The 70,907-nt window shown below is 48.3% G+C and overlaps 3 protein-coding genes across 12 annotated transcripts in view; all 3 read left to right on the forward strand.

Annotated features, from left to right (window-relative positions):
• The window catches only part of LOC133054435 (carcinoembryonic antigen-related cell adhesion molecule 1-like), a 12,538-nt gene extending 8,630 nt beyond the window's left edge, over window positions 1-3,908 (forward strand). The window contains exons 5-6 of the mRNA XM_061139404.1: window positions 848-878; window positions 2,007-3,908. Of these exons, the coding sequence (XP_060995387.1) occupies window positions 848-878; window positions 2,007-2,114 (139 nt within the window). The 3' untranslated portion in view covers window positions 2,115-3,908. The remainder of the gene's footprint in view (window positions 1-847; window positions 879-2,006) is intronic.
• Window positions 3,909-12,765: 8,857 nt separating this feature from the next.
• LOC133054433 (carcinoembryonic antigen-related cell adhesion molecule 1-like) lies at window positions 12,766-25,305 on the forward strand. Of its 2 annotated transcripts, XM_061139403.1 has the most exons (7): window positions 12,766-12,911; window positions 13,821-14,180; window positions 15,364-15,642; window positions 20,675-20,807; window positions 21,522-21,574; window positions 22,245-22,275; window positions 23,404-25,305. In XM_061139403.1, exons 1-7 carry the CDS (start codon window positions 12,848-12,850, stop codon window positions 23,429-23,431), a joined length of 948 nt encoding a protein of 315 aa, XP_060995386.1. In that variant the 5' UTR covers window positions 12,766-12,847; the 3' UTR covers window positions 23,432-25,305. The 2 variants fall into 2 exon arrangements, with proteins under 2 accessions (XP_060995386.1, XP_060995385.1); XM_061139402.1 differs by lacking the exon at window positions 21,522-21,574.
• An 8,824-nt stretch (window positions 25,306-34,129) lies between these two features.
• On the forward strand, window positions 34,130-52,503 carry LOC133054431 (carcinoembryonic antigen-related cell adhesion molecule 7-like). 9 transcript variants are annotated; one of them, XR_009692449.1, is made up of 11 exons: window positions 34,130-34,302; window positions 35,194-35,553; window positions 40,111-40,389; window positions 41,676-41,954; window positions 46,981-47,113; window positions 47,829-47,881; window positions 48,005-48,166; window positions 48,551-48,582; window positions 49,697-51,436; window positions 51,644-51,969; window positions 52,153-52,503. XR_009692449.1 is itself a non-coding variant. In XM_061139398.1 (9 exons), the coding sequence occupies exons 1-9, from the start codon at window positions 34,239-34,241 to the stop codon at window positions 49,817-49,819; spliced, it is 1,485 nt and encodes a 494-aa protein (XP_060995381.1). In that variant the 5' UTR covers window positions 34,130-34,238; the 3' UTR covers window positions 49,820-51,595. The 9 variants fall into 9 exon arrangements, 2 of the variants coding, with proteins under 2 accessions (XP_060995381.1, XP_060995382.1); XR_009692450.1 differs by having other exon boundaries at window positions 52,271-52,503; XR_009692451.1 differs by lacking the exons at window positions 51,644-51,969; window positions 52,153-52,503 and adding an exon at window positions 48,685-48,861 and having other exon boundaries at window positions 49,697-49,834.
• Window positions 52,504-70,907: the final 18,404 nt, after the last annotated feature.

Below are 70,907 nucleotides of genomic sequence, written 5' to 3' on the forward strand. Positions count from 1 at the left end.
CCAACCAAGGTGAAAATGAACTTGGAGGAGCCCCACGGAATCATGCCGACACTGTGCTTCCTAATTCAAGGAGCAGAGACCCTGTGCCTGGGAATACTAGTCACTGTGTCTGATATTTATTTAGGGCAACTGACCAGTGCAATCTCACAGAGCACAAATCCTCAGATCACAACCACAGTAAGTAGAGCCACTCACTCAGGGAGAGCTGCTTTGTTCCACCACGTGCCCTGACCGACCAGGGGATCCCTACCTTCTGAAATATGAGAGGTGATCTCAGTCCCCACCATCAGTTTGGCACAGGTCCTCACCTCCTTCCTAGTCATGGAAGAGTCCCCAGAGACATGGCCCCTCTGAGGCCACACAAGCCAGGCAGCCGTGAGATGGCCAAGCTTCCAGGAGCCCTTTCCTCATCCTACCTCCTTCCCCCTCCTGCCTCTGTTATGGATGTGGGCATCTCCTATGGTGAGACTTTCCCTACCTCTGGTGCTCTGGGTGCTGTGGGCCTCAACCCCTCCTGCCTCTGGAGCCTGCTGCCTAGACACACACCTGTGAGACACACGTGGGCAGAACTCAGGCCTTGTGAACTGGTAGAAATCTTCAGAAGTGCACTGAGGCCACCCCTTAACACCCCAACCCCGACCCACCACCACCTTGGTCTAATGCACTGGGGTCTGGACCACAGACTGAGGGAAGAGAAATCCTTAAGTCTTAATCATGGGCCCCCACCCTCCCACCACCTGCCTCCTCCTTCAGCTAGAAGTCACATCAGCTTTAGGAACAGTCCTTTCTGAGGCCATAAGGCAACTCTGCATTTTCATGGGTTGATGACTCTCCTTTGTTTCCCCAGGTCAAGTCACTCTGACAATTCACCTGAAAAGGTAAGCACAGCCAGCTTCACTGGCTCCTTTTCTCATGGAAATATCTCTGTGTAGAATGGGTTAGTCTTGTAGATACAAATGGGAAATCAAGTTTGCGTCAAACGTCCCCACAGCAGCAACAAAGAAGCATTACTCCCAAGAGTTCACCTCACTGGACTTGATCACAGCTGGGACCATGGACAAGTAACTTAACCTCATAGGGCCTCAGCTGAGTCCTCTGTAAAATGGGTGTGCTGCCTATCACAGAGGAGATCAAGGAATTAAATGACATAACAAAGGTACATCACTCAGCACAGTGGCCAGAGCAAGAAAGGCACTAGATCATTCTCCTTCTTCTGCCTCCAGGCTGACTCTGCTGTTACTGACAAACAATAATTTCCAGTGTTATAGACCTGAGGTCTTGATTCCTTTACATTCTAATACTTTTACTGAATTTTCCTCATCTTAATCGTCAACAGAATACACATATAAACTGAAAAATGCTTCAATCATAAGAATTGGGTTGACCCAAGTGTGTTTTTCCGAGAGATCTTATGGAAAAACTTATGGAAAAACCTGAATGAGCTTTCTGACCAACCTAATAATTTTAAGAGTGTGTAAGTTTCCACAAGTTGTTCATATCTATGTAAACAGTACCCAATCATTATTAAAAAATCAGCCCCCCTCAACACACACACACACACACACACACACACACACACACACACACACACACACAATGCTCCAGTTACTGCCCTCTGAAGAGTAAAGACTGTCTTCACTTCCAATGCATTAGACTACTTTTACTTGATTATGTGCTTATACAATGAAAAACACACAGTGTACATGAGTCTGGCTTCTTTCATTCAAAATTGTTTTGCAAGATTCATTCATATGGTTGTGTGCCTTATTGTCTATTTATTCTTATTGCTGTGCCATCATATTCCACTGAAGAATTCCATAATCATCCATAATGTTCTAATGATCATTCAATAGGATGTTACTAAGCGGAGAAAATAGGTAATAAAAGCCTTTCTCTGAAGCTAAAAGTTTCAAAGTAGTAAGAGCATGGGATGCTAAGTGACCCTGGACAAGGTGAGGGTCTGGCCTATGATGCTGATTTAACTGACTGCTGCTCATGCCTTTCAGGTTAATGAAGTTGAATATTCCTCCGTGAACTTCAATGCCCAGGAATTAAAAAAGGAAGCAACTTCAGCCTCCCCATCTCCAACACACACAGAAACCATTCAGAAGTGAAAAAAAACAGTAATGGAACCTGTCCTGCTTGTTGCACTGTTGACTTATTCCAAGCGTCTCACCCCCATCCCCAGGGTATCCCTCTGCCCTCAGGGAAAATGAGGAGAGAGTCTTCCCCCAGCTCCTTCGACCCCTAATGAGGCTCCTCCAGGCTGCCTGGTCACAGCCCCTTCCTTCAGTGTCAGTGGATGAAAAGGCACATCCACGAGGAGATCTGTAGGAAACCAAAACTTCCTCGTCATTGAAATCTAGCAAAGCGGACCCTGGGAGAAAGTTGCCAGAACCTCTGCCTCTCCCCATTTGCTGACCTAGACCAGTTGTAAACTTGTGTATTCAGAACACATTCATTCCTTCCCACCTCAGTCCTATTGGAGTCTAACATGAATTTGCCATAACCTGGAGAATGATTTCTTATCCACTGAAATGCCTGTGCCAGAAAAGAAGAGCAAGGAGAAGGAAAACGAAGAGCTTCTGCACTCTGAAGCCCAGTGTGAATCCACCATTCACAGGAAGACACATACATGACCAGCTCTGAGCTGGGAAGTTCTACACCTTTGTCCGCTTTCAGGGTTGTCTACCTGCAGGATCAGGGACTAAACAACTTACTACTTAGCTAGAATACCATCTAAACCTTTGAAAGCATGCCTTCAGAGAACCCACTAGAAGCAACTTGAAAACAACTTCTCAGCATTCATAAGTGTATCTTGATGGAAACTGCAAAAACAAACAAACAAAAAAACCGCACATACTGTTTTAATAATACTGTGGGCTTTATTCAAGGCAATGCCCGGAGACTGAGGGGTCATCAGTTTATGGGGCAGTCAGCTCTTACCAGATACAATCTGCTGGGATTGGGGAAAGGACTCAGAAAGTCACCCTGCAGAGATTATTTAAATAATGGTCAAAGAATGTACAATTTGGGGGTATTGGTTGTTTTTTCCTTTCCTTCTGAGACATTCTGCCACTTTAATTTTTGTAACTGCTTGTTTATGTGAAAGGGGTTCTGTTTAATTTGCTGCATAAGCCAATCTGACCACTTCAGGGGGAAGAACCTACCAAAGCCCCTCATGTCCCTCTGGCCATGAGCTCCCTAAGCCTTTTGTGTCAGGGGCTCCGCACAGAAAATAAGAAGTAGCAGTTATCTACCTCCATGGCCAGAAATGGGTCTCACTCCGTTTCTAGGCATCTCAGGCCAGTCATCAACTGCCTTCTCTTCCGTGTTCCCGCCTGTGCCTGTTCTGTCTGTCTGCCCCGCTTACCTTCTCAGGAGCCTTCTTGAGAAGCAGGAGCGCCCTGAAGGGAACACGGCCCCTTGCGCTGTTAGTATTGTTTACAGCCCAGGAGGCTGCACTGGTGCGCACGCTCCTTAGGACACAAGGTGCAGATTATGACTCAGCCCTGGGTTTCTTGAAGAGCCTCTGGAATTCTTCTCCCATGGGGTGCACGGGACCCAATGTGTCGGCAGAGAAAGGGAGGATGGGAGGAGGAGAGGTGCACCTGCTTCTCACCAGCCTTCTGCACAGACGGGGCCTCCTTGGGCTGCTGAGAGAAAGGCTTCATTCCACCTTCTTGACGGACCTCCTGCTGTGTGGAACTGGCCCCCGAGAGGGGTGGCTGGGAGTGCTCTGTACTCAGGTACCTCTTTCAGGGTTTCCTCACCCTGATACAGACTGTGTACACCTCCCCTCATGCAAGCACTTCTGCATAATTTAATTTTGCCTGGCTGAGGCCACTTCTGAATGATTTGTAAAAATTGCTCTATATTTATAATAAATATTGTGTATCAGATATCAACATGCTGCCTCACAGTTGGTACTGCTTTCTACACTGCCTTCCTTACAGGCAGAAGAAATAGAAATTGTTCAACAGGGAGTCAGAGTGAGCCTGTTTCTAAGTCCAGAGGTATTGGATCCTGGGATCCGAGAGCTCAATCAATTCATGTGCACACCTGCTGACAAAGTGCGTCCACCTAGAGCCACAGGTCACTGCTCCAACCTGCCTGGAGGACCTGCCTGTCTTCCTCTGGGAGAGAAGGAGAGAAGATGATTTCATGAGTAAAAGGTCTGCTGGGCTCTTCACTAGGGACACACCACACTGCCCACACAGATGGTTCCAGTGCATCCCATGCCTGATCCAGCGTTCACTCCCACAGTCTCCATGGGCTCAGGTGTGTAGAAATTTCTCCAGCACGTCCCGCCTCCTTGTTCCCTGTCCCTTTTTCTGCCCCTCAGAGTCAGAGCTCTGCCAACCAGGATAACCTTCCTTTATTAATTCCACCAGGAATTAGCCTGCCATCTCATTTCCTTCACTTCCAAGCAATTGGAACATGTGCTGTCTTTCCCCTCCTCAGCCCCTGATTTCCCCTGGCCCTCTGCTGTGGTGCTTCCGTCCCAAGACCACTGGAAGCAGCAATAAAATCAGTACACAGGGGACTTCTCTGGCAGTAAAGAATCCATCTTCCACTGCGGGGGCCACTGGTCGATTCCCTGGTCCAAGAAGATCCCACATGCCGTGGAGCAACTAAGTCCATCCGCCACAACTACTGAGCCTGTGCTCTGCAACAAGAGAAGCCACTGCAGTGAGAAGCCCACCCACCACAACTAGAGAGAGAGCCCTCACTCTCTGCAACTAGAGAAAAGCCTGTGAAGCAATGAAGATCAGCCAAACATAAAATAAACAAATACTGTATTTTTTTAATTGGCAGTAGAATTAATGGCCTTGGACTTCCCAAGTGGTGCTAGTGGTATAAAGAACCCAACCACCAATGCAGGACATGTAAGAGACAAGGGTTCGATCCCTAGGTCAGGGAAATCCCCTGGAGGAGGGCATGGCAACCCACTCCAGTGTTCTTGCCTGGAGAATCCCATGGACAGAGGAGCCTGGTGGGCTAACATTTAGAGGGTCCTAAAGAGTCGGACTACTGAAGCAACTTAGCACACATGCAACCAATGGTGTGAGAATTCACCCCTAATATTAGCTTTTTTCACCTGGAAGTAGTCTGGTCAACGCATGCATGTTGGACCACCGACAGGGCTTTACAGCGGAAGGCCCTCATTTGTTCTTATTTTGCTTGAGGGAATGGGCTCACAGCAGAAATTCACCTATAACTCTGAGTCCACTCTGTCCAGGGCTACACAGAAAAATATTATATCTAAATTATCCTAACCTCCATCAGTTTCCTGGGAGAGAGAAGTTCTGCTGGCAGAACATGGTGGGTAGGATATTAACAGGAAAGGATGACATTCACAGGAATCTTTACCCTGGGCCTCTCCCTGGTGGTTCAGTGGCTAAGACTCCTTGCTCCCAGTGCAGCGGACCTGGGTTCCAACCTTGGTCAGGGAACTAGATCCCTCGTGCCGCAGCTAAGAGTTCGAGTACCGCAGCTAAAGATCTTGAAAGCCGCAATGAAGATGGAAGATCCTGGTGCTGCACCTAAGACTCCGCACAGCCACATTAAATAAGTAAATTTTTAAGAGTAGAATAGTACAGGAGAGCTTTAAAAAACAAAAAAAAAAAAGCCCTTGTCCAACCAAGATGGCTCTGGGCTTTGCCCATGCTGCCCTGAGGACCGAGGGATCACGGATAGCTCTCCAACTTTTTTCCTCTGCAAATGCAGGAAGGGACACGGAAAATGGGGCTGGCTGATGTCCACACAAATATGAACAGGAAGAAGCAACCACAGGTGGTAGACATGTCATGAACAGTTGCTTCTTATTCCCTTCCAGTGCCCTGAGCCCTCCTGGCCTCTTCAGTCCAGGCTCTGGGGGAAAAAGACACCATGTGCGTCTGTGCATGCATACTGAGTCGCTTCAGTCATGTCCAGTTCTTTGCGACCCCATGGACTGTAGCCCACCAGGCTCCTCTGTCCATGGGAATTCTCCAGGCAAGAATACTGAGTGAGTTGCTATGCCCTCCTCCAGGGGATCTTTCCCACACAGGGATCGAACTCACATCTCTTACGTCTCCTGCATTGGCACATGAGTTCTTTACCATGAGCGTCTCCTGGGAACCCCAAAAGATCCCACAGAACACACCAATCCTCAGAAAAGCTACCATCTCTTTCGTCTGACCTTCCCCCAGGAGCTCCCTCTCCCCTGCTCCTTGCAGTCTCATTTCCACATGATTGGTCCCCTCATCACTCTTGGTCCATCGGGACTTGCTGATGCCTCCCTGTATCTGCCTGCGCAGTCCCTGCATGGGATGGCCTCTTCCCCTTACCCGTAAACCTGCACCCTCCCCGCTTACAGCCAGACTCACTGCCCTCTGCCACAGTTCGTCCCAACCTCCGCAGGTGAACCCCAGAATCCCCCTCTGAAGCCCCCCCGCACCGGCCCTCTCCTCCTTCGTCTGTAACTACATGCTCAGGACCGGTTCTGTGCTCCCATCATGTGTCCTACAGATCTCTGAGTACCTGACATGCAGGCAGGATGGGTCTAGCTGGGCTTGTCAGTGGTGCCGCCACGCCTTCGCGAGGAATTGGCACTGTAAGTGCTCATAGTAGGAATAAAGGAAAGAACGATGGTAGATGGGTGGACTCCTGCCTCGGCCCCTGTATAATTACTATGGGAGTGCTTGGGGCGTGAAGAAATGGACATTCACGTACACGCCCAGCGCTGTTTTGGCGCCACCTTGTCACAAGGTTAGGGGTAGGATCCTCTCCTAAATTTTTTGTTTTTGAGATAAAATTCACTTAAGCTGACATTCACCGTTCTAACCCTTTTGAAGTGTGGGGCCAAGGGAATGTGGCCCATCCCCTCCTCCCAGAGTTCTACTGGGCGGCCGGCATCCTGCGCTGACTGCCCAGCGGGCAGGGCAGAGCCCATCTTGGCCCAGGAGTTGGTGTCCAGAGCACTATCTGAGCCAGATGGTGACATCAGAACACATAAAGGTGTCTCCCACACCACATCCCACCCCCACTGTGGGAACTGCTAGACTCACTCTGCCCATAAGTGTGCTCAAGGACCCTGAGTGGGGGGGCTTCCCCGGTGGCTCAGCAGTACGGAATCCGCCTGCCGTGCAGGAGACACAGGAGATGGGGCTTCTATCCCTGGGTCAGGAAGATCCCCTGGAGAATGAAATGGCAACCCACTCCAGCCTTCTTGCCTGGGAAACCCCATGGACAGGGGCGCCTTGGGGGCCACAGAGCACGGGGTCACAGAGAGTCAGACAGGACTGCAGTGACGGGGAAGCAGCAGCACCATGAGCCTGGTGCGCTCCGTCATGTCCGGTTCTCTGTGACCCCGTGGCTGGAGCCCACCATGGAATTTCCCAGACGTGGACACAGAATGATTTGGGGAGGAGAGTAACCACCATCCTTAGACAAAACGATACACGTGCCTTTGCTTTAAAATGATCCTGGGCTTCCCTAGTGGCTGAGTAGTAAAGAATCCACCTGCCATCGCAGGAGACATGGGTTTGATCCCTGATCGGGAAAGACCCCACATGCCGCGGGGCAACCAGGCATGCGCTCCACAACTATCGAGCCTGTGCTCTGGAGCCCGGAAGTCACATCTACTGAGCCCACGTGCCCCAGAGTCCATGGTCTGCAACAAGAGGAGCCACTGCAGTGAGAAGCCCAAACACCGCAACTAGGGAAAGACCTGGGCAACAAAGACCCAGGACAGTGAAAACTGAACAGACAAATAAAACATACTTGGTTTAAAACACACACACACACAAGACCTCATGGCTTAGGCTATTCCTGAGGAAAACAGACACCCCAGAGGGGCACCCTCCAGACTGACTGTGTCAGGCCTGACCAGAGATCTGAGAGCATCTCCTGACCTGGCTTATTCCCCTCAGTTATTCCAGGAGCACCTGGGACTCTGTGTGAGGTATTCTCTCCCCTCTCTGGGGCTCCTCTGGGGCTTCTGGGTTGAGCCCCTGAAGGCCTTCTCAGAGAAAAATGCCTCTGAGTTTTTCCCACTCAGCTCACTAGGTTACTGCTAAGTTTTCCACCTATCTATGTTTATCTGATGGAAACACAAGGAGGTCTCTGCACCAGAGAAGAGACCATTTACTCAGAGACAGGGACCCAAAGACTTAGCTTGGAATGCTGTATGGATTTATCATTTGAGACCTTCTCACCAATACCCTGGGAGAGTTCAGAGCACACAGCTTTCACCACGACACTGAGATATGATTTTGTAAGGAAGCCCCAGCAGCCTTGAAGAGCTAGCTCTGCGATGACTCTTCTCTGGAGCTCAGAAATTACAGTGGGAACCGCTGCCACAGAAGTGGGAAACCTCAATGCAATGGGGGTAACTGGTTCGAGAGGCAGCAGGTCTAAGAGGCGTTTGTTGTTCAGTTGCTAAGTCGTGTCCAAGTCTTGGTGACCCCTTGAACTGAAGCACACCTGGCTCCTCTGTCCTCCACTATTTCCCAGAGTTCACTCAAATTCATGTCTACTGAGCCAGTACTTAATCACCAAAGGCAAGGTGGGCCATGCTCACCATAATGGACAGTAGAGTCAATGCTGCCATCAGAAGAGTCTGACTCAACAGAGAACAAAGGCACGGGCTAACTGAAATGAAAGAAACAGGAAGTCTAACAAATTCTTACTTGACCCGTATACATGAAAGAGCTCTAAATCACGTGAACAAAAGGCGAATAAAATCAAGAAAACAAACAGTCAGTATCCCTCAGTCAATTCCTAGCTTAAAGACCCAGGATCCTTGGGGTGTATGTATCTTTTTCAGCACTACTTACAATAGCCAGGACATGGAAGCCACCTCAGTGGCCATCAACAGCAGAATGGATAAAGAAGATGTAGTACATATATACGATGGAATATTCTTGTTGTTTAGTCACTAAGTCATGTCTGACTCTTTTCCTCATACCTTGTCTTCTTGTCCCCATACCTCTTTGCATCTGGCTGTTCCCGAGTTATGCATGCGTGCATGCAAAGTCCCTTCAGTCGGGTCTGACTCTGTGACCCTATGGACTGTGGCCCGCTGGGCTCCTCTGTCCTTGGGATTCTCCAGGCAAGAATACTGGGATGGGTTGCCATGCCCTCCTCCAGGGGATCTTCCTGACCCAGGGATCAAACCTGTGTCTCTTAATGTCTCCTGTATTGGCAGGTGGGTTCTTTACCACTATGCCACCTGGAAAGCCTGTTCCTGAGTTGTATCTTTGAATAATAATCCCAGGACTTCCCTGGTGGTCCAGTGGTTAAGAATCCGCCTGCCAAGGCAGGGAACATGAGTTCAATCCCTGGTACGAGAAGATCCCGAATGCCTCAGAGCAATTAGACCTGTGGCCTCAAGGACCGAAGGCCGAGGGCCTGGAGCCTGTACTCTGCAACAAGAGAAGCCACCACCAGGAGAAGCCGCACACCACAACTAGAGGAAGGCCGTGCACAGCAACAGAGACCCAGCGCAGCCAAAACTTAATTAACAAAGAAACAGTAGCCCAAGTACCATGGATCCCTCTCCTGTTACCTGGCCTCTCTCGCTCAGCCACACCTGTGGCCTCCTGGAGAAGTCCCGCTGATCAATCAATGGCAAAAGAGAAAACTTGGGGCTAGTTTACAGGGAGTTCTGCTTGATGTGCAGACACCACGTGAAAGGGAAAAACTGCAGCACGACAGACCCTTTCTGAAACTTCCCTGAAAGCCAGAGTGAAGAGAAATCCTCCGGGGAGCTGGGGCAGGGGAAGGAACTTCAGGCAAGGCACCTGACTGTCCATTTCACTTGGAAGGGGGAATGGCCAGAGGTGTGATTATACACTGATTCAATGGCTTGGCTGGGCCGTCATGGATTTGGTTAAGAACATGACTAGAAAATTGGGGTCAAGGAGATTTGGGGCAGAAATATATGGATGCTCTGAATGCTCACCGTTCACCTCAGCAGGAGATTTAAATGATCAAGTGGATAGAATGACTTGTTCTGTGGACACCTGTCAGCCTCTTTTTTTTTTTTTTTTTTTTTCTTTTAACATTTATTTCCTTATTTTTAGCTGCGCTGGGTCTTCATTGCTGTGCGCGGGCTTTCTCTAGTTGCAGTGAGTGGGGGCTCCTCTTCACTGCAGTGGCTTCTCTTGTTACAGAGCACAAGCTCTAGCGTGCTAGGTCCTCAGTAGTTGCAGCCCGTGGGCTCTGGGCCCAGGGTCAGTAGTTGTGGCACACGGGCTTAGTTGCCCCAGACCAGGGATCGAACCCACATCCCCTGTGCTGCCAGGCAGATTTTCAACACCAGGACCACCAGGGAAGCCCCAGTCAGCCTCTTTCCCCAGCTACCCCTGCCTTCGACTGGTGGGCTCACGAATGTAGTGGCCACGGCAGTGAGGATGCAAGTCATACGTGGACTCAGCAACACAGACTTCCACTCACCAAGGCTGACCTGGCTACAGCCACCGCTGAGGGCCCAGTCTTCCAGCCCCAAGACCTGCCGGGCCTCAGGTAGGGCACTGCTCCCCAGGGTGATCACCCAGTTACCTGGTGGCAGGCTGATTACAGTGAACCTTCTCCGTGATAAAAGGGCAGCCTTCTGTTCTTACTGGGACAGGCAGGTACTCTGGATACAGATCTGCCTTCTCTGCAAGCAAATGTCTCTGCCCAGACTACCATCCATGGCTGCCTTGGTGGTCCAGACGTTGGGAATCCACCCACCAATGCAGGAGACACGGGTTTGATCCCTGGGCCGGGAGGATCCCACCCGCCTCAGAGCAACTAAGCTCAGTGTTACAGCTACTGAGCCCGAGAGCCACAGCTACGGAAGCCCGCGTGCCCTGGAGCCTCTGCTCCGCAACCAGAGACGCCACCGCAATGTGCCCCGCACCGAACGGTAGCCCCTGCTCACCGCAACGAGAGAAAACCTGAGTGCAGCCACAAACACCCAGCGCGACCAAAAGTACAAAAAACATTTTCATTTTTAATAATAATAAGGAAATTCAGGCAGGGAACTCCGCAACAAGAGAAGCCACCACAATGAGAAGCCCACGCTCCTCAACTGGAGAAAGGCCGTTCACAGCAACAACTGCTGCAGCTGCTGCTAAGTCACTTCAGTCTTGTCCGACTCTGTGCGACCCCATGGACTGCAGCCCACCAGGCTCCTCCGTCCATGGGATTCTCCAGGCAAGAATACTAGAGTGGGGTGCCATTGCCTTCTCCGACACAGCAACAAAGACCCTCGATAATCCATGAGGTTGGGCAGAACCGCGTGGTGTGGGGACTGCTGCATTTCCTGCCCTGTCCACCAGAGGGCAGCAGAGTTCCTCCACGGCCTCGAGTCTCCGCAAGGGTCTCAGACCTCCCCCAGCCCAGCAGTCAGACCCTCACGGGTGTCACCGCAGTCCACCGTCCTCCTCACACTGGACTCCAGCACCTCCTCCATACAGCCAGGCGTGGGCCCACTTCACACCATTAGCAACTACTATTCCTTCAGGCAACACCCTGGAAGCTGTGTCTCCACTGGACCCCCAAGGAGAAAGAAGGAGGATCCCTCTCACCCGGCGTTACTCACGCCCCCTTTTCCAGCCCCTCAGTCCTTTTCTGGAGGCTTCCGATGGGAATAGAACACAACCTTCCCACAGCCTCTGAGAACCCTGGGGAGACCCTCAACGTGACAGTCGCCTCTGACTCTTTGCGACCCCATGGCTGTCGCCCGCCAGGCTCCTCTGTCCATCTGATTCTCCAGGCAAGAATACTGGAGTGGGTTGCCATGCCCTCCTCCAGAGGATCTCCCCTACCCAGGGACTGAACCCTGGTCTCCTGCATTGCAGGCGGATTCTTTACCAGCTGAGCCACCAGGGAAGCCCCCAGTGTTACAAAGGGAAATAATATCCTGCTTCGGAGATCCTGGGGTCTCTGTGTCGTGCTGGCAGACCTCAGACCAAAACACGGCAGAGGCGGCCACTGGGGGGAGGGCGGCGGCCTCTCAGTTGACTTGTCACCATCAGCCTTGCTATAGAAAGTGTGCTCCACAGTCCAGTATGGTCAGCATCACCTGAGAGCTTGTGAGATGCAGACTCTCAGGTCCACCCCACCCCTGCTGAGTCAGGCTCTGCATTTTAACAGGATCTACAGACCCTCCCTGTGCATCGACATTGGGGAGAGGCTGCTCCCACCCCACATTCTGGAGTCTCAGCCAGGCTGGGCAAGCATGTGACCTGTGTGGCTGCTGAAGCAGCTTTCCTAAGGTCCCTCTGGGGGGTTCAAAGTTTTCATGAAGCGCCACAGGTGGTTCCCATGCACCGTGGGGACACCGTCCCTGTGACAAGAGTTCCCGATGCACCTCCTCCCCACCCCCCAGGCTCCTGCTCTGCGGGGGGAAAACCAGAAGGAGAACATGAGGCTGGAGACTGTGGAAGCGGGGAGGGTGACTCACCCCCCAACTGAGACCTACGGGGGAACACCCAGGACAGGAGCCCCAGGGAGGTGCTCTCCCCAACAGTGGGGGAACTGCGTACGTGTGTGTGTGTGTCTAGGGTGAGAAGTCAAGCTGCCAAAGGCAGAAACAGCAGCGCTTCCCAGTCAAATGAAATGTAACAGAAAGGGAAGAGGGAAGAGGAGAGAAGGCAGGCGGGAATGAGAGAGGTGGGGAGGGGGAAGTCAACTGAGAGTGAGGCCCCGCCCCCGCTCCAAGTAACTTAGCAACGTGACTTTCCTTGGGGGCCAAGCCCATCACAGAGCCGGAAGGACAGCAGAGCTCAAACAGCGGCCGCAGTGCCTGTGAGCCTTTCTGGAGCAGAAGTTCTCCTCACAGAGAGAGAGAGAGCAGCAGACAGCGGGCACCATGGAGCCCCCCTCAGGCCCTGCCCGCAGACGGTGCGCCCCCTGCAACAGGCTCCTGCTGGCAGGTGAGTGGGACAATTTTCAGGGAGTGGGCAGAGACAGTTTTCAGGGAGAACAGGAGACTGGGTGGGATCTCTGGGAGAGACGGGGCTCTGAGAGGGGACAGAGTGCTTCTGTTCAGACCTGAGGGCAGAGGACAGGGGAGCAGGGGAGGGTGGGGGACTCAGCCACAGGAGACTCTCCATGAACTAGAACTGGTGACGGGCAGGAAAACTTCAACTAGTGTAGCTTTTACAAGTTATTCTTCACTGAGCAGTAACTGTTGAAAACTGATGACGATAATAATAACTTATGTCTGGGTGTCACTACAGAAAAACACTTAACCGCCACACTAAACATTGTCCTTACCCAGCACCCTCAGAAACTGACAAAACCAGACTGTGAATTCCTGGGACCCCTCATTCCTTCATCCCCAGGTACAATGTCTGGAGCCTGGTCCTGACACTGCGTTTCAAGCGGGATCAGACAAGCCCCTTCCCTCACGGAGCTTACACTCTGTGGGGAGGAAGACACACAAGCAGAGAGATCTAGAATGTGCTGTCAGGTGCTGACAGGCGTCATGCAGGAAATGGAGCAGGGAAGGGTCAGCAAATGAACACGGAGGGTCTTTAGAGCAGCTGGTCGGGGGGAAGGACATCTCCCAAGAGGCCCCTGAGTGTGAGCAGTTGTGTGAGGGCAGTGAGGGAGTGAGCCGGGGGAAAACTGGGGAAACAGAGGAAGTACAGAGCCCAGAGGGGCCGAAGTGATGGGGGTCATGCTACTAAGCTTGAACCACACACACACACACACACACACACACACACACACACACTAAGGCTTGAGGGATGAAGAGACCAGCTTAGGACCCAGGGCACCATTTCCCCATTCCCCACACAGGTCAGAATATTAACTGATTTCTCTCTCTTCCCTCCTAGCCTCACTCTTAACTTTCTGGCCCCCGCCCACCACTACCCAGCTCACTATTGAAACGGTACCACCCCTTGCTGCAGAAGGATCCAATGTCCTGCTACTTGCCCACAACGTAACAGAGAAAACTCTATGCTATTTCTGGTACAGAGGAGAAAGGGTAGAAACCATCCAGCTAATTGCATCACACGGAGTAGCCACTAATTTAATTACCAATGGGCCTGCACACAGTGGTCAGGAGACACTTTACCCCAATGGAACCCTGCTGATCCAGAACATCACCCAGAAAGACACAGGATCCTACACCCTGCTCATTTTAAAGTTTGATTTACAGACAGAAAGACAGACTGGACACCTCCACGTACACCGTGAGTGCTTCCTCTTACCTGGGGATGTTGGGGTGGGGAGCAGTTGAATTCTGCTTTGAAAGACCCTGATGGTGCCTCCATCTCCCTCTACATTATGTCCCGTGTTGGGGTTTGAACACGTAGTGCAGGACACGCACAGTGGAGACGAACTCCAAAGGGTCAAAATTTCATTCATGGAATCTGGACCCTGCAGACACTGCAGAAAGAAGGAAGGTCTGATGGGAGGGACTCAGCAGAGGGAGAGAACTCTTAGTGCAGCCCCCCTGGGGCCCTCCCTGAGACCATGACCCTGAGGAAGACCCTGCAGGACTCAGTAGGGGCCTGACCTGAGGGATCCTCACAGAGAAGCTCAGGCCCACAGGGAAGCCCCTCCCTAGACCCTGTCCCAGGGTCCTGGCTCCAGCGACCACGGAGAACCTGGGCCGCTGGTGGGTGTTGGCCTCCCAGTCGGGGCTGACTGGGGCGGATGATTCCCAGCTCCCTGAGGCCAAGGTTTCTCAGCAGGTCACCAGCCAGGGCTCAGCCCCAAGAGGCATGTCTGAGCAGGGGTGGAGTCCAGTCCTTCCCATGAGACTCAGCATGGAGAGCAGGTTAGGCTGGGTTTTTTAATTTTTTTCAATTAAGGTATTTTTATTTACTTATTTGGCTGCACTGGGTCTTAGTTGTGGCATGTAAGATCTTCTGGTTGTGGAAGGAAAACTCTTAGTTTCAGGATGTGGGATCTAGTTCCCGGACCAAGGATCAAACCTGAGGCCCTTGCATTCGGAGTGTGATGTCTTAGCCACTGGACCACCAGGGAAGTCCCTGAAGTTTTTGATAGTCAAAGAAAATTGTGGGAAAAGGTCCAGGAAAGTTAATTAAAAAACAGAACAACTCCACTTGATGATGAGGATGTTAGACATACGGGCTGAGAAGAGGGTCCCGGTGCTGATACTACAGAGATGTCCAGGGAGACTGGTCAGGGGTCATCCCAGGGTACCTGGGGGTCAGAGAGGAGGGACAGTCCTCTCCTTACAGATCGTCAATGAAGAGAGACTCCAAACTTTGATCACAGATTCAGGGCCATCCTCTAGGTCACCTTTACAGAGGTCACTGGGGCCCGGGGCTGGCTGAGATCTCTGAGAGGGAGCGTGGCCCAGGGCCCTGACCCACTCTCAGCAGTCACCCCTCTGTCTCTCCACAGACCCAGTGGCACGGCCCTCCCTCCAAGCCAGCAACACCACAGTCGCAGAACATGAGGGTCCCGTGGTCCTGACCTGCCTCACAGATGAGACTGGGGTCTCCATACGCTGGTTCTTCGAAGGCCAGAGTCTCCTCCTCACAAGGGGGATGACACTGTCCCTGGACAATAGCACCCTCACCATAGACCCCGTCAGCAGAAAAGACAATGGGGATTATCAATGTGAGGTCTCCAACAGGGGCAACTCCAGCAAAAGTGACCCCCTCAGGCTGCATGTGAAATGTAAGTGACCATTTGCCTTATGCTATATCTTTCTCTGTGGATTATTCTAACAATCGTGTGGAAAACGGAGGGAGGTCACAGTGAGCAGAATATCAAATGAGACCACTACAGGGCTTCCGAGGTGGCTCAGTGGTAAAGAATCTTCCTGCAATGCAGGAGACGAAGGTTTGATCCCTGGGTTGGGAAGTTCCCCTGGAGGAGGAAATGGCGAGCCACTCCAGTATTCTTGCTTGGGAAATCCCATGGACAGAGGAGCCTGGCGGACTACATTCCAAGGGGTTGCAAAGGGTCAGACACAACTGAGCAACTGAATTCAGGCACACAGTAAACAGGTGGCAGAATGAGTAACAGCTCAATCTCTGAATCAAATACAGTTTCTTCTCCTGGGTTTAGCATTTTAGTGTAACTTTCACAATATTCGTTGTTGTTTTTTGCTGTTACCATTTTTTTAATGTGAAGAATACATAAAATATATAATTTTAGCCATTTTTAAGACTGCAGGTCAGTAGCATTAAGTACATTCACATTGCCACTATCCATTTAGAACTTTTTCATCTTATTAAAAACTCTGTACCCCTTAAACAAGAACTTCTAGAAGTCTCCCACCTCAAACCCTGGCAAACACCATTCTACTTTCTTTGTCTCTATGAATTTGATTATGATAGTCATATTGTATAAGTGGAATCATGTTATAGTTCAGTTGCTCAGTCGTGTCCAGCTCTTAGCAACCCCGTGGACTGTAGCACACCGGGCTTCCCTGTCCTTCACCATCTCCCAGAGATTGCTTAAACTCATGTCCATTGAGTTCGATGATGCCATCCAACCATTTCATCCTCTGTCATCCCCTTCTCCTCCTGCCCTCCTCCCAGCATCAGGGTCTTTTCCAATGAGTTGGCTCTTTGCATCAGATGGCCAAATTAGTGGAATCATATAACATTATAATTATCCCTTTGGGTATGATTTATTTCACTTACTAGCATTATGTCTTCAAGGTCCCATCCATATTATAGCATATGTCTGAATTTCATTCCTTTGAAAGGCTGAAGTATATTTCCTTGTATGTATACACAACATTTGATCATTCATAAGTTGATTGTCTTTTAAATTGTTTCCACCTTTTGTGAATATGCTACCATCAACATGGGTGTCTAAGTATCTGTTCAATCACTGCTTTCAATCTTTTTTATTGTGGCTGCGCTGGGTCTTAATTGCAGTGTGCGGGCTCTTCATTCTGGTGTGCAGGCTTTCTTTAGTTGCAGTGTGATGGCTTCTCTTGCTGAGGCACATGGATTCTCCTGTTCTCGGGCTTAGTGGCTCCGAGGCATCTGGGACGTTAGTTCCCTGACCAAGGATTGAACCCATGTCCCCTGCATTAGAAGGTGGACTCTTAACCACTGGACCACTAGGGAAGTTCCTGCTTTCAATCTTTTGGGCACACAACCACCAGTGGAATCACTGGATCAAATGGCAGTTGTCCAACTGTTTGATGAACGGCCATGTAGTTTTCCACGGTGGTTATAGTGTTTTCCATTCTCACCCGCAATTCATAAAAGTTTGAATCTTTATACATCCTTGCAAACACTTCCTCTTTTCTGTTTGCTTTTTTTTTTTTTTTCCCACAACCATTCTAAAGGGTGAGAAGTGATATGTCACTGTGGTTTTGATTTGCATTCCCCTAATTACTGATGATGTTGAGCATCTTTTCATCTGCTTTTTGGTCATTTGTCTCTTTTTTAAAAAAAAATTATTGGAGTATATTTTACAATGTTGTGTCAGTTTCAGGTGTATAGTAAAGTGATTCAGTTATACGTATACGTATATACATTCTTTTCCAGACTCTTTAGCCATACAGATTATTACAGAATATTGAGTAGAGCTCACCATGCTATACAGTAGGTCCCTGTTGGTTATCTATTTTATATATAGTAGTATGTTCATGTTGACCCCATGCTCCTCATTTATTCCCACACACACACATTTCCCCTTTGGTAACCATAGGTTTGTCTTCTAAATATGTTGAGTCTGTTTGAGTTTTGTAAATAAGTTCATTTGTATCACTTTTTAAAATGGATTCCACCTACCAGTGATAGCATATGATATTTGTCTTTCTCTGTCCAACTTGGTTCCCTTAGTATGAGACTCTCTAGGTCCATCCATGTTTTTGCAAATGGGACTATTTCATTCTCCTAATATCTGAGTAATATTCCATGGTACATATATGTACCACATCTTCTTTATCCATTCCTCTTGTTTACATCTTCTTTAATTTCTTTCAGTAGTGCTTATTTATAATTCCTAAATGTATAAATCTTTCACCTTCCTTGTTAATTCCTAAGTAGTTTGTTCTTTTGATATTATTTTTCATATCAAAATAGAATAAAATTTTCTTAACTTCCTTTTTGAATATTTTATTGTATATAAAAGCAACTGATCTTTACATGTTGATTTAGTACCCTTCAACTTTGATGAATTGTTTATTAGTTCTAACAGTTTTCTCGGAAATCTTTATCATTTTCTACATATAAGGTCATGTCAACTGCAAACAGAAATAATTTTATTCTTCTTTTGCACTTTGGATGTCTTTCATTTCTTTTTCTTGCCTAATCCCTCTGGCTAGTATGTTCAATACTATTTTGAATAGAGTTGGAAACCACAGGCATTGTTGTCATGCTCCTGATCTCAGAAAATAAATGTTCACTCTTTCACCATTTAGGATGATGTTAGCTGTGGGATTTTTATATATGGCCTTTATTATGTTGAGGTGCTTTCCTTTTTTCCCTAGTTTTGAGTGTTTTATCCTAAAAGGTTAGTGGGTTTTTACAATTGGTTTTATTTATTTAACCTCCTTACTTTATACGTCTGTTCATATATTCTATTTCTTTATGATTACATCTTGGTAGCTCTCATGTATCCAGGAATTTCTCCATTTCACAGAAGTTATCCAATTTATTGGCATAGGATTATTCCTAGTACTCTTATACTTTGTATTATTTTTGTAGAATTAGTAGTAATGATTCCACATTCATTTCTGGTTTTTATAATTTGAATCTTCTCTTTTTTTCTTAGTCAATCTAGTTAACGTTTGTCAATTTTGTTAATCTTTTTGAAGAACAAAATACTGGTTTTATTGATTCTATCTACTGTTTCTCCATTCTCTAATTTCTTTATCTCCATTCTAATTATTATTATTTCCTTCCTTCTGATAGCTTTGGGTTTAGCTTTTATTCTTGTCCCTCAAGTTGTAAATTTAGGTTGCTGATTTCAGATCCTTCTTTTAATATAAGCATTTACAATTATAAATTCTTGCAGGAGATTCTTCACTTCTCTCAGCCTCAGAGTCCTCAAGGGAAAACTGCAATAAGAGAACCTTCTTTATGGCATTTTTTCACAGATTTAATGTAAGATTCAACTAAACCCTTAGCAAAATACCCACACGGGGAACATTTTCCAAAGAATTTCGCTGCTATAATTATTACTATTATCATTGTTGTTGCTGCCGTGTAGTTACTAAGTCCTGTCCAACGCTTTGAGGCCCCATGGACGATAGCTCGCCAGGCTCCACTGCCCATGGGATTTCCCAGGCAAGAAGACTGGAGTGGGTTGCCATTTCCTTCTCCAGGGGATCTTCTCGACTTCATTAGGCTGTATACAGTCAGGTGTTCCTAGGACGACTTGACTCTCGAGCCACATCTCATTAGCCACATGGCTTTAGGTTTTCCACCATTGTAAACCTCAGATTTTCCATCTATAAAATGGAAATAATGTCTATCTGACTGGGTTATTATATGAATTAAATGAGATATTTGGCAAATATATAGCACAGAGCGTGGCACAGATTATGTACATCATAAGCTCACATTAGCACTGATTTTCAGTCTTGAGTTGAACGGTGAGGACCACTGAAGTGAAAAAGAAGAAACGGACAAAAGCTGTTATATATGTGGGGAGGGAAACCACAAAGATCCACAGGAACATGTTACTTCCTAAATATGGAAGACAGGAAACAGGGGGGTTGAGTAAAAGGTTTCATGTCTAGTATGATAGTTTCATTCCATGAGATGCAGCCAAGATGGCATTAGACATCTAAGACATTCCTTGCAGAAAATGCCTGTGAAGGAAAGTGAGGCAGGAGTGGGAGGAGCCTGGGAGGGTCCTCAGAGCAGGATGCACATTGGATCCCTAGGAAGGAGGAAGTTTCAGGCTGCAGTGCAGTTCTAAGAGATATCTGCAAAGCTGGCAAAGAGCCCTTGAATTAAAAGTCACCCATCACACAAAAAAGTTTACTTCTCACAGAATTGGGATTGATTTCATATTCCTGCTGGAGACCTGTGTGAAGGGTGGTCTCTGTAAAAGGGGTAGTGAATTCAGAGGGCCTTCCATCATTTAAGTCCCAACCATAAGACACCTCCAATGGCTCAGATGGTAAAGAGTCGGCCAGCAATGCAAGACACCCGGGTTCGATCCCTGGGTCGAGAGGACCCTGGGTCAGGAAGATCCCCAGGAGAAAGAAATGGCAACCCACTCCAGTATTCTTGCCTGGGAAATCCCATGGACAGAGGAGCCTGGCAGGCTACACTCCATGGGGTCCCAATGAGTCAGACGTGACTCAGGAACTCACACTTTCGTAAGACACCTTTTGTAATGCACCTGTAAGACAGGTGCATATTCATGGCAGCCATACCTGGTACCCAGGTAAAGATGTAACCATGAAAAGATGGGAAGTGATAACATACAAAAATAACCATCATCAGTCCTTCTTACATTTCCAAAGACTTCAAAAATATGAGTGCAGAAAAGCCAGGTTGGAATTGAGGAATGTGGTCACCAACCTAGAAATACAATCAGAGAGGAAAAAATCGCAAGGATATAGGCGGTTACTCACCTCACAGCAACCTTCCACAGAAAGTTTATACCTTGGAGGAACAATCAGAGACTATTTATTCCATATTGAGTTATTTCCTGCGCCCCTCCCACTGTAAAATAATGTCACCTTCATTCATTCATTCATTCTTCTCTTTTCTTTCCACAACAGATAAGCCGACACCCGAAAGTTCCTCTGACCTCTCACCTGGTGCCATTGTCGGCATCGTGATTGGAGGTGTGGCTGGGGTGGCTGCTCTGATAGCAGCCCTGGTGTATCTTCTGTACATCAGAGAAACTAGATGGTATGCCACCTTTCCTCTTGTTCTGCTTTCTTCGAGGCTGACTGCCCTGCTTGGGAGAGGGAAGGAGACTTCGTGTCTGTCTCTGGCCTAGATCTGCTCCTCAGTCTTCCTGCTTCTCGGCACTGATTCTTATGGGTCTCCTCTTCCCTGGTCTTCATGTTTCCTGTAACCCCCTGTCTCTTGGACATGGCTATTCCCACCTCCATCTGGTTTAGAGGGGGCAGAGCCAACTGTGTTCCTGTGTCCCAGGCAGGGAAACCAAGGTCCAAGAAGGAAAACCAATGAGGACATGAAAGGAGGAGCAGGAGGAAGGGAGACCTGTGCTCTGTCGACCACAAGAGCAGGAGGAGGGAGGGACAGGACTGGAAGAGAACCTAAGAAAAGCAGGAACAACCCAAGCCCTCCTGGGCAATAAAGAAAGTGAGAAATAACCAGCATCTACCTACAAAGTAGAAAGATGTCCTGGTAGAAATAGAAGCCGCTGAGAGGAATGGCCATAAATGTTCTGAAGAACCAGTAAACCAGAGAGGAGTAAACATGAGAGGGGGTAATGCGTAGATTGAAGACATAGGTCCTAGGAGGAAAGAGGACCAACCAAGGTGAAAATGAACTTGGAGGAGCCCCACGGAATCATGCCGACACTGTGCTTCCTAATTCAAGGAGCAGAGACCCTGTGCCTGGGAATACTAGTCACTGTGTCTGATATTTATTTAGGGCAACTGACCAGCGCGATCTCACAGAGCACAAATCCTCAGATCACAACCACAGTAAGTAGAGCCACTCACTCAGGGAGAGCTGCTTTGTTCCACCACGTGCCCTGACCGACCAGGGGATCCCTACCTTCTGAAATATGAGAGGTGATCTCAGTCCCCACCATCAGTTTGGCACAGGTCCTCACCTCCTTCCTAGTCATGGAAGAGTCCCCAGAGACATGGCCCCTCTGAGGCCACACAAGCCAGGCAGCCGTGAGATGGCCAAGCTTCCAGGAGCCCTTTCCTCATCCTACCTCCTTCCCCCTCCTGCCTCTGTTATGGATGTGGGCATCTCCTATGGTGAGACTTTCCCTACCTCTGGTGCTCTGGGTGCTGTGGGCCTCAACCCCTCCTGCCTCTGGAGCCTGCTGCCTAGACACACACCTGTGAGACACACGTGGGCAGAACTCAGGCCTTGTGAACTGGTAGAAATCTTCAGAAGTGCACTGAGGCCACCCCTTAACACCCCAACCCCGACCCACCACCACCTTGGTCTAATGCACTGGGGTCTGGACCACAGACTGAGGGAAGAGAAATCCTTAAGTCTTAATCATGGGCCCCCACCCTCCCACCACCTGCCTCCTCCTTCAGCTAGAAGTCACATCAGCTTTAGGAACAGTCCTTTCTGAGGCCATAAGGCAACTCTGCATTTTCATGGGTTGATGACTCTCCTTTGTTTCCCCAGGTCAAGTCACTCTGACAATTCACCTGAAAAGGTAAGCACAGCCAGCTTCACTGGCTCCTTTTCTCATGGAAATATCTCTGTGTAGAATGGGTTAGTCTTGTAGATACAAATGGGAAATCAAGTTTGCATCAAACGTCCCCACAGCAGCAACAAAGAAGCATTACTCCCAAGAGTTCACCTCACTGGACTTGATCACAGCTGGGACCATGGACAAGTAACTTAACCTCATAGGGCCTCAGCTGAGTCCTCTGTAAAATGGGTGTGCTGCCTATCACAGAGGAGATCAAGGAATTAAATGACATAACAAAGGTACATCACTCAGCACAGTGGCCAGAGCAAGAAAGGCACTAGATCATTCTCCTTCTTCTGCCTCCAGGCTGACTCTGCTGTTACTGACAAACAATAATTTCCAGTGTTATAGACCTGAGGTCTTGATTCCTTTACATTCTAATACTTTTACTGAATTTTCCTCATCTTAATCGTCAACAGAATACACATATAAACTGAAAAATGCTTCAATCATAAGAATTGGGTTGACCCAAGTGTGTTTTTCCGTGAGATCTTATGGAAAAACTTATGGAAAAACCTGAATGAGCTTTCTGACCAACCTAATAATTTTAAGAGTGTGTAAGTTTCCACAAGTTGTTCATATCTATGTAAACAGTACCCAATCATTATTAAAAAATCAGCCCCCCTCAACACACACACACACACACACACACACACACACACACACACACACACACACAATGCTCCAGTTACTGCCCTCTGAAGAGTAAAGACTGTCTTCACTTCCAATGCATTAGACTACTTTTACTTGATTATGTGCTTATATAATGAAAAACACACAGTGTACATGAGTCTGGCTTCTTTCATTCAAAATTGTTTTGCAAGATTCATTCATATGGTTGTGTGCCTTATTGTCTATTTATTCTTATTGCTGTGCCATCATATTCCACTGAAGAATTCCATAATCATCCATAATGTTCTAATGATCATTCAATAGGATGTTACTAAGCGGAGAAAATAGGTAATAAAAGCCTTTCTCTGAAGCTAAAAGTTTCAAAGTAGTAAGAGCATGGGATGCTAAGTGACCCTGGACAAGGTGAGGGTCTGGCCTATGATGCTGATTTAACTGACTGCTGCTCATGCCTTTCAGGTTAATGAAGTTGAATATTCCTCCGTGAACTTCAATGCCCAGGAATTAAAAAAGGAAGCAACTTCAGCCTCCCCATCTCCAACACACACAGAAACCATTCAGAAGTGAAAAAAAACAGTAATGGAACCTGTCCTGCTTGTTGCACTGTTGACTTATTCCAAGCGTCTCACCCCCATCCCCAGGGTATCCCTCTGCCCTCAGGGAAAATGAGGAGAGAGTCTTCCCCCAGCTCCTTCGACCCCTAATGAGGCTCCTCCAGGCTGCCTGGTCACAGCCCCTTCCTTCAGTGTCAGTGGATGAAAAGGCACATCCACGAGGAGATCTGTAGGAAACCAAAACTTCCTCGTCATTGAAATCTAGCAAAGCGGACCCTGGGAGAAAGTTGCCAGAACCTCTGCCTCTCCCCATTTGCTGACCTAGACCAGTTGTAAACTTGTGTATTCAGAACACATTCATTCCTTCCCACCTCAGTCCTATTGGAGTCTAACATGAATTTGCCATAACCTGGAGAATGATTTCTTATCCACTGAAATGCCTGTGCCAGAAAAGAAGAGCAAGGAGAAGGAAAACGAAGAGCTTCTGCACTCTGAAGCCCAGTGTGAATCCACCATTCACAGGAAGACACATACATGACCAGCTCTGAGCTGGGAAGTTCTACACCTTTGTCCGCTTTCAGGGTTGTCTACCTGCAGGATCAGGGACTAAACAACTTACTACTTAGCTAGAATACCATCTAAACCTTTGAAAGCATGCCTTCAGAGAACCCACTAGAAGCAACTTGAAAACAACTTCTCAGCATTCATAAGTGTATCTTGATGGAAACTGCAAAAACAAACAAACAAAAAAACCGCACATACTGTTTTAATAATACTGTGGGCTTTATTCAAGGCAATGCCCGGAGACTGAGGGGTCATCAGTTTATGGGGCAGTCAGCTCTTACCAGATACAATCTGCTGGGATTGGGGAAAGGACTCAGAAAGTCACCCTGCAGAGATTATTTAAATAATGGTCAAAGAATGTACAATTTGGGGGTATTGGTTGTTTTTTCCTTTCCTTCTGAGACATTCTGCCACTTTAATTTTTGTAACTGCTTGTTTATGTGAAAGGGGTTCTGTTTAATTTGCTGCATAAGCCAATCTGACCACTTCAGGGGGAAGAACCTACCAAAGCCCCTCATGTCCCTCTGGCCATGAGCTCCCTAAGCCTTTTGTGTCAGGGGCTCCGCACAGAAAATAAGAAGTAGCAGTTATCTACCTCCATGGCCAGAAATGGGTCTCACTCCGTTTCTAGGCATCTCAGGCCAGTCATCAACTGCCTTCTCTTCCGTGTTCCCGCCTGTGCCTGTTCTGTCTGTCTGCCCCGCTTACCTTCTCAGGAGCCTTCTTGAGAAGCAGGAGCGCCCTGAAGGGAACACGGCCCCTTGCGCTGTTAGTATTGTTTACAGCCCAGGAGGCTGCACTGGTGCGCACGCTCCTTAGGACACAAGGTGCAGATTATGACTCAGCCCTGGGTTTCTTGAAGAGCCTCTGGAATTCTTCTCCCATGGGGTGCACGGGACCCAATGTGTCGGCAGAGAAAGGGAGGATGGGAGGAGGAGAGGTGCACCTGCTTCTCACCAGCCTTCTGCACAGACGGGGCCTCCTTGGGCTGCTGAGAGAAAGGCTTCATTCCACCTTCTTGACGGACCTCCTGCTGTGTGGAACTGGCCCCCGAGAGGGGTGGCTGGGAGTGCTCTGTACTCAGGTACCTCTTTCAGGGTTTCCTCACCCTGATACAGACTGTGTACACCTCCCCTCATGCAAGCACTTCTGCATAATTTAATTTTGCCTGGCTGAGGCCACTTCTGAATGATTTGTAAAAATTGCTCTATATTTATAATAAATATTGTGTATCAGATATCAACATGCTGCCTCACAGTTGGTACTGCTTTCTACACTGCCTTCCTTACAGGCAGAAGAAATAGAAATTGTTCAACAGGGAGTCAGAGTGAGCCTGTTTCTAAGTCCAGAGGTATTGGATCCTGGGATCCGAGAGCTCAATCAATTCATGTGCACACCTGCTGACAAAGTGCGTCCACCTAGAGCCACAGGTCACTGCTCCAACCTGCCTGGAGGACCTGCCTGTCTTCCTCTGGGAGAGAAGGAGAGAAGATGATTTCATGAGTAAAAGGTCTGCTGGGCTCTTCACTAGGGACACACCACACTGCCCACACAGATGGTTCCAGTGCATCCCATGCCTGATCCAGCGTTCACTCCCACAGTCTCCATGGGCTCAGGTGTGTAGAAATTTCTCCAGCACGTCCCGCCTCCTTGTTCCCTGTCCCTTTTTCTGCCCCTCAGAGTCAGAGCTCTTCCAACCAGGATAACCTTCCTTTATTAATTCCACCAGGAATTAGCCTGCCATCTCATTTCCTTCACTTCCAAGCAATTGGAACATGTGCTGTCTTTCCCCTCCTCAGCCCCTGATTTCCCCTGGCCCTCTGCTGTGGTGCTTCCGTCCCAAGACCACTGGAAGCAGCAATAAAATCAGTACACAGGGGACTTCTCTGGCAGTAAAGAATCCATCTTCCACTGCGGGGGCCACTGGTCGATTCCCTGGTCCAAGAAGATCCCACATGCCGTGGAGCAACTAAGTCCATCCGCCACAACTACTGAGCCTGTGCTCTGCAACAAGAGAAGCCACTGCAGTGAGAAGCCCACCCACCACAACTAGAGAGAGAGCCCTCACTCTCTGCAACTAGAGAAAAGCCTGTGAAGCAATGAAGATCAGCGAAACATAAAATAAACAAATACTCTATTTTTTTAATTGGCAGTAGAATTAATGGCCTTAGACTTCCCAAGTGGTGCTAGTGGTATAAAGAACCCAACCACCAATGCAGGACATGTAAGAGACAAGGGTTCGATCCCTAGGTCAGGGAAATCCCCTGGAGGAGGGCATGGCAACCCACTCCAGTGTTCTTGCCTGGAGAATCCCATGGACAGAGGAGCCTGGTGGGCTAACATTTAGAGGGTCCTAAAGAGTCGGACTACTGAAGCAACTTAGCACACATGCAATCAATGGTGTGAGAATTCACCCCTAATATTAGCTTTTTTCACCTGGAAGTAGTCTGGTCAACCCATGCATGTTGGACCACCGACAGGGCTTTACAGCGGAAGGCCCTCATTTGTTCTTATTTTGCTTGAGGGAATGGGCTCACAGCAGAAATTCACCTATAACTCTGAGTCCACTCTGTCCAGGGCTACACAGAAAAATATTATATCTAAATTATCCTAACCTCCATCAGTTTCCTGGGAGAGAGAAGTTCTGCTGGCAGAATATGGTGGGTAGGATATTAACAGGAAAGGATGACATTCACAGGAATCTTTACCCTGGGACTCTCCCTGGTGGTCCAGTGGCTAAGACTCCTTGCTCCCAGTGCAGCGGACCTGGGTTCCAACCTTGGTCAGGGAACTAGATCCCTCGTGCCGCAGCTAAGAGTTCGAGTACTGCAGCTAAAGATCTTGAAAGCCGCAATGAAGATGGAAGATCCTGGTGCTGCACCTAAGACTCGGCACAGCCACATTAAATAAGTAAATTTTTAAGAGTAGAATAGTACAGGAGAGCTTTAAAAAAGAAAAAAAAAAGCCCTTGTCCAACCAAGATGGCTCTGGGCTTTGCCCATGCTGCCCTGAGGACCGAGGGATCACGGATAGCTCTCCAACTTTTTTCCTCTGCAAATGCAGGAAGGGACATGGAAGGAAAATGGGGCTGGCTGATGTCCACACAAATATGAACAGGAAGAAGCAACCACAGGTGGTAGACATGTCATGAACAGTTGCTTCTTATTCCCTTCCAGTGCCCTGAGCCCTCCTGGCCTCTTCAGTCCAGGCTCTGGGGGAAAAAGACACCATGTGAGTCTGTGCATGCATACTGAGTCGCTTCAGTCTTGTCCAGTTCTTTGCGACCCCGTGGACTGTAGCCCGCCAGGCTCCTCAGTCCATGGGAATTCTCCAGGCAAGAATACTGAGTGAGTTGCTATGCCCTCCTCCAGGGGATCTTTCCCACACAGGGATCGAACTCACATCTCTTACGTCTCCTGCATTGGCACATGAGTTCTTTACCATGAGCGTCACCTGGGAACCCCAAAAGATCCCACAGAACACACCAATCCTCAGAAAAGCTACCATCTCTTTCGTCTGACCTTCCCCCAGGAGCTCCCTCTCCCCTGCTCCTTGCAGTCTCATTTCCACATGATTGGTCCCCTCATCACTCTTGGTCCATCGGGACTTGCTGATGCCTCCCTGTATCTGCCTGCGCAGTCCCTGCATGGGATGGCCTCTTCCCCTTACCCGTAAACCTGCACCCTCCCCGCTTACAGCCAGACTCACTGCCCTCTGCCACAGTTCGTTCCAACCTCCGCAGGTGAACCCCAGAATCCCCCTCTGAAGCCCCCCCCACCGGCCCTCTCCTCCTTCGTCTGTAACTACATGCTCAGGACCGGTTCTGTGCTCCCATCATGTGTCCTGCGGATCTCTGAGTACCTGACATGCAGCCAGGATGGGTCTAGCTGGGCTTGTCAGTGGTGCCGCCACGCCTTTGCGAGGAATTGGCACTGTAAGTGCTCATAGTAGGAATAAAGGAAAGAACGATGGTAGATGGGTGGACTCCTGCCTCGGCCCCTGTATAATTACTATGGGAGTGCTTGGGGCGTGAAGAAATGGACATTCACGTACACGCCCAGCGCTGTTTTGGCGCCACCTTGTCACAAGGTTAGGGGTGGGATCCTCTCCTAAATTTTTTGTTTTTGAGATAAAATTCACTTAAGCTGACATTCACCGTTCTAACCCTTTTGAAGTGTGGGACCAAGGGAATGTGGCCCATCCCCTCCTCCCTGAGTTCTACTGGGCGGCCGGCATCCTGCGCTGACTGCCCAGCGGGCAGGGCAGAGCCCATCTTGGCCCAGGAGTTGGTGTCCAGAGCACTATCTGAGCCAGATGGTGACATCAGAACACATAAAGGTGTCTCCCACACCACATCCCACCCCCACTGTGGGAACTGCTAGACTCACTCTGCCCATAAGTGTGCTCAAGGAACCTGAGTGGAGGGGCTTCCCCGGTGGCTCAGCAGTAAGGAATCCGCCTGCCGTGCAGGAGACACAGGAGATGGGGCTTCGATCCCTGGGTCAGGAAGATCCCCTGGAGAATGAAATGGCAACCCACTCCAGCCTTCTTGCCTGGGAAACCCCATGGACAGGGGCGCCTTGGGGGCCACAGAGCACGGGGTCACAGAGAGACAGACAGGACTGCAGTGACGGGGAAGCAGCAGCACCATGAGCCTGGTGCGCTCCGTCATGTCCGGTTCTCTGTGACCCCGTGGCTGGAGCCCACCATGGAATTTCCCAGGCGTGGACACAGAATGATTTGGGGAGGAGAGTAACCACCATCCTTAGACAAAACGATACACGTGCCTTTGCTTTAAAATGATCCTGGGCTTCCCTGGTGGCTGAGTAGTAAAGAATCCACCTGCCATCGCAGGAGACATGGGTTTGATCCCTGATCGGGAAAGACCCCACATGCCGCGGGGCAACCAGGCATGCGCTCCACAACTATCGAGCCTGTGCTCTGGAGCCCGGAAGTCACATCTACTGAGCCCACGTGCCCCAGAGTCCATGGTCTGCAACAAGAGGAGCCACTGCAGTGAGAAGCCCAAACACCGCAACAAGGGAAAGACCTGGGCAACAAAGACCCAGGACAGTGAAAACTGAACAGACAAATAAAACATACTTGGTTTAAAACACACACACACACACAAGACCTCATGGCTTAGGCTATTCCTGAGGAAAACAGACACTCCAGAGGGGCACCCTCCAGACTGACTGTGTCAGGCCTGACCAGAGATCTGAGAGCATCTCCTGACCTGGCTTATTCCCCTCAGTTATTCCAGGAGCACCTGGGACTCTGTGTGAGGTATTCTCTCCCCTCTCTGGGGCTCCTCTGGGGCTTCTGGGTTGAGCCCCTGAAGGCCTTCTCAGAGAAAAATGCCTCTGAGTTTTTCCCACTCAGCTCACTAGGTTACTGCTAAGTTTTCCACCTATCTATGTTTATCTGATGGAAACACAAGGAGGTCTCTGCACCAGAGAAGAGACCATTTACTCAGAGACAGGGACCCAAAGACTTAGCTTGGAATGCTGTATGGATTTATCATTTGAGACCTTCTCACCAATACCCTGGGAGAGTTCAGAGCACACAGCTTTCACCACGACACTGAGATATGATTTTGTAAGGAAGCCCCAGCAGCCTTGAAGAGCTAGCTCTGCGATGACTCTTCTCTGGAGCTCAGAAATTACAGTGGGAACCGCTGCCACAGAAGTGGGAAACCTCAATGCAATGGGGGTAACTGGTTCGAGAGGCAGCAGGTCTAAGAGGCGTTTGTTGTTCAGTTGCTAAGTCGTCTCCAAGTCTTGGTGACCCCTTGAACTGAAGCACACCTGGCTCCTCTGTCCTCCACTATTTCCCAGAGTTCACTCAAATTCATGTCTACTGAGCCAGTACTTAATCACCAAAGGCAAGGTGGGCCATGCTCCCCATAATGAACAGTAGAGTCAATGCTGCCATCAGAAGAGTCTGACTCAACAGAGAACAAAGGCACGGGCTAACTGAAATGAAAGAAACAGGAAGTCTAACAAATTCTTACTTGACCCGTATACATGAAAGAGCTCTAAATCAAGTGAACAAAAGGCGAATAAAATCAAGAAAACAAACAGTCAGTATCCCTCAGTCAATTCCTAGCTTAAAGACCCAGGATCCTTGGGGTGTATGTATCTTTTTCAGCACTACTTACAATAGCCAGGACATGGAAGCCACCTCAGTGGCCATCAACAGCAGAATGGATAAAGAAGATGTAGTACATATATACGATGGAATATTCTTGTTGTTTAGTCACTAAGTCATGTCTGACTCTTTTCCTCATACCTTGTCTTCTTGTCCCCATACCTCTTTCCATCTGGCTGTTCCCGAGTTATGCGTGCGTGCAAAGTCCCTTCAGTCGGGTCTGACTCTGTGACCCTATGGACTGTGGCCCGCTGGGCTCCTCTGTCCTTGGGATTCTCCAGGCAAGAATACTGGGATGGGTTGCCATGCCCTCCTCCAGGGGATCTTCCTGACCCAGGGATCAAACCTGTGTCTCTTAATGTCTCCTGTATTGGCAGGTGGGTTCTTTACCACTATGCCACCTGGAAAGCCTGTTCCTGAGTTGTATCTTTGAATAATAATCCCAGGACGTCCCTGGTGGTCCAGTGGTTAAGAATCGGCCTGCCAAGGCAGGGGACATGAGTTCAATCCCTGGTACGAGAAGATCCCGAATGCCTCAGAGCAATTAGACCTGTGTCCTCAAGGAACGAAGGCCGAGGGCCTGGAGCCTGTACTCTGCAACAAGAGAAGCCACCACAAGGAGAAGCCCTCGCACCACAACTAGAGGAAGGCCGTGCACAGCAACAGAGACCCAGCGCAGCCAAAACTTAATTAACAAAGAAGTAGTAGCCCAAGTACCATGGATCCCTCTCCTGTTACATGGCCTCTCTCTCAGCCACACCTGTGGCCCCCTGGAGAAGTCCCGCTGATCAATCAATGGCAAAAGAGAAAACTTGGGGCTAGTTTACAGAGAGTTCTGCTTGATGTGCAGACACCACGTGAAAGGGAAAAACTGCAGCACTACAGACCCTTTCTGAAACTTCCCTGAAAGCCAGAGTGAAGAGAAATCCTCTGGAGGGCGGGGGGCAGGGGAAGGAACTTCAGACAGGGCACCTGACTGTCCATTTCACCTGGAAGGAGGAATGGCCAGAGGTGTGAGTATACAGTGATTCACGGGCTGTGGCCAATGGCTTGGCTGGGCCGTCAGGGATTTGGTTAAGAACATGACTAGAAAATTGGTGTCAAGGAGATCTGGGGCAGAAATATACGGATAAACCTCTCTGAATGCTCACCGTTCACCTCAGCAGGAGACTTAAATAATCAAGTGGATAGAATGACCTGTTCTGTGGACACCTGTCAGCCTCCTTTTTTTTTTTTTTTTTTTTTTTTAACATTTATTGACTTATTTTTGGCTGCGCTGGGTCTTCACTCCTGTGCGCGGGCTTTCTCTAGTTGCAGTGAGTGGGGGCTCCTCTTCACTGCAGTGGCTTCTCTTGTTGCAGAGCACAAGCTCTAGGGTGCTCGGTCCTCAGTAGTTGCAGCCCGTGGGCTCTGGGCCCAGGGTCAGTAGTTGTGGCACACGGGCTTAGTTGCCCCAGACCAGGGATCGAACCCACATCCCCTGCGCTGCCAAGCAGATTTTCAACGGCAGGACCACCAGGGAAACCCCAGTCAGCCTCTTTCCCCAGCTACCCTGCCTTCGACTGGTGGGCTCACGAATGTAGTGGCCACGGCGGTGAGGATGCAAGTCATACGTGGACTCAGCAACACAGACTTCCACTCACCAAGGCTGACCTGGCTACAGCCACCGCTGAGGGCCCAGTCTGTCAGCCCCGAGACCCGCCGGGCCTCAGGTAGGGCAGTGCTCCCCAGGGTGATCAGCCAGTTACCTGGTGGCAGGCTGATTACAGTGAACCTTCTCCGTGATAAAAGGGCAGCCTTCTGTTCTTACTGGGACAGGCAGGTACTCGGGATACAGATCTGCCTTCTCTGCAAGCAAATGTCTCTGCCCAGACTACCATCCATGGCTGCCTTGGTGGTCCAGACGTTGGGAATCCACCCACCAATGCAGGAGACACGGGTTTGATCCCTGGGCCGGGAGGATCCCACCCGCCTCAGAGCAACTAAGCTCAGTGTTACAGGTACCGAGCCCGAGAGCCACAGCTACGGAAGCCCGCGTGCCCTGGAGCCTCTGCTCCGCAACCAGAGACGCCACCGCAATGTGCCCCGCACCGAAGGGTAGCCCCTGCTCACCGCAACGAGAGAAAACCTGAGTGCAGCCACAAACACCCAGCGCGACCAAAAGTACAAAAAACATTTTCATTTTTAATAATAATAAGGAAATTCAGGCAGGGAACTCCGCAACAAGAGAAGCCACCACAATGAGAAGCCCACGCTCCTCAACTGGAGAAAGGCCGTTCACAGCAACAACTGCTGCAGCTGCTGCTAAGTCACTTCAGTCTTGTCCGACTCTGTGCGACCCCATGGACTGCAGCCCACCAGGCTCCTCCGTCCATGGGATTTTCCAGGCAAGAATACTGGAGTGGGGTGCCATTGCCTTCTCCGACACAGCAACAAAGACCCTCGATAATCCATGAGGTTAGGCAGAACCGCGTGGTGTGAGGACTGCTGCATTTCCTGCCCTGTCCACCAGAGGGCAGCAGAGTTCCTCCACGGCCTCGAGTCTCCGCAAGGGTCTCAGACCTCCCCCAGCCCAGCAGTCAGACCCTCACGGGTGTCACCGCAGTCCACCGTCCTCCTCACACTGGACTCCAGCACCTCCTCCATACAGCCAGGCGTGGGCCCACTTCACACCATTAGCAACTACGATTCCTTCAGGCCACACCCTGGAAGCTGTGGCCCCACTAGACCCCCAAGGAGAAAGAAGGAGGATCCCTCTCACCCGGCGTTACTCACGCCCCCTTTCCAGCCCCTTAGTCCTTTTCTGGAGGCTTCCAATGGGAATAGAACACAACCTTCTCACAGCCTCTGAGAACCCTGGGAAGACCCTCAACGTGACAGTCACCTCTGACTCTTTGCGACCCCATGGCTGTCGCCCTCCAGGCTCCTCTGTCCATCTGATACTCCAGGCAAGAATACTGGAGTGGGCTGCCATGACCTCCTCCAGAGGATCTCCGCCACCCAGGGATTGAACCCTGGTCTCCTGCATTGCAGGCGGATTCTTTACCAGCTGAGCCACCAGGGAAGCCCCCAGTGTTACAAAGGGAAATAATATCCTGCTTCGGAGATGCTGGGGTCTCTGTGTCCTGCTGGCAGACCCCAGACCAGAACACGGCCGAGGCCGACACTGGGGGCAGGGCGGCGGCCTCTCAGTTGACTTGTCACCATCAGCCTTGCTATTGAAAGTGTGCTCCACAGTCCAGTATGGTCAGCATCACCTGGGAGCTTGTTAGATGCAGACTCTCAGGTCCACCCCACCCCTGCTGAGTCAGGCTCTGCATTTTAACAGGATCTGCAGACCCTCCCTGTGCATCGACATTGGGGAGAGGCTGCCTTGCCCCACATTCTGGAGTCTCAGCCAGGCTGGGCAAGCATGTGACCTGTGTGGCTGCTGAAGCAGCTTTCCTAAGGTCCCTCTGGGGGGTTCAAAGCCTTCATGAAGCACCACAGGTGGTTCCCATGCACCGTGGGGACACTGTCCCTATGACTATAGTTCCCGATGCACCTCCTCCCCACCCCCCAGGCTCCTGCTCTGCGGGGGAAAGCCAGAAGGAGAACATGAGGCTGGAGACTGTGGAAACAGGGAGGCTGACTACACCCCCAACTGAGACCTACGGGGGAACGCCCAGGACAGGAGCCCCAGGGAGGTGCTCTCCCCAACAGTGGGGGAACTGCGTACGTGCGTGTGTCTAGGGTGAGAAGTCAAGCTGCCAAAGGCAGAAACAGCAGGCTTCCCAGGCAAATGAAATGTAACAGAAAGGGAAGAGGGAAGAGGAGAGAAGGCAGGCGGGAATGAGAGGGGAGGGAGAGGGTGGGGCCTGGGCAGAGACCCCGCCCCCGGGCCTCTTGAACTAGCTGGTGCTCCTGCCCGGGAGGAGGCCCAGCACAGAGGGGGAAGCAGAGCTCACAGGGCGACTGCAGGGCTTGTGAGCGTTTCTGGAGCAGAAGTTTTCCTCACAGAGAGGGACACAGCAGACAGCAGGCACCATGGAGCCCCCCTCAGGCCCTGCCCGCAGACGGTGCGCCCCCTCCAACAGGCTCCTGCTGGCAGGTGAGAGGGGACAATTTTCAGGGAGTGGGCAGAGACAGTTTTCAGGGAGAACAAGAGACTGGGTGGGATCACTGGGAGAGACGGAGCTCTGAGAGGGGACAGAGTGCTTCTGTTCAGACCTGAGGGCAGAGGACAGGGGAGCAGGGCAGGGTGGGGGGACTCAGCCACAGGAGACTCTCCATGAACTAGAACTGGTGACCGGCAGGAAAACTTCAACTAGTGTAGCTTTTACAAGTTATTCTTCACTGAGCAGTAACTGTTGAAAACTGATGACGATAATAATAACTTATGTCTGGGTGTCTACAGAAAAACACTTAACCGTGACACTAAACATTTTCCTTACCCAGCACCCTCAGAAACTGACAAAACCAGACTGTGGAATTCCTGGGACCTCTCATTCCTTCATCCCCAGGTACAATGTCTGGAGCCTGGTCCTGACACTGCGTTTCAAGCAGGATCAGACAAGCCCCTTCCCTCACGGAGCTTACACTCTGTGGGGAGGAAGACAGACAGGCAGAGAGATCTAGAATGTGCTGTCAGGCGCTGACAGGCCTCATGCAGGAAACGGAGGAGGGAAGGGTCAGCAAGTGAACACGGAGGGTCTTTAGAGCAGGTGGTCAGGGGGAAGGACATCTCCCAAGAGGCCCCTGAGTGTGAGCAGTTGTGTGAGGGCAGTGAGGGAGTGAGCCGGGGGAAAACTGGGGAAACAGAGGAAATACAGAGCCCAGAGGGGCCGAAGTGATGGGGGTCATGCTACTAAGCTTGACCACACACACACACACACACACTAAGGCATGAGGGATGAAGAGACCAGCTTAGGACCAAGGGCACCATTTCCCCATTCCCCACACAGGTCAGGATATTAACTGATTTCTCTCTCTTCCCTCCTAGCCTCACTCTTAACTTTCTGGCCCCTGCCCACCACTGCCCAGCTCACTATTGAAGTGGTGCCCCCACTTGCTGCAGAAGGATCGAATGTCCTGCTACTTGCCCACAACGTGACAGAGAATCCTCTAGGCTATACCTGGTACACAGGAGACAGAGTAGAAAACCAGCAGCTAATTGCATCATATAGACCAGACACTAATGTAACTACCAAAGGGCCTGCACACAGCGGTCGGGAGACACTTTACCCCAATGGAACCCTGCTGATCCAGCACGTCACCCAGAAAGACACAGGATCCTACACCCTGCTCATTTTAAAGAATGATTTACAGAATGAAAGACAGCCTGGATACCTCCACGTACACCGTGAGTACTTCCTCTCTGACCTCGGGGTGTTGGGTGAAGTGAATTCTGTTCACACTCGCAGGACTGACAGACTCAGATGGTGCCTCCATCTCCCTCTACATTATGTGCCGTGTTGGGGTTTGAACATTTAGTGCAGGACACACACAGTGGAGACGAACTCCAATGGGTCAGAATTCCGCTCAGGGAATCTGGACCCGCAAACACCGTGCAGAAAGAAGGACGGTCTGATGGGAGGGACTCCGCAGAGGGAGAGAACTCTCAGTCCAGCCCCCCTGGGTCCCTCCCTGCGACCATGACCCTGAGGAAGACCCTGCAGGACTCAGTAGGGGCCTGGCCTGAGGGATCCTCACAGAGAAGCTCAGGCCCACGGGGAAGCCCCTCCCCAGACCCTGTCCCAGGGTCCCGGCTCCAGCGACCATGGAGAACCTGGGCCGCTGATGGGTGTTGGCCTCCCAGGCGGGGCTGACTGGGGCGGATGATTCCCAGCTCCCTGAGGCCAAGGTTTCTCAGCAGGTCACCGGCCAGGGCTCAGCCCCAAGAGCCGAGCCTGAGCAGGGGTGGAGTCCAGTCCTTCCCCTGAGACTCAGCATGGAGAGCAGGTTAGGCTGGGTCCCCACGCCATTAGCCGACCCCCTGAGCCTCAGTGGAGACTCCGGAGGAAGGTCAACATCCCCAAGAAGGACCAGAGGAAGAGAAGACGCTCCCGGCAGCTCCTCACCCCGCAGTGGGCAGCCCAGGGAGCCCTCTCCTGTGGACTCGATTAATAGTAGAGGCATGGTTTTCTTTTTAAAAATATTTATTTATGTATTTATTAGGCTGCATCGGGTCTTCATTACGTCATACAGGATCTTTCGTTGTGGTTCGTGGGCTTTGTTGGTCCACTTAGTTACTCCGAGGCCTGTGGGATCTTAGTTCCAAAACCAGCGGAACCTGCATCTCTAGCAGTGCAGGGCAGATTTTTAACTACTGGACTACCAGGAAGTCCCTAGACACAGTTTCTATGTCCAGCTTTAGACCAGCTAATTATTCATGATTTAAGGTTAATACACAGACAACATGGCACTCCTGACGCCATTTACCATTTATTCTGTTTTACTGAAGACAAGCTCAGTAAAATACAGGGAGATACAGTCAGTGAATCAGAGTCACACAGACCATGAGTGGCCAGTCAGGGGAAATATGTGTGGAAGGGTCAGGCCAACATCACAGCCCCACCCTCTCCTCCCTCCCAGGGGCCTTATCTAGGAACCCGGAAACCAAGTATTGGTTCAGATCCTTTCTTCTTGGGCCTCCTCAACCAGAGGGAGATTCTAGTGTGAAAAGTCAAGGGAAATGGACAATTAATCCCGGTTACTCTGGAACTAAAGCTTCCCAGGTGGCCTCTAGTGGTAAAGAACCCACCTGCCAATACAGGAGATGTAAGAGACATGGGTTCGATCACTGGGTCAGGAAAATGCCCTGGAGGAGGGCATGGCAACCCAGTCCATGATGCTTGCAAATTACCTGCATCAACAATCAAATTAGTGACAGGAATGTCCAGGCCTCCCCTCCTTAGGTAGCTGATGTACAAGCTCCTCCCACTGAGTGAACCAGAGATCATTTATTTGCTGGTTACTGGAGGTGTTGGGTGTCACTCCCACTGGAGTAAAATGGAAAGGACTCAGTCTACTTCCTCACTCCCCATCCACACCTGCACCCAGCACAGGGCCTGACAGGCTCTCAGTGTTTCTTTGGGGAAGGAAGAATGGAAGGAAAAAGGACGGATGAATGATCTGTGATCTCTTCAGGCTCTGGAATCTGGATGCAGAGTCCTAGGAGGCTCTGGCCACGCCTGCTGCCTGTCTCTCCAGGGAGGGGACCGGTGTTTTATCCTCTGACCACCTGCCCCTAAAGCGCACTGGGAGCCAAGTCTCACCGCGCCTATGGGGCTGCTCCGCTGTGGGGGGGTTTTCAGGGGTGGGGGCCGGGGGCCTGCTTCTGGGCTGCAGTGGCGCTCTTAGACCTCTGGATGTTTGAAGTCACTTGAAACCCCCACTTTGAAGTCGCTTGTAAACGGACATTTCTCGCTCTCAGCTCTTTCCATGTCTCTCACCTTCCTCCTTCATTTCAGCCGGGACTGGCCCTGCTCTGCACAGCACCCCGCCCTGAGATTCGTGCGTGCACTCTCAGTCATGTTTGACTGTTTGCTCCTCTGTCCATGGAATTTTCCAGACAAGTATACTGGAGCCAGTTGCCATTTCCTTCTCCAGGGAATCTTCCCAACTCGGGGATCAAATTCACGTCTCTTGCATCTCCTGCGTTGGCAGGCAGGTTCTTTCCCAGCTGAGCCACTAAGGAAGCCCCCGCACCCCACTCTTGTTCATTCACTTAGTCATGTCTGACTCTTTGCAATCTTATGGACTGTAGGAGCTCTCCAGGCTCTTCTGTCGATAGAATTTTTTTCAGGCAAGAATACTGGCAAGTGAAAGTGAAAGTGTTAGTTGCTCAGTCATATCCGACTCTTTGTGACCCAGTGGACTGTAGCCTGCCAGGCTCTTCTGTCCATGGAACTCTCCAGGCAAGAATACTGGAGCAGGTTGCCATTTCCTTCTCCAGGGAATCTTCCCAAACTCATGTTTCTCATGTTTCCTGCATTGGCAGACGGGTTCTTTACCAGCTGAGCCACTGGGGAAGCACCGCCCCCACCCCCCAAAGCCTTAAGCTTTCCACAGATACTTCCCCAAATAACTGACTGCCCTGTTCCCAGCCTGGCTTCTGGCCAGGTGCACCCTCCCAGGTGATAGTAAAGGACTCAGAAATCTGGGAGCAGCAGCCTCTGTGGGGCTCCAGCACAAGCCACTTTCCCCAGGTCACCAGGAGAATGAACTTCAGCTTTGCCTTGGTCCAGGGGTCTTTCCCTCCATGGTGCCAGCCAGTGGAATCATGCCACGTGGCAAGGATATGTAGCTCTCCCTCACCGATCTATTCACTAATGTGACTCAAGCAGGAAGCCAAAGGCAGCAAGACAGGTCTGCAGTCCCCAGGGGCTCATGGGCTCACTTCACCTCTTTGACTTGTGACTCACAGCCTTGTCCTGGTGTGACCGTCCCGTTCCTCTCAGGGATTCCCGAGACCTTCCCAGGATGGGACTGACAGACCTGTGCCATCTGATTGCTTTCTTGCCTACTTCATCACCCGTGTGTCCTCAGGATGTCACCTTTATCACAGGGTGGGATGCTCTCCGACGATGAGGGGCCCGAGCCACTGTCTCTTCACTTAGCCTTGGCCCGACTCAGACAAATTTGATCAAACACTTAGTTGTGTTTTCTGAGGCAGAAAGAAAAAAAAAAAAAAGCATGCCACACGCCTGTGGTGGGCCCCCTTCCCATTTGCCTGATTTGCCATGGAAACTGGTGAGAGGGACCTCTTCCTCTAACTTTATTAATAGAACACATATCATTTCTGGGCTTCCTTGCTGGCTCTGACAGTAAAGAATCTGCCTACAATAAGGGAGACCTGGGTTCATTCCCTTGGTTGGGAAGGTCCCCTGGAGGAGGGCATGGCAACCCACTCCAGTGTTTTTGCCTAGAGAATCCCATGGACAGAGGAGCCTGGAGGGCTGCAGCCCATGGCGTCGCAAAGAGTCAGACAACACTGAACGACTCAGCACATATCATTTCTGCTCTTTGAGATCATTCCTCCCGTTTTTAAAACAGAGACTCCGACTTGCCCTCTGATTCATTCTGTCCTCTTTTTCTTTAAACTTCAGTGTCCATTTATTTATTTATTTGTGGCTCTGCTGGGTCCTCACTGCTGCACACGCGCTCTCTCTAGCTGCAGGGAGTGGGGGCTATGCTTCATTGCGGTGCACAGGCTCCTCACTGTGGTGGCTTCTCTTGTTTCAGGTCCCGGGCTTCAGTAGTTGCAGCACTCAGGTGCTGGAGTCCAGGCTCAGTAGTTGTGGAGCACGGGCTTAGTTTCCCCATGGCACATGGGATCTTCCCGTATCAGGGATCAAACCCACGTCCCCTGCATTGGCAGGTGGATTCTTTACCACTGAGCCACCAGGGACATCCCCGTGTGTTATTTCTGCTCAAACACCCAGTTCCAGGCTGTGCTGCCCAGTCTTCTTGGGGTTTAAGGACTAGGGGAACGCCCATCGTTACCCATCTCTGGGAAACCTTGGGAATTGAGGAGACGGTGAAGACATGTCTCCATCAGGCAGTATAGGTCTGTGCATCTTGAAGGAACTCAGGACCTTCCCAGTCCGGGTGAGCACCCAGGGCCAGGGCCAGAGGAAGCAAGTGGTCTCTGAGTCACAGGCCTGGGATTATGCTATCAAACTCTGACACCTGACTGACACTTGAGGAAGTCTGTGCTTCTTCCAGACTTAAGAGCAGATTGCCTCACACTCCCTGAGCTCAGATATTCATGCATTTGTCTCATGATACACAGACCTGCCTTATTCTTTAAGGGCTTAGTCTGGCTGAGAGGAGAAAGATGGCAACCCTGATTACAAATGCTTTTAGAGGAACCCAAGATATAAAAGGGGCAATGTTCTCTCTGTTATCTGCACAGCGGTGCTACCCACACCCGTCATCACCAGCAACAACTCCAAGCCCTGGGAGCACGAGGACACTGTGGTGTTAACGTGTGGACCTGAGACCCAGAACACCTCCTACATCTGGTGGATCAACGATCAGAGCCTCCCCAACAGCACGAGGCTGGAACTGTCTGAGGACAAGAGGACTCTCACTGTGTTCAATGTGACACGGAAAGACACAGGGCCCTATGTGTGTGAAGCCCGGAACCCAGTGAGTGTCCGCCGCAGTGACCCATTCACCCTGCAGGTCCTCTGTGAGTAACCTCTGTTCCTACGTGGTCCAGGCCACCTGGCTGAATCTGCAGTGCCGGAGGCCAGGCCGTACCCATCCCTCTTAGGTCCCAATACATGGAGCCTCACCTTTGGACACCCAGGCTGGCCATGACTTCCTGTCCCACGCAATTCACGCAGGCCCAGCCTTGAGCCAAGACTGGGAGGGGATGGACTGCTCTGTCTTGAGAGGCTCAGGGTCACCAGCCTGTGATGGGAGAAACAGGTTAATGTCTCAGATGCAGGATGAGTGAAAATGAAGAGGTAGTTATTGTTGGGAAACTGTAAAACAAGACTGTCCCTGACTCAGAGAGATATTTAACTCTTCTACACAGTTCAGGAAGACTGAGTTGGGCCATAAGAAATTATGTAAAAGAAAGGGAATGTCTCCCCCACTTTATGGAAGTCCCCTTGGCCCCAGAGATACACAGAGCTGCCAGGCCTGCCTTCACGGAAGTGCAAATAAGAAATGGGACTTGATTTTTTTTAAACTGGAGTATAATTGCTTTACAATGTTGTGTTGGTTTCCGCCGTACAACAGCGTGAATCGGCCATTAGTATACATAAGGTCCCCTTTTTCTTCAGTCTCCCTACCAACCCCCATCCCCCGCCCAGGTTGTCACAGAGCACCAGGCTGAGCTCCCTGTGTTATACACAACTTCCCACTAGCTAGCTATTTTACATATTGGGGCTAAATTTTTTTCAATTTATGTATTTTTGTTTACTTATTTGGCTGCACTGGGTCATAGTTGTGACATGTGAGATCTTCTGCTTGTGGCATGAAAACTCTTAGTTTCAGGATGTGGGATCTAGTTCCCGGACCAAGGATCAAACCCGAGCCCCTTGCATTGGGAGTGTGATGTCTTAGCCACTGGACCACCAGGGAAGTCCCTGAATTTTTTGATAGTCAAAGAAAATCGTGGGAAAAGGTCCAGGAAAGTTAATTAAAAAACAGAACAACTCCACTTGATGATGAGGATGTTAGACATATGGGCTGAGAAGAGGGTCCCGGTGCTGATACTACAGAGATGTCCAGGGAGACTGCTCAGGGGTCATCCCAGGGTACCTGGGGGTCAGAGAGGAGGGACAGTCCTCTCCTTACAGATCGTCAATGAAGAGAGACTCCATACCTTGATCACAGATTCAGGGCCATCCTCTGGGGCACCTTTACAGAGGTCACTGGGGCCCGGGGCTGGCTGAGATCTCTGAGAGGGAGCATGGCCCAGGCCCCTGACCCACTCTCAGCAGTCACCCCTCTGTCTCTCCACAGACCCAGTGGCACGGCCCTCCCTCCAAGCCAGCAACACCACAGTCGCAGAACATGAGGGTCCCGTGGTCCTGACCTGCCTCACAAATGAGACTGGGGTCTCCATACGCTGGTTCTTCGAAGGCCAGAGTCTCCTCCTCACAAGGGGGATGACACTGTCCCTGGACAATAGCACCCTCACCATAGACCCCGTCAGCAGAAAAGACAATGGGGATTATCAATGTGAGGTCTCCAACAGGGGCAACTCCAGCAAAAGTGACCCCCTCAGGCTGCATGTGAAATGTAAGTGACCATTTGCCTTATGCTATATCTTTCTCTGTGGATTATTCTAACAATCGTGTGGAAAATGGAGAGAGGTCACGGTGGGCAGAATATCAAATGAGACCACGACAGGGCTTCCGAGGTGGCTCAGTGGTAAAGAATCCTGCAATGCAGGAGACAAAGGTTTGATCCCTGGGTTGGGAAGCTCCCCTGGAGGAGGAAATGGCAAGCCACTCCAGTATTCTTGCTTGGGAAATCCCATGGACAGAGGAGCCTTGTGGACTACAGTCCATAGGGTTGCAAGGGGTCAGACACAACTGAGCAACTGAATACAGGCACACAGTAAACAGGTGGCAGAATGAGTAACAGCTCAATCTCTGAATCAAATACAGTTTCTTCTCCTGGGTTTAACATTTTAGTGTAACTTTCACAATATTTGTTGTTGGATTTTTCTCCTGTTACCTTTTTTTTTAATGTGAAGAATACATAAAATATATAATTTTAGCCATTTTTAAGACTGCAGGTCAGTAGCATTAAGTACATTCACATTGCCACTATCCATTTAGAACTTTTTCATCTTATTAAAAACTCTGTACCCCTTAAACAAGAACTTCTAGAAGTCTCCCACCTCAAACCCTGGCAAACACCATTCTACTTTCTTTGTCTCTATGAATTTGATTATGATAGTCATTTTGTATAAGTGGAATGATGTTATAGTTCAGTCTCTCAGTCATGTCCAACTCTTTGCAACCCCGTGGACTGTAGCACACCAGGCTTCCCTGTCCTTCACCATCTCCCAGAGATTGCTTAAACTCATGTCCATTGAGTTTGATGATGCCATCCAACCATTTCATCCTCTGTCATCCCCTTCTCCTCCTGCTCTCCTCCCAGCATCAGGGTCTTTTCCAATGAGTTGGCTCTTTGCATCAGATGGCCAAAGTAGTGGAATCATATAATATTATAATTATCCCTTTGGGTCTGATTTATTTCACTTACTAGCATTATGTCTTCAAGGTCCCATCCATATTATAGCATATATCTGAATTTCATTCCTTTGAAAGGCTGAAGTATATTCCCTTGTATGTATATACAACATTTGGTCATTCATAAGTTGATTGTCTTTTAAATTGTTTCTACCTTTTGGCTGTTGTGAACATGCTACCATGAACATGGGTGTATAAGTATCTGTTCAATCACTACTTTCAATCTTTTTTATTGTGGCTTAATTGCAGCGTGGGGCTTTTCATTGTGGTGTGTGGGCTTTCTTTAGTTGCAGTGTGATGGCTTCTCTTGCTGAGGCACATGGATTCTCCTGTTGTGGCACACAGGCTTAGTTGCTCCGAGGCATCTGGGACCTTAGTTCCCTGACCAAGGATTGAACCCATGTCCTCTGCATTAGAAGGTGGATTCTTAACCACTGGACCACTAGGGAAGTTCCTGCTTTCAGTCTTTTGGGCACACAACCAGCAGTGGAATCACTGGATAAAATGGCAATTGTTTGTCCAACTGTTTGATGAACAGCCATGTAGTTTTCCATGGTGGTTGTACCATTTTGCATTCTCACCCGCAATGCACGAAAGTTTCAATTTTTACACATCCTTGCAAATACTTCTTGTTTTCTGTTTCCTTTTTTTTTTTTTTTCATAACCATTCTAAAGGGTAAGAAGTGATATCTCACTGTGGTTTTGATTTGCATTCCCCTAATTACTGGTGATGTTGAGCATCTTTTCATGTGTCTATTGGCCATTTGTCTCTTTTTTTAAAAAAAAGATTTAAAGGAATATATTTTACAATGTTGTGTCAGTTTCAGGTGTATAGTAAAGTGATTCAGTTACACATATACGTATATACATTCTTTTCCAGACTCTTTAGCCATATAGATTATTACAGAATATTGAGTAGAGCTCCCCATGCTATACAGTAGGTCCCTGTTGGTTATCTATTTTATATATAGTAGTATGTATATGTTGACCCCATGCTCCTCACTTATTCCCATACACACACATTTCCCCTTTGGTAACCATAGGTTTGTCTTCTAAATATGTTGAGTCTGTTTGAGTTTTGTAAATAAGTTCATTTGTATCACTTTTTAAAATTAGACTCCACTTATGAGTGATATCATATGACATTTGTCTTTTTTTGTCCAAGTTGGTTCACTTAGTATGAGACTCTCTAGGTCCATCCATGTTTTTGCAAATGGGACTATTTCATTCTCCTAATATCTGAGTAATATTCCATGGTACATATATGTACCACATCTTCTTTATCCATTCCTCTTGTTTACATCTTCTTTAATTACTTTCAGTAGTGTTTATTTATAATTCCTAAATGTATAAATTTTTCACCCGCCTAGTTAATTTCTAAGTATTTTGTTCTTTTGATATTATTTTTCATATCAAAATAGAATAAAATTTTCTTAACTTCCTTTTTGAATATATTTTATATAAAAGGAACTGATCTTTTTTTGTTTGTTTTTTTGCGATTGATCTTTACATGTTGTTTTAGTGTCCTTCAACTTTGATGAATTGTTTATTAGTTCTAACAGTTTTCTGGGAAATCTTTATCATTTTCTACATATAAAGTCATGTCATCTGCAAACAGAAATAATTTTATTCTTCTTCTGCAATTTGGATATCTTTTATTTCTTTTTCTTGCCTAATCCCTCTGGCTAGTATGTCCAATACTATTTTGAATAGAATTGGAAAAAGCAGGCATTGTTATCATGCTCCATCTCAGAAAATAAATGTTCACTCTTTCACCATTTAGGATGATGTTAGCTATGGGGTTTTTATATATGACCTTTATTATCTTGAAGTGGTTTCCTTTTTTTCCCTATTTTGAGTGTTTTATCATAAAAAGTTAGTGGGTTTTTGTCAAAGGATTTTATTTATTTAACCTCCTTACTTTATACGTCTGTTCATATATTCTATTTCCTTATGATTACATCTTGGAAGCTCTCCTGTTTCCAGGAATTTGTCCATTACACAGAAGTTATCCAATTTGTTGGCATAGGATTATTCCTAGTACTCTTATACTTTGTATTATTTTTGTAGAATTAGTAGAAATGATTCCACATTCATTTCTGATTTTTATGATTTGAATCTTCCCTTTTTTTCTTAGTCAATCTAGTTAAAGATTTGTCAATTTTGTTAATCTTTTTGAAGAACAAATTACTGGTTTTATTGATTCTATCTACTGTTTCTTCATTCTCTAATTTATTTATCTCCATTCTAATTATTATTATTTCCTTCCTTCTGCTAGCCTTGGGTTTAGCTTTTACTCTTTCCCTCAAGTTGGAAATTTAGGTTGTTGATTTGAGATCTTTTTTTTAATATAAGCATTTACAATTATAAATTCTTGCACGAGATTCTTCACTTCTCTGAGCCTCAGAGTCCTCAAGGGAGAACTGCAATAAAAGAACCTTCTTTATGGCATTTTTTCACAGATTTAATGTAATATTCAACTAAACCCTTAGCAAAATACCCACACGGGGAACATTTTCCAAACAATTTCGCTGCTATAATTATTACTATTATCATTGTTGTTGCTGCCGTGTAGTTACTAAGTCCTGTCCAACGCTTTGAGGCCCCATGGACGATAGCTCGCCAGGCTCCACTGCCCATGGGATTTCCCAGGCAAGAAGACTGGAGTGGGTTGCCATTTCCTTCTCCAGGGGACCTTCTCGACTTCATTAGGCTGTATACAGTCAGGTGTTCCTAGGACGACTTGACTCTCGATCCACATCTCATTAGCCACATGGCTTTAGGTTTTCCACCATTGTAAACCTCAGATTTTCCATCTATAAAATGGAAATAGTGCCTTTCTGACTGGGTTATTATATGAATTAAATGACATATTTGGCAAATATATAGCACAGAGCCTGGCACAGAGTATGTATGTCATAACAATAGCTCACATTAGCACTGATTTTCAGTCTTGAGTTGAACAGTGAGGACCACTGAAGTAAAAAAGAAGAAACAGACAAAAGGTGTTATATATTTGGGGAGGGAAAGCACAAAGATCCACAGGAACATGTTACTTATAAATATGGAAGAGAGGAAACAGGGGGGTTGAGTACAAAGTTTCATGTCTAGTATGATAGTTTTCATTCCATGAGATGCAGCCAGGATGGGATTATACATCTAAGACATTCCTTGCAGAAAATGCCTGTGAAGGAAAGCGAGGCAGGAGTGGGAGGAGCCTGGGAGGGTCCTCAGAGCAGGATGCACATTGGGTCCCTAGGAAGGAGGAAGTTTCAGGCTGCAGTGCAGTTCTAAGAGAATATCTGCAAAGCTGGCAAGGAGCCCTTGAATTAAAGTCACCCATCACACAAAAGAATTTATTTCTCACAGAATGGGGATTGATTTCATATTCCTGCCAGAAATCTGTGTGAAGGATGGTCTCTGTGCAAAGGGGTAGTGAATTCAGAGGGCCTTCCATCAATTAAGTCCCCACCATAAGACACCTCCCATTGCTCAGACAGTAAAGAATCTGCCTGCAATGCAGAAGACCTGGGTTCAATCCCCGGGTCGGGAAGATCCCCAGGAGAACAAAATGGCAACCCACTCCAGCATTCTTGCCTGGGAAATCCCATGGACAGAGGAGCCTGGTGGGCTACACTCCATGGGGTCACAGTGAGTCAGACGTGACTCAGGAACTCACACTTTCGTAAGACACCTAACAGGTGCATATTCATGGCAGCCATACCTGGTACCCAGGTAAAGATGTAACCATGAAAAGCTGGGAAGTTATAACATACAAAAATAACCATCATCAGTCCTTCTTACATTTCCAAAGACTTCAAACATATGAGTGCAGAAAAGCCAGGTTGGAATTGAGGAATGTGGTCACCAACCTAGAAATACAATCAGAGAGGAAAGAATCGCAAGGATATAGGCGGTTACTCACCTCACAACAACCTTCCACAGAAAGTTTATACCTTGGAGGAACAAGCAGAGAGTATTTCATATTGAGCTATTTCCCAGAGCCCCTCCCACTGTAAAATAATGTCACCTTCATTCATTCTTCTCTTTTCTTTCCACAACAGATAAACCGACATCAGAAAGTTCCTCTGACCTCTCAACTGGTGCCGTTGTCGGCATCGTGATTGGAGCTGTGGCTGGGGTGGCTGCTCTGATAGCAGCCCTGGTGTATTTTCTGTACATCAGAGAAACTAGACGGTATGCCACCTTTCCTCTTGTTCTGCTTTCTTCGAGGCTGACTGCCCTGCTTGGGAGAGGGAAGGAGACCTCATCTCTGTCTCTGGCCTAGATCTGCTCCTCAGTCTTCCTGCTTCCCGGCACTGATTCTTATGGGTCTCCTCTTCCCTGGTCTTCATGTTTCCTGTAACCCCCTGTCTCTTGGACATGGCTATTCCTACCTCCATCTGGTTTAGAGGGGTCAGAGCCAATTGTGTTCCTCTGTCCCAGGCAGGGAAACCAAGGTCCAAGAAGGAAAACCAATGAGGACATGAAAGGAGGAGCAGGAGGAAGGGAGACCTGTGCTCTGTCGACCACAAGAGCAGGAGGAGGGAGGGACAGGACTGGAAGAGAACCTAAGAAAAGCAGGAACAACCCAAGCCCTCCTGGGCAATAAAGAAAGTGAGAAATAACCAGCATCTACCTACAAAAGTGGAAAGATGTCCGGGTAGAAATAGAAGCAGTTGAGATGAATGGCCATAAATGTTCTGAAGAACCAGTAAACCAGAGAGGAGTAAACATGAGAGGGGGTAATGGGCAGATTGAAGACAGAGGTCCTAGGAGGAAAGAGGACCAACCAAGGTAAAAATGAACATGGAGGAGACCCACGGAATCAAGCTGACACTGTGCTTCCTAATTCAAGGAGCAGAGACCCTGTGCCTGGGAATAGTAGTCACTGTGTCTGATATTTATTTAGGGCAACTGACCAGCGCGATCTCACAGAACACAAATCCTCAGATCACAACCACAGTAAGTAGAGCCACTCACTCAGTGAGAGCTGGTTTGTTCCACCACGTGCCCTGACCGACCAGGGAATCCCTACCTTCTGAAATATGAGAGGTGATCTCAGTCCCCATCCTCAATTTGGTACAGGTCCTCACACTCTTCCTAGTCATGGAAGAGCCCCCAGAGACATGGCCCCTCCGAGGCCACACAAGCCAGGCAGCCGTGAGATGGCCGAGCTTCCAGGAGCCCTTTCCTCATCCTACCTCCTTCCCCCTCCTGCCTCTGTTATGGATGCGGACATCTCCTATGGTGAGACTTTCCCTGCCTCTGGTGCTCTGGGTGCTGTGGGCCTCAGCCCGTCCTGCCTCTGGAGCCTGCTGCCTAGACACACACCTGTGAGACACACGTGGGCAAAACTCAGGCCTTGTGAACTGGTAGAAATCTTCAGAAGTGCACTGAGGCCTCCCCTCAACACCCCCACCCCGCCCCACCACCACCTCGGTCTAATGCACTGGAGTCTGGACCACAGACTGAGGGAAGAGAAATCCTTAAGTCTTAATCATGGGCCCCCACCCTCCCACCACCTGCTACCTCCTTCAGCTAGAAGTCACGTCAGCCTTAGGAACAGTCCTTTCTGAGGCCATAAGGCAACTCTGCATTTTCATGGGTTAATGACTTTCCTTTGTTTCCCAGGTCAAGGACACTCTGACAGTTCACCTGAAAAGGTAAGCACAGCCAGCTTCACTGGCTCCTTTTCTCATGGAAATATCTCTGTGTAGAATGGGTTAGTCTTGTAGACACAAATGTGAAATCAGTTTGGGTCAAAGTTCTTCACTGCAGCAACAAAGAAGCATTACTACCAAGAGTTCACCTCACTGGACTTGATCACAGCTGGGACCATGGACAAGTAACTTAACCTCATAGAGCCTCAGCTGAGACCTCTGAAAAATGGGTGTGCTGCCTACTTCACAGAGGAGGTCAAGGAATTAAATGACATAACAAAGGTAAAGCACTCAGCACAGTGGCCAGAGCAAGAAAGGCACTAGATCATTCTCCCTCTTCTGCCTCCAGGCTGACTCTGGTGTTACTGACAAATGATAATTTCCAGTGTTATAGACCTGAGGTCTTGATTCCTTTACCTTCTAATACTTTCACTGAATTTTCCTCATCTTAATCGTCAACAGAATACACATATAAACTGAAAAATGCGTCAATCATAAGTATTGGGTTGATCCAAGTTTGTTCGAATTTTTCCATGAAATCTTACAGAAAAACCTGAATGAGCTTTCTGACCAACCTAGTAATTTTAACAGTGTGTAAGTTTCCACAAGTTGCTCATATCTATATAAACAGTACCGATCATTTTTAAAAAATCAACCCCCCTCAACACACACACACACACACACACACACACACACACACACACAATGCTCCAGTTATTTCCCTCTGAAGAGTAAGGACTATCTTCACTTCCAATGCATTAGATTACTTTTACCTGATTATGGGCTTATAGAACTGAAAAACACACAGTGTACATGGGTCTGGCTTCTTTCATTCAAAATTGTTTTGCAAGATTCATTCATATGGTTGTGTGCCTTTATTGTCTATTTATTCTTATTGCTATGCCATCGTATTACATTGTAGAATTCCATAATCATACATAATGTTCTAATGATTATTCAATAGGATGTTACTAAGCAGAGAAAATAGTTAATAAAAGCCCTTCTCTGAAGCTAAAAGTTTCAAAGTGGTAAGAGCATGGGATGCTGACTGACCCTGGACAAGGTGAGGGTGTGGCCTATGATGCTGATTTAACTGACTGCTGCTCATGCCTTTCAGGTTAATGAAGTTGAATATTCCTCCGTGAACTTCAATGCCCAGGAATTAAAAAAGAAAGCAACTTCAGCCTCCCCATCTCCAACACATACAGAAACAATTTATTCAGAAGTGAAAAAACAGTAATGGAACCTGTCCTGCTTGTTGCACTGTTGACTTATTCCAAGCTTCCCACCTCCATCCCCAGGGGATCCCTCTGCCCTCAGGGAACATGAGGAGAGAGTCTTCCCCCAGCTCCTTTGACCCCTAATGAGGCTCCTCCAGGCTGCCTGGTCACAGCCCCTTCCTTCAGTGTCAGTGGATGAAAAGGCACATCCATGAGGAGGTCTGTAGGAAACCAAAACTTCCTCGTCATTGAAATCTAGCAAAGCGGACCCTGGGAGAAAGTTGCCAGAACCTCTGCCCCTCCCCATTTGCTGACCTAGACCAGTGTAAACTTGTGTATTTAGAACACATTCATTCCTTCCCACCTCAGTCCTATTGGAGTCTAACATGAATTTGCCATAACCTGGAGAATGATTTCTTATCCACTGAAATGCCTGTGCCAGAAAAGAAGAGCAAGGAGAAGGAAAACGAAGAGCTTCTGCACTCTGAAGCCCAGTGTGAATCCACCATTCACAGGAAGACACATACATGACCAGCTCTGAGCTGGGAAGTTCTACACCTTTGTCCGCTTTCAGGGTTGTCTACCTGCAGGATCAGGGACTAAACAACTTACTACTTAGCTAGAATACCATCTAAACCTTTGAAAGCATGCCTTCAGAGAACCCACTAGAAGCAACTTGAAAACAACTGCTCAGCATTCATAAGTGTATCTTGATGGAAACTGCAAAAACAAACAAAAAAACCGCACATACTGTTTTAATAATACTGTGGGCTTTATTCAAGGCAATGCCCGGAGACTGAGGGGTCATCAGTTTATGGGGCAGTCAGCTCTTACCAGATACAATCTGCTGGGATTGGGGAAAGGACTCAGAAAACTACCCTGCAGAGATTATTTAAATAATGGTCAAAGAATGTACAGTTTGGGGGTATTGGTTATTTTTTCCCTTCCTTCTGAGACATTCTGCCATTTTAACTTTTGTAACCGCTTGTTTGTGTGAAAGGGGTTCTGTTTAATTTGCTGCATAAGCCAATCTGACCACTTCAGGGGGATGAGCCTACCAAAGCTCCTCATGTCCCTCTGGCCATGAGCTCCCTAAGCCTTTTGTGTCAGGGGCTCCGCACAGAAAATAAGAAGTAGCAGTTGTCTACCTTCACGGCCAGAAATGGGTCTCACTCCATTTCTAGGCATCTCAGGCCAGTCATCAACCCCCTTCTCTTCCGTGTTCCCGCCTGTGCCTGTTCTGTCCGTCTGCCCCACTTACCTTCTCAGGAGCCTTCTTGAGAAGCAGGAGCGCCCAGAAGGGAACACGGCCCCTTGCGCTGTTAGTATTGTTTACAGCCCAGGAGGCCGCACTGGTGCGCAAGCTCCTTAGGACACAAGGTGCAGATTATGACTCAGCCCTGGGTTTCTTGAAGAGCCTCTGGAATTCTTCTCCCATGGGGTGCACGGGACCCAATGTGTCGGCACAGAAAGGGAGGACGGGAGGAGGAGAGGTGCACCTGCTTCCCACCAGCCTTCTGCACAGGCGGGGCCTCCTTGGGCTGCTGAGAGAAAGGCTTTATTCCACCTTCATGACCGACCGCCTGCTGTGTGGAACTGGCCCCCGAGAGGGGTGGCTGGGAGCACTCTGTACTCAGGTACCTCTTTCAGGGTTTCCTCACCCTGATACAGACTGTGTACACCTCCCCTCATACAAGCACTTCTGCATAATTTAATTTTGCCTGGCTGAGGCCACTTCTGAATGATTTGTAAAAATTGCTCTATATTTATAATAAATATTGTGTATCAGATATCAACATGCTGCCTCACAGTTGGTACTGCTTTCTACATTGCCTTCCTTACAGGCAGAAGAAATAGAAATTGCTCAACAGGGAGTCAGAGTGAGCCTGTTTCTAAGTCCAGAGGTATTTGATCCTGGGATCCGAGAGCTCAATCAATTCGTGTGCACACCTGCTGACAAAGTGTGTCCACCTAGAGCCACAGGTCACTGCTCCAACCTGCCTGGAAGGACCTGCCTGTCTTCCTCTGGGAGAGAAGGAGAGAAGATGATTTCATGAGTAAAAGGTCTGCTGGGCTCTTCACTAGGGACACACCGCACTGCCCACACAGATGGCTCCAGTGCGTCCCATGCCTGATCCAGCATTCACTCCCACAGTCTCCATGGGCTCAGGTGTGTAGAAATTTCTCCAGCACGTCCCGCCTCCTTGTTCCCTGTCCCTTTTTCTGCCCCTCAGAGTCAGAGCTCTTCCAACAAGGATAACCTTCCTTTATTAATTCCACCAAGAATTAGCCTGTCATCTCATTTCCTTCACTTCCAAACAATTGGAACATGTGCTGTCTTTCCCCTCCTCAGCCCCTGATTTCCCCTGGCCCTCAGCTGTGGTGCCTCCTTCCCAAGACCACTGGAAGCAGCAATAAAGTCAGCACACAGGGGACTTCCCTGGCGGTAAAGAATCCATCTTCCACTGCAGGGGCCACTGGTCGATTCCCTGGTCCAAGAAGATCCCACATGCCGTGGAGCAACTAAGTCCATCTGCCACAACTACTGAGCCTGTGCTCTGCAACAAGAGAAACCACCGCAGTGAGAAGCCCACCCACCACAACTAGAGAGAGAGTCCTCACTCTCCACAACTAGAGAAAAGACTGTGAAGCAATGAAGATCAGCCAAACATAAAATAAATGAACAAATACTTTATTTTGTTAATTGGCAGTAGAATTGATGGCCTTGGACTTCCCAGGTGGTGCTAGTGGTATAAAGAACCCAACCACCAATGCAGGACATGTAAGAGACAAGGGTTCGATCCCTGGGTCGGGAAAATCCCCTGGAGGAGGGCATGGCAACCCACTCCAGCATTCTTGCTTGGAGAATCCCATGGACAGAGGAGCCTGGTGGGCTACACTTCATAGGGTCCCAAAGAGTCGGACACTACTGAAGCAACTTAGCACACATACACACATGCAATCAATGGTGTGAGAATTCACCCTAGAGGGTAGAATCAACTACAAAGATGCACATGAGGGCTCTTGGGAGTAATGGAAACATTCTACATCTCAATTCAGGTGGTGATCACATGGGTATGTACAGTTACCAAAAATCAAATTATATACTTAAGATCTGTGTGCTTTCTCGTGGGTTTTAATTTTATTTGAATTTTAAAAATTAAACAAAGGAGCAGTTTATTCAACCTATCAGGCACAAAGCATCTGTATTCACTTTCTACCTTTGCCAAACTACGACAAATTTAGTGACTTACAACAACGCCCATTCTTTAGCTCACAAAATTCAGGTCCTTGAAGTTATAAGGCTGAGGTCCCCATCGTTCTAGTACAAACACTCACAGCTCCTAGAGGACCTTCTCAGGTCCTAGGCATGAGGCTCCCTCTATCTCAGCAATGGAGAATATCCCTTAAATCCAATTCCTCTTTTTAAAAAATTTTTATTTATTTGGCTGCACTGGGTCTACATTGCTGTGGAGGCTTCTCTCTAGTTGCGGCAAGGGGGACTACTCTCTAGTTACAGTGCAGCTTCTCTTTTTGCAGAGCACAGGCTCTAGAGCATTTGGGCCTCAGCAGTTGAGGTGCACAAGTTCAGTAGTTGTGGTTTCCCAGCTCTAGAGCCCAGGTTCAACACTTGTGGCACACGGGTTTAGCTGCCCCACATGTGGGCATGTGGGATTTTCCCAGACCAGGGGTCAAACACGTGTCTCCTACAGTGGCAGGCAGATTCTTTATCACTGAGTCACTAGGGAAGACCCTCTAATCCCTCTTGTATTTCCCATTCTGAGGCCAACTAGAAAAAAACAGTTGCTTTTCAAAGTGCTCCTGTGATTACATTAAGCCCACTTAGATCACATCTCTTTTTGTTAAACTCAAAGTTAACTGATGAGTAACCATATTTACTGTACGTCTGCAAAATCCCTTTGGCCACGTAACATAACACAATCACCCACACGATTACTCATCACATATTCACAGTCCAGGGATTGGGAGTAAGTCTTGAGGTTCCATCCTAGAATGCTGCCTACAACAGCACCATACGGAAGCTGTTCTTGTTCTCAGGGAGCTCCTTCAGAGTCTCTTCTATAGAAACAACAAAAAAAAACAAATGTATTTGGTCCAAAGTCAAGTTGATATTGTAAGACACTGAAGATAAAAAACAGAGATAAAGCAAGGGCCCCTTCCCTGCTCACCTGTAAATCTGAGTCACAGGTGCATACATTGCCCTCAGACCTTTAGTAACGTTCACAGGCACTAATAGTAGCTAGCCCCAAAGTTAACTCCTAGCTAAAGTCATCAGAAACCAAAAGCCATCCCGACAAACCAACCAAAAGCGAAGGTAAGGCTGCGCTAATTCAACCATGAGATGTTATAGACTTCTGATGATTCATTCATTCATCATCATTTACTGAGGATTTACTATACGACAAACACTAAGTCACTTGCTGAGAACAATGTGATGATTATGAAATAAAGCCCTTATTTGGATTGTTATTCAAAAAATTCTACTTAAAAAAAAAGGAAAATCAGGGGAGACACAAAAACAAATGCAGGAGTGACAAAAATGGGCAAGGAAGGAAAGGGGGAAATGAGGAGGTAATTGCAGAAATTTGAATATTGAAAACTTTATGGCACTAAGGAAGCATTACTTCTTACTGTAACAATGGTATTGTGATTGTGTCTTTCGAAGAGCCCTTACATTTTAGTAATATGACTGAAATATTTACAGATGCAATGATTTGATATCTAGGATCTGCTTCAAAACAATCCAGACCGGGAGGCTAGTGGGAAGCTTCTGTATAACACAGGAAGCTTAGTCTGGTGCTCTTTGATGACCAAGAGGGGTGGGTGGGATGGGGGTGAGTTGGGAGAGAGGCTCAATAGGGAGGGGATATATGTATACTTAGGTGGCTCAGTGGTAAAGAATCCGACTGTCAATTCAGGAGCCACAAGAGATGCAGGTTCAAGTTCAATCCCTGGGTTGGGAAGATTCCCTGGAGAAGGAAATAGAAACCTGCTCCAGGATTCTTGCTGGGATAATCCCATGGACAGAGGAGCCTGGTAGGCTGGCTACAGTGGATGGGGTCCCAAAAGAGTCAAACACGACCGAGTGACTAAGAGCACACATGCACGCATGCATAGCTGATTCACGCTGTCATATGGCAGAAGCCAACATAACCATGTAAAGCAATTACCCTCCAATTAAAAATAAATTTAAAAAATAAAGCAATCCAGGTTGGAGAGGGGAGTATAGAAGCAACAAGATTGGCCATGAAATGATAATTGCTGAAATTACATGATGAGTACATGTAGACTCACTGTATTATTAGCTTTACTTTTGCAACTATTTGACATTTTTAAGACAAAAAAGCCCTTGCTCTCCAGAAGATTATAACACAAGAGGAGATATTCCAACAAATATATTGCTAAGTAATTTAACAATATATACAAAAAGTGCTAGTCCAGTTCTGAGGATACCCAGAACATAAACTCTTCAAACATAGTCCCAACACCAAGGAGATCCTGGAGGCATATTGGTACAATCAGCTAACATCTCACTGGGGTTTTTGGTGCTCAGAAACTGCTGGGGAGGACGGGGAGTCACAATGGACAGGGAGCCCAGCTTTAGGTTGTTATTTGCTGTGCAAAGTAGTTTCTTTTTCCTCCATTAGAAGACATCCTCATTTTCACCCCCAAAGAACAGTGAGGAACAGAAGAAGAGAATGTGAAGAGCCAGAGCCTGAGGCCTGAGAAGATACAAGACCACAGATGACACAGACTCGAAGGTGAAGTGTGAAGCTCAGATGCAGGTCTCTCTGGAATCAAAGCTGTCTGGACAAAGTGCCCTCTGCCCTGAGCAGTGATGTGGGGCTGGAGTATAGTCCTGGCCCCCGACAAGTGGGAAGTGCTGGTAGAACATTAACTAACCACCCAGGGGCAGAAGGAAAGGGAGCCTCAGAAGGGCCTCTCTCTGTGGTTCTCCCCATTACCCCTGAGAGTTAGGCAATTCAAGGTTATGACCCAGCCCGAGGATTTGATAGTTCTTTTCTGTTATAAAGGTGGGTGAGAAATCACAGAGCAGAAATGGGACACAGGAAAGGACAGACTAAAAAGAGCTGTTTAAGCATGCTTTGTTTAAAGGTCAAGGTCTTATGAACCAGGCCAACTTCCCTTCCCTGCTGGGCTCTCTATGCCCATAAGCCTTGCCCTGTACTTTGAGCCCCACTGAACCCAGAACTCCTCTTGCTTGGGGACTAGAGCAACACATTAAAAAGAGAACTGGAAACAGGAAGACAAATGAGAAAAGCAGAGTGGCAAGACTCCTGAAATACTCAGTGTGGTTATAAGGAAGTGAAACTGGTCTTTTCGTAGGGCTCAGACTAGTTTTGAGAGCAGCTCAGCATAATAAGTGACTGAAATATTTGAGTAATGACAGAACTTCTGGAATAAATAGGTAGTCAGCTAGCAAAACTACTTTTTTTTTTCCTGCTTTTGTTTTCTTTGTTTCTAATTGGAGGATAATTGCTTAACAATATTGTGTTGGTTTCTGCCATAACAACGTGAATCAGTCACAAGTACACATAAATTCCCTCCTTTTTTGAGCCTCCCTGCCGCCCACTCCGCATCATCCCACTTCTCTAGGTCGTCACGGAGCTAAGTTCCCATGCTCTACAGCAGCCTCCCACCAGCTATCTATTTTATACCTAGTGTTAGCTGCTCAGTAGTGTCCAACTCTTTGCGACCCCATGGACTGTAGCCTGCCAGTCTCCTCTGTCCATGGGATTTTCCAGGCAAGAATACTGGAGTGGATTGCCATTCCCTTCTCCAGAGGATCTTCCTGACCCAGGAATCAAACCGTGGTCTCCTGCATTGCAGGAGAACCCTTAACCACTTGAGCTACAGGGAAGACCATACACATGGTGATGTGTATATATCAATAGTACTCTCTCAATTCATCCCATCCTCTCCTTCCCCCACCATGCCCACAAGTCCATTCTCAACATCTGTGTCCCTATTCCTGCCCTGCAAATAGGTTTATCAGTACCTTTTTCTAGATTCCATACATATGCCTTAATATACGATATTAGGACAACTACTGTTAAGGTGCCCATACTTATTTGGATTTGATATACTTGTAAAAGGAATCCTAAAACTCATTTGAGTCTCATAACTCTGTCTTTAACTTATTATGCATAGGACTGAAAAAAACAGTGATGCAACCAGGAGTTTGAAGAGAAAAGAAAGACTGGGGTGGAGGGGGGAGGGAAGAAGTATAGATGGTGGCAGAGATGTGTGGATAAGAAAAAAGAAGCCCCAAAGGAAAGAGGAATACAAAGGGAACAGTAAATTTCAGAGATGGAAGCACTGTGCTAATTGCAACTAAAATCATCGAATAGCCCCCTTTCCCAGCTGGAGCTTTTCTGGGTAATATTGTCCCCCAGCTTTGTCACCATGGCTCACAGTGAAGTGAAATGGGAGTGGAAATGGGCAGAAACAGACATGAAAGGCTCCCGCTTCCATTTAAAGCCCAAGAAGGGCTTCATCACCCTACATTGAGATGTTAGACTTTTGCATTTGGGGGGACAGTTTACATTAGTAAAGAAATTTGCTTACATCAGTTCTTCAATGGCTAAAGAATTCCCTGTTGGTCCAGTGGTTAGGAATCTGGCCTGCCAATGCAGGGGACATGGGTTCAATCCCTGGTCTGAGTAGATTCCACATGCTGAGGAGCAAGCAAGCCTGTGTGCCACAACTATTGAGCCTGCGCTCTAGAGTCTGTACCGCCCAACAAGAGAAGCCACCGCAATGAGAAGCCCACTCACTGCAACTAGAGAGTGGCTCCCGCTCGCTGCAACTAGAAAAAGCCCATGCAGCAACAAAGACCGAGCACAAAAGTAAATAAATCTCAAAAAAAAAAAATCAGAAACAAAGACGTAGTTTTTATCCTTAAGCTGCTTTTAGAAGAGAGTGGGTAAATATGTACTCAGATAAAGAACAAGGCATAATGACAATGCAACAGGTGCCATTAAAATTTAAAAAAAACAAGGCTATGGGATGACCACAGGACCACCACCTGTTTTCTAGAGTTGCTGTTTCAACCACTCTAGTTATGGTGTTGGGTGACTCTGTGGTAAAGAACCCACCTGCCAATGAGGAAGACACAGGTTTGATCCCTGGGTTGGAAAGATCCCCTGGAGGAGGGCGTGGCAACCCACTTCAGTATTCTTGCCTGGAGAATTCCATGGACAGAGGAGCCTAATGGGCTACAGTCCTCGGGGTTGCAAAGATTCAGACACAACTGAGGCAACTAAGCACGCATGCACAGTTATTGTGTCTGGGAAAGAATGAACCATTTCTACTTAGTTCAGCCAAGTGTGGACTAACCTTTCAGTAGGAATTAACAACAGGAACAAGAAAAGTACAAGAGTTTTGTTTTTTTATTAAGACAGAAGCAGTCAGCCAAGTATAACTGAAGCCTAGCCAGAGATTTCTCACTGGATGCCTCCGGCCTTGTCTGAACTTCCTTGGAAAACAGATCTGGCTCCTGACCAGTTCCGAGGGATTAGCCCAACTTACTTTGCCCTCCCTTTCATTAACCCTGCACGATGCTGAACGTAAACTTGCAGGTCCTGAGAGCTCTGGGAGAAGAGCCACCCTCTCTGACTCTGCACTCCTCTCCTAAACTTTAGCCTCACCTGAACCCACCTGGCAATCAACATGAATTTGAGCAAAATCCTGGAGATAGTGGAGGACTGAGGAGCCTGACATGCTGCAGTCCACGGGGTCACAAAGAGTTGGCAGCAGCTTCCTTTGCTCTACCCCTAAATCGCTCTAATTTTGAGGCCCTGGAATGTCTTCTGCTGCCTGAAACACACCTTTCCTCTTTTTTAATAATAAAAAAAACAAAACTCAGTGAGATGTAAAGAGATTTTTGCACACAGTGGGAGAAGGGGAGGGTGGGATGATTGGAGAGAATAGGATTGAAACATACACGTTACTGTATGTAAAATAGAGAGCCAGTGGGAGTTTGATGTGTGACTCACGGAACCCAAAGCAGATGCTCTGTGACAACCTGGAGGGACAGGGTAGGGAGGGAGATGGGAGAGGGGTTCAGGAGGGAGGGGTCACATGTGTACCTATGACTGATTCATGTTGATGTATGGCAGAGGCCATCATAGTACTGTAAAGTAATTATCCTCCAATTTAATAAATAAATTTTAAAACCTCTGTGGAATATATGCCTTAGCCTGATCTTTGTCAAGGACACCCCTTTAGGGTGTTTTACTATTTTCACTAAGATCAGGGCCAGGCTCCAATGACAGGCTCGGCTTTCAGAGGTCTTCATCATGGCCACCCTTGCCAAAACAATAGAAAACAGCTTCTTTTCCTATTTCAGAACTCCTAAGCTGCACTCATACAATGACCATGCGATGACAGATAATTCTAACAAGTTTTGGGAAATGATGTGGCAATGTCTGTCAAGAACCCAAGCAACTCTTTTGACCAAATTATCTGTTCACATTCAAAAACAAAGCCCAGGGAAATAACTAGAATGTAAAGCAAACAATGAAATCACATTTGTGGTAGAAATGTTTAAAACAGAAAAAAATTGGAAATAACCCAAATGTCCAACCATAGGGAGACTGTTAAGTATGTTGTGAATCATTCATTAATATAATATACACTCTTTTAACTGTTTGTTAAAATTTAAATAACATGAAAACATTCATATTGACTGAAAAAAGTCAGTATTCCAAGCTGTATACATAGTGTGATCTCAGTAAGTAGAAAAATGGGCAAAGGAAAGTCTAAACACAGCCATGTCTCTACAGGTGGTATGATGAGGAAAATCTTTCTATTTTTTTATTGGAGGATAATTCCTTTACAACGTCATGCTGGTTTCTGCCATACAACAAGGTGAATCAGCCATAAGTAGTATACACATATGCCCTCCCTTTTGAACCTCCCTCCTACCCAACCATCACACTCCTCTAGGTGGTCACAGTGTGCCTGGCTGGGCTTCCTATGCTATGCAGCAGCTTCCTACTAGCTATCTACTTTACACACAGTAGTATATATATGTCAGTTCTACTCTCTCAATTTCTCCCACCCCCTCCTTCCCCCACTGTGTCCATAAGTCCGTTCTCTATGTCTACATCTCTATTCCCACCCTGCAAAAAGGTTCACCAGTACCATTTTTCTAGATTCCACATATATGCATTAATATATGATATTTGTTTTTCTCTTTCTGACTCACTTCACGCTGTATAACAGGCTCTAGGTGTACCCACCTCAGTTCAACTGACTCACATTCAATCTTTTTCATGGCTGAGTAATATTCCATTGTATACATGTACTGCAACTTCTTTATCCATTCATCTGTTGATGGACATCTAGGTTGGTTTCATGTATTGGCTGTTGTAAATAGTGCTACAAAGAACATTAGGGTACCTGTGTCTTTTTGGACTATGGTTTTCTCAGGGTATATGCCCAGTAGTGGGATTGCTGGGTCATATGGTAGTTTTGGGCTTCCCAGGTGTCGAAATGGTAAAGAATCCACCTGCCAATGCAGGAGACATGGGTTTGATCCATGGGTGGGGAAGATCGCCTACAGTAGGCAATGGCAATCCACTTCAGTAGTCTTGCCTGGAAAATTCCTTGAACAGAGGACCCTAGCAGGCTATAGTCCATGGGGTCGCAAAGAGTCAGATACAACCGAGCGACTAAGCATGCAAGCATGGTAATTTTATTCCTAGTTTTTTAAGGGATTGTCATACTGTTCTCCATAGTTGCTGTATCAATTTACATTCATTCCCCCACAGGAAAATCTTAAACTTTACAAAGTTTCTGTAATAAACATGGTGTGTGTGTCTGTGTGTGTGTATGTGTGTACTGGGCTGTGCTCAATCTTGTCTGGCTCTTTGCAACCCCATGGATTGCAGTCTGACAGGCTCCTCTGTCCCTGGGATTCTTCAGACAAGAATACTTGTGGGTTACCATTTCCTCCTCCAGGGGATCTTCCCAACCCAGGGACTGAACCTGCATCTCCTGTGTCTCCTGCATTGCAGGTGGATTCTTTACCACTGAGCTATCCAGGAAGCCCCAAACACGTGCATGCACAGTCATAAACCACGTTGACCCCAACCCAGCTGGCGCCGTGAGAGGATGGGTGGGCCGGAACTGTTTGCTGCCAACAGAGCCGGTCCTGGGTCAGGCAGGAAGCCAAGATACACACACATGAAAAGAAACAGCGAGTGTGACACACCCCTCCGCTGAGCCCACAATCAGGTTTCCCAGGGTCCTTGCAGGGTCCCCTGAGCTTCCTGGCACTAACTGCTCACCTGGGGCCAAGCCAGGCAAGCAGTGCTGCTCTGTTTCACAGGTGGCTCACCTAGGAGCTCTGACCAAATGGGTGAGATGGCCGGAAATGAAAAGCCACGTTCCTCTGAAGCAGAGTCAGAAAGGTGATTCTCCAGCAGCTGGTTCCCTGGGAGGGAGCCCCACACCAGGAGCCCCTCCCTATGGCCACCCAGTTTCAGCTCCTGTGTTTTCCTTTCGGGGCCCGTCAGACAACTTTGGAATTTCTTTGCACAGGGACAAACTGTGCCCAAAAGCCATAAGAGAGCAGGCTGGAAGAGGCCCTGACGCTGTGCAAACCTCCAGTTGGCAGGAGGACCAGGGCCGTGCCTGCCCAGGCGCAGGCAGACTTCCCTGCTCTGCTGGTAACAACTCGTTCACCCGGTGTCTGCTGTGTGCCAGCCACTGGGCTGTTGTCCTTGTCTGACTCTTCCGTGGCCCCCATGGACTGTGGCCTGCCAGGCTCCTCTGTCCATGGGATTTTCCAGGCAAGAATCCTGGCGTGGGTTGCCATTTCCTCTTCCAGGGGATCTTCCTGACCCAGGGACTGAACCAGAGTCCCTTGTGTCTCCTGCACTGGCAGGTGGATTCTTTGAGGCACCAGGGGAGCCCTGCCAAGCACTATACCCAGGGCTTAATTTTTTTTTTTTAATTAGAGGTAATTAAACTTTTAAAAAATATTTATTTATTATTTTTGGCTGTGTCAGGTCTTAGTTGCAGCATGCCGGCTTCTCTCTAGTTGCAGCCCACGGGTTTAGTTGCCGTGTGGCATGTGGGATCTTTGTTCCCTGACCAGGAATCAAAACTGAGTCCCCTGCATTGGAAGGCAGATTCTTAACCACTTGACCAACCAGGGAAGTCCCTACCTGGGGCTTTAAATGTTCTTCTCAATTAATTCTTATTAACATTTTGTGAACTACACAGTCCACTGCAATAGTTAAACACAGGCCCTGGGGTCAGACAGTCCAAACTCAGAACCCCAGCTCCATTACTTATGTGTTACATTACCTTGGACCTGCTACTTAAATTTTCTGTACCTCAGTTTCTCATCTGACAAACGACGGCTACCCTACTAATTAGATCCTAGAAACATATAAGGATTAACTCAATAAGTATAAAGTGCTCAATACATGTTGCCTACAGTAATAACTATTATGTGGGCATCATCTGTGTTTGACGGATGTAGCAACTGAGTCTTGCAGAGTGTTTAAGTCACTTGCCAAGGTCACACAGATAATGAAGGACAGTGTGTGTTAGCTGCTCAGTCGTGTCCGACAGTCGTATCCGATAGTCATGTCTGACTCTTTGCAACCCCATGGACTATAGCCCGCCAGGCTCCTCTGTCCATGGAATTCTCCAGGCAAGGATACTGGAGTGGGTGGCCATTCCCTTCTCCACGGGATCTTCCTGAGTCAGGGATCAAACCTGGGTCTCCTGCATTGCAGGGAGATTCTTTACCATCTGAGCCACCTGGGAAGACAAAGCATGGATTTAAATCCAGATCCGATCTACCTGATTCCAGAAGCACATGGACACCTGACTCATCTTAGTGCCTGAAGCCTCTGTCTCTGTCTCTTAGTAAACTGTCCTTAGGGAGCAGCTGGGTGGTAAAAGAGATACAGTAGAACCCAGGTTTTGGTTAAGTTCCTAGAGTCATCCTAGAGAAGTAGAAATGTGCAAGGCCCAGAGCCAACCCTAGGAATGTGGGGTCTGGAAAATTTTCACACACCCTAACCCCAGTGATCTTACAAAGTGCTTCAGGCTAACATCAAAGGCAGTGTTGATGAGGAAGAGAAGTCACATGGGACACCATGAAGCCTTAGCAGAATGGAGTCCCACTGAGGTGACTTGGTGTTTTGGTGTGGTCAAGGGGATCCAAGCTTAGTATGGGAGCCTCAGGGAAAAAAACTGGCACAGTTGCTTTGAGCATTTTTGTGCATCTTTCTCTCTATTCTACCCTTAACTACTGCCCACACTCCTGTTCAGAACAGGTAAAGAAACTGTAGTTTATGGGACTTTCGTGGTGGCCTAGTGGTTAAGATCCCTTCTCCTTTTGGAGAAGGGATCAGCAGAGGATGAGATGGTTAGATAGCATCCCCGAATCAATGGACATGAATTTAAGCAAACTCTGAGAGATAGTGGAGGACAGGGGAGCCTGGAGTGCTACAGTCCATGGAGTTACAAAGAATCATATACGATTTAGCCACTAAACAACAACAACTATGCATATAAGTTACATAAGCAGGGTGACAGTATACAGTCTTGGCATACTCCTTTCCCAATTTTGAACCAGTCAGTTGTTACAAGTTTGTCTCTAACTGTTGCTCAGAAGGTTTCTCAGAAGACAGGTAAGGTCGTCTGGTATTCCCATCTCTTTAAGTATTTTTCACAGCTTGTTGTGATCCACATAGTCAAAGGCTTTAGCATAGTCAATGAAGCAGAAATAGATGTTTTTCTGGAACTCCCTTGCTTTCTCCATGATCCAATGAATGTTGGCAATTTGATTTCTGGTTCCTCTGCCTTTTCGAAACCCAATTTGTATTAATACATCTGGAATTGTCTCTAGGGAACTACAATTTCTTTTTTTTTTTTAGTTAATTAATTTCTTTTAATTGGAGGCTAATTACTATACAATATTATGGTGGTCTTTTCTTTTTTAAAAAAAAATTTTGGCCACATCATGTAGCATGCATGCATATTAAGTCACTTCAGTCCTGTTCTACTCTTTGAGGCCCTATGGACTGTGGCCCACCAGGCTCCTCTGTCCATGGGGATTCTCCAGGCAAGAATACTGGAGTGGGCTTCTGTGCCCTTCTCCTGGGGATCTTCCCGACCCAGGGATTGAACTCAAGTCTCTTATGTCTCTAGCACTGGCAGGCGTTCTTTACCACCAGCACAACCTGGGAAGCCCACAGATACATGGGTGGTGATGGCTAAATACTCAACATCTAATTTCTGAGAGCTGACCTCAGGCTGTTCAAGATGGCCTGGCATTTCATCCTCTGCTCTCCACACCCTCACAACTTACACATCCAAGAATAAAACAAAGTGGGGTGGTCCAGCAGTTAAGATTTCACCTACCAATGCAGAGGGGTGCGGGTTTGACCCCTGGTTGGGGAACTAAGATTTTACATGCCATGTGGCATGTAAAAATAAATAAATAAATAAATAAAACAAAGTGAATTTCAGACCATATTAAGGAAATTTCGTACACCTTTTTAATTGGTCCTCTGACAACACGAGTTACCAGTACTTTGCATAAAAAGCAGAAACATAAACAGAGCAAACCCAGCTCCTGAATCACTTCCTCTCCCTATCAACTGCCATTGCCCCTCATCCCCTGACTCTGACCCACATGCGCAGCCCCAGGCATAAGTAATATAATACAGTTCAGTTCAGTTCAGTCGTTCAGTTGTGTCTGACTCTTTGCAACCCCATGAATCGCAGCACGCCAGGCCTCCCTGTCCATCACCAACTCCCGGAGTTTACTCAAACTCATGTCCATCGAATCGGTGATGCCATCCAGCCATCTCATCCTCTGTCATCCCCTTCTCCTCCTGCCCCCAATCCCTCCCAGCATCAGAGTCTTTTCCAATGAGTCAACTCTTCACATGAGGTGGCCAAAGTACTGGAGTTTCAGCTTTAGCACCAGTCCTTCCAATGAACACCCAGGACTGACCTCCTTTAGCATGGACTGGTTGGATCTCCTTGCAGTCCAAGGGACTCTCAGGAGTCTTCTCCAACACCACAGTTCAAAAGCATCAATTTTTCGGCGGTCAGCTTTCTTCACAGTCCAACTCTCACATCCATACATGACCACTGGAAAAACCAGAGCCTTGACTACACTCCTGCTCAAATACAGCATCCACACTCCGCTCTTAAGTGGGAGCAACATAGAAGACATTAGGACTCCACACGGCTGCACATATGTGTTATACAGGCCCCCAGACAACATTAAGAACATAATCCCACCCTTCAGCATACAGGAATACAGAGAGCTGGAGCAGGCCATGTGCCTGTGCGCTCCCTGAGTGTTCCCTCCCGCTCTATGAGGGAAGAGGAAAACATGAAACAGAGAACCTGGGGACCATGAAACGAACTTCCTGCTATTTGTTACAGGAAACTGCAGGCAGGAAACAGCCAGGAAGGTTATCAAACAATCATAACCCACTCTGGAAACTGAATGTGAGACTCTGGGGAGGCAGAGTGGAGGGGGGTAGGTCGGGGAGGAGGTGGGAGAACAGAAAAGTGAGTCGTATCACCCCCCTCAACAGGACAACTCTCCGAGAGGGCAGGGAACCTACCCTGCTTCCGCAGGTGCCTCGGGGGCTCCAGGCTCCACAGACCCTCCTCACCACACCCACAGTGGGTGACGCCTTCAGGCCACCAAGACACAGGGCTGGGGAGGGAGAGGCACAAACAGAACTCACAACCTGCTCACTTGGGGGGTGAAGCGGGGAGGCAGGCATGTGAGACCCAAAGAAAGGAGAATGCAGGTCCCTTCCACCCCTGCCCTTGACTCCCCTGCTGCTGACCTGAGATCAAAGATCATCTCACTCAAACCCAGCAATTTCCACACAAGAAACTCACGTCCAGAGTGAGCATGTGACTTTCTCACGGTAACAAACGGAGCAGGCCCCTTAGCTGACTCAGAACTAGCTCTCCCGTAGGATGAATCGAGAAAGCAGCACTGACAAATGTACACTTGTCGTTCAGTCGCTAAGTCATGTCCCAGTCTTTGCACCCACAGGCACTTCAGCGCACACTGCCCTGTATAAAAGAACGAGTGGGAAGCTGCTGTGTAGCACAGGAAGCCCAGCTTGGCGCTCTGTGAGACGGGAGGGGGAGGGGAGGGGATATATATAATTATGACTGATTTGCATTGTCGTATGGGAGAAACCAGCACTACATTGTAGAGCAATTGTTGTTTAGTCGCTAAGTTGTGGCCGACTCTGCGACCCCATGGACTGTAGCCCGCCAGGCTCCTCTGACCATGGGATTTCCCAGGCAAGAATACTGGAGTGGGGTGCCATTTCCTTTCCCAGGGGATCTTCCCCACCCAGGGAATGAACCCACGTCTCCTGCATTGCAGGCAGATTCTTTACTGCTGAGCCACCAGGGAAGTCCGGTAAAGCAATTATCCTCCAATTAAAAATTTAAAATTACAAAAACAAAAGAACCAGCTCTCCTTTCTCCCAGCCCAGGGCCCTGCCCCACCTCTGGATGTCCCCAGGGACCCAGTGTGTGAACATCTTCTCAACAGAACTCTAGAGTCCTCACTCAAGACAGGGAGTGGAACTGGATCAGCCCTCTAAACGTGTAGTGGAAGGTTCATACCTCCTTCTGTCCATCTGCACCGGCTGGCTGGGACCCCGAAGAGAGATTAACCCTCCATTTCAGAAGAGATGGGGAGCATGCAGCCTTGTGTGTGGGTGACAGGATTTCCACTTCACATGCTAGGCTGAAGCTCCACCATGCCTGCCACTGCTCTCAGACGTCCCCACCCTTCGTGGAGTGAAACAGCCGCACTTCATGGAAAATGCCACCTCCACCTCCACCTCCAGTGGGGCTAGGCCTGATAGGACCGCTGCTCCGGTCCCAGTGCTCATCCCCCTGAGCCCCAAACCACACGGACACTGCCGCACCCGCCCCCTGTCCTGTCCCACTCAGATGGTGAGCCACCCAGGGACAGGCAGAGAAGCGAAACCCACCCCGGAGAGGGAGTGGGTGGGGAGGGGCTGTCAGAGAGGACAGAAGCGAGTGAAAGGTAAAGGGAAAATGAGAATAAAAGCCCCTGTCTGGAAGCGCCTCCTCCAGCACAGATGTTAGCACAATTTCCTCCACTCTCAAAACAAAACACACCCTCCTGCAGCCCAGAGAAGGACAGAGAGCAGAGCCTGCCCTGTCCACCTCAAAGAGGGGCGAGACCCCAGGTGCAGGCAGCTGGGGAAGGCAGGAGCCCATACTTTCCAGAGTCAGACATCCAACCGCAGCTCAGTTGCAAATATCCACGTTTGAGATTCTGTTTCCGTTTGCTCCAAGATGAGACTTAAACATCTCAGTTTTTGACAAACACCCCAGGTAACTCTGAGGCAGACGGTCTGAGGGCCGCCCTAGGAGAAGTCCCGCCTCGTCACTTCCCCCACAGGATGGCTGAGAGGTGAAGAGCACAAGTAGAAAATCCCACCTGATGTGAAAAACCGACTCACTGGAAAAGACCCTGATGCTGAGAAAGACTGAGGGCAGGAGGAGAAGGGGGTGACAGAGGATGAGATGGTTGGATGGCATCACCGACTCAATGGACATGAGTTTGAGCAAACTCTGGAAGATAATGAAGGACAGGGAAGCCGGGTGTGCTGCAGTTCATGGGGTCGCAAAGAGCCAGACACAACTTAGTGACTGAACGACAACAGAAAGTTCCCCACACCCCCCGCCCCTGCCCGGTGACATGTCTTCAAGTTCTGGCTCAAATCAGGTACCCTACAGGTACCTATAGTACCCTGCACAACAGACCACAGCTTAATCATTGTTAAAAAAAAGGGCTAATAAAGTCCCCACTGCATGCACCTTGTGAGGATCAAGGGAGCTCGTCTGATTATTAAAGTATTTAGCACGTGCCTGGCCTGCGTTAAGCACACAGTGTTTGTTGACTATTAGCTGTTCTCTTCAAACACGACCAGCAGTACTAGTTGTCAATTGTACTGTAATTATTAGCAAGCTCGCAGAGTTTATGGACTGATAGGAGTTCATGATGCAATTCGTGCACATAAAACTCATTACTCTCAAGGAATTGACAGGCCAAGGAATCTTTAAGCAAAAAGGAGCTTCCCGAGGAGGTTTATAGACCTTGTGGCCCAGTTACCAGCTTCATCCTTCTGAGGCACCTCTTCCCCCACCCCACCCACCCCGCCTTAGTCTCACCCCTCTCTCTTCTGTCCCTGGACGTGGCGCTCTCACAAAACCTGGCGTCCACACTGTGCTCTGTGCTTCACCACCAACGTTAAAGTGCTTCATAGTGTGTTCTGAGTGCTGCCCTCTCCTCCATCTTCTCCAGAAGGCCTTACTTTCCCCCCTCCTCCCCGCCTCCCCCGTCATCAATTAACAGCTCACATTTTCCGAAAGACTTTCAGGCGGTTAGTATGTGACCCCCAGGTTAAGAATACCTATCTAATTGCCATACATCCATATGAGTCGGCCTAGAAAAAAAAAAAAAAAGAATACCTATCTAAGCCAAACTCTGAAAAGTCACCCTGACCAGAGAAAAAAGGGTGATGAAGAGTAGAACGCAGCCCTGGAACTTGTGACGAGGAAACCAGGAGAGCTGTACTGCACAGGCCAGCCTCTGGGCTGGCTCCCACTTCTCCAACCTGGCCTCGCCCACCCGCCCACCCTCTGCAGCCCCCGCCTCCCTGGGGAGCTTCTTCCCGCTGCCCATAGGGTATCTCCACCTGCACGAGCCACAGGCATCTTATCTAAACATACCCGAGTTGGGCTCTCCTGGTGGCTCAGTGGTAAAGAATCCACCTGCCAGTGCAGGGGACACGGGTTTTATCCCTGGTCTGGGAAGATCCCACTCGCCGAAGAACAACTAAGCCCGCGCCCCACAACTATTGAGCCTCTGCGCTAGAGCCTGTGTGCACCAACCCCGGAAGGCCGTGTGCTCTACAGCCGTACTCCGCAACAAGAGAAGCCACCGCAATGCGAGGCCCACGCGCCACAGCTAGACAGTACCCCTGTTCACTAGAGAAAAGCCTAAGCAGCAACGAAGACCCAGCACAGCTAAAAATAAATAAATAAGGTGAGTTTAAAAATAAAAAATAAACACACCCAACTCGGTTAGCGGCTCTGTCCCTAGGCAACCAGCCCTCATCCTTCTCTCGGGACTCAGGACAGCTGATCACCCCAGAGCCCGCACAGGACGGGACGCGGCTCCCACTGGCCTTCAGGCCTCCCCCTCGCCATGGCTGGCCAGCGCTTCGGAACACTCTCATGGCCCCCGCTCTCTGTGCCCTCTGCTCCCCCACTTCCGACTCTCACAGGGGCCCTCCACGGCCACAGTTCTCCCAGCTTAACAGCTGCCAGAGAGCACATCCTGAAACACAGATCTGACCAGGTCGCTTCTCACTTAAAGCTCCTGGTAGTTCCCCTCTCACAAGAGTCTAAACTCCTTAGGCTGCTGGTCAAGACTTCCACAGGTTCAAAGGACCCCACCCCTCCTGCCGTCAAAGAAGGCGCCAGATAAGACCAGGCCCAGGAGATCCACCCCCTACACTCTACTCTAAAAATCCAGCATCCAACATAATAGCTGGGAGTGGGCCCCTCCCATACAGATATTATTAGTCAGATTTATTTGGTCTCATAGTAGATCCTTGGACGCACAGATATCAGTAAGAAACAGGGAAAAAAGGGCCTGGCAGGGCATTCAGGCTGTAGGCTTTGAGTTCATCTAGTCAAATCTCCCCATTGTGCAGCATGCATGCATGCTAGTCACTTCAGTCCTAGTCAACTCTTTTGAGACCCCATGGACTATAGCCTGGAGGGATTCTCCAGGCAAGAATACTGGAGTGGGTTGCCATTTCCTCCTCCAGGGGATCTTCCCGACCCAGAGATTGAATCTGCGCCTCCTGTGTCTCCTTCAATGGCAGGCAGATTCTTTACCACTGATGCACCTGGGAAGCCCCAGGCAAAGGTAAAGCCTAGAAAAGTTGAGCTACTAATTCAAGACAAGAGCTTAGTCACCAGCCCCAGGGCCCAGGTTTCCTGGTCCACAATTCTGCTTCTTCTGCCAAAAGGCCTAGAAAACTCTCCCAAGTGCAACTGACTGGGATTTCCACAACCCTCCCCTTCTCCTGCACACAACTCAGGACCCCCCCTACACCACCCCACAAGCCTACAGATTCTAATATGATCTGGAAGAAACAGAACAGGGAAGCTCAAACCATGGTACCAATTTCAGGTGGAAACTCCTGAGGACAAACACAAGGGCCTTTGACTATAGAAGAAAAAAAAAAAAGAAAGAAAGAAAAATAGACCCATTGTTCTTATGGGTGGAACCCAACCACAGCAGAATCAAGGAAAACAGTTCTATGCCCAGAGATCAGGACTTGACCAGAAAGTATCAGAGTGGAGAAGGAAGAAAAAGAGAAAGAAACACATACTTGAAGGAAATAAGGGCATGACAACAGTTCTTACTCACCCCTGGCTTTTGTTTTTTATTGGGGTTTTTTTTGTTTTGTTTTTCTTTCCTCACATAGGCCTGAGTCCTCCAGGATCCAGGAGGACCAGGAAAAGGAGTGGCTCCCTGGAGGGTGGAGGACACAGGATGAGATTCGATGGCTCTGTTTTACGACTGTACTGTTAGTAGAAAAAGAAGTCACTCTATCAGTAATTTCCCCAAGTGCTGGTGAGAGAAAAAACAAAACAAAAAACACTCCACCCCTAGCAAAGGAAACAAATCCTCCTGCAAAATACAAGGACCCTATTTGGGGACCAGGGCTCCGCCCACTCAGTACTGCAAGAAACGGGAGGGAAAAGCAGAAAAGCCCAAGCTTTAAACAACTACTTCATAAGCACATCCTCCCAGTCACCAAGTCTGAAGCTACTTGATAGGATTTCAAGTTGTTGGAATGCCTTGTCTCGCCCCCATAAAACGTCTCTGATCGTATTCCTTGATGCCTAGAGACCCATTCCTCTGGGTTTGATTCTTCAAGTGACTGGACTTTTTTTTCTACCGCACTGTACATCATACAGGAT

The sequence above is a fragment of the Dama dama genome, chromosome 4 (genome assembly GCF_033118175.1).
Source record: "Dama dama isolate Ldn47 chromosome 4, ASM3311817v1, whole genome shotgun sequence".
Taxonomy (NCBI): Eukaryota; Metazoa; Chordata; class Mammalia; order Artiodactyla; family Cervidae; genus Dama; species Dama dama.

Coding starts and splice junctions, on each gene's coding strand:
- LOC133054433 (XM_061139402.1), top strand. CDS start 12,848: ATGGAGCCCCCCTCAGGCCCTGCCCGCAGACGGTGCGCCCCCTGCAAC. Junction 20,808..22,244: donor TACATCAGAGAAACTAGATG/GTATGCCACCTT, acceptor TTGTTTCCCCAG/GTCAAGTCACTCTGACAATT. Junction 22,276..23,403: donor CTGACAATTCACCTGAAAAG/GTAAGCACAGCC, acceptor CATGCCTTTCAG/GTTAATGAAGTTGAATATTC.
- LOC133054431 (XM_061139398.1), top strand. CDS start 34,239: ATGGAGCCCCCCTCAGGCCCTGCCCGCAGACGGTGCGCCCCCTCCAAC. Junction 35,554..40,110: donor TGGATACCTCCACGTACACC/GTGAGTACTTCC, acceptor TTATCTGCACAG/CGGTGCTACCCACACCCGTC. Junction 47,114..47,828: donor TACATCAGAGAAACTAGACG/GTATGCCACCTT, acceptor ATATTTATTTAG/GGCAACTGACCAGCGCGATC.